The following is a 72,089-nucleotide window of genomic DNA, read 5'->3' as shown; positions in this document are numbered from 1 at the left end:
TCTTCCTTAATCTTCAAAATTCATGTAAAATTTCATCTTTTTGGGAAAATGTTTTACCAGTATGCTATCTAATATAATTGTCTAAATTATTGTTTATTTTTGATCATATGTCCCATGTTTATTTACAGATGAAATGTACTTAATATTGTTATGAAAAATATAGTGCATAACACCAAACAGCAGCAAGATCTTTGAGAAATTAACTTTTGTCTACAGTATAGAGTACAAGTACATGCACAAAAAAATTATTGCTTTCATGTAAGTACATAATATTTTAGTGATTATTGTGCAATATTATTACAGGAAAAAATACTGGAGATGAAATATGAAATATTATATCTACCAAACTGTTAACTGAATGATACACCAAGTTCTTGTTCTCTAGAATCAGAGAATGAATCCTAGGAACAATGGAGGTTAAGAGCAGAAAGATAGTTGTTGATAGGAAAGCTCCTGAGAGGCAGAAGGGGTCCTGAGTGGGCAGCAGGGGACTCCACTTTACAGAGGAATTTTATAGGGTGATACTTATGTGAGTACTATAGATTTCCCTTCGATTTAGGGTGGCTAGATGTATATAGTACCTTCCTTCTTCCCAACAAGACCCTATTCCCCCCAAAAGAATAACCTAAAACTTGCTCTCCTCCTAGTAACTAGTGATGTCACAGGCTCCTGTAGTCCCTAGCTGCTACCTCACTTAACCTCACCCCAGCTCCTATAAAAGGCACTCCCTGTCCAGGCCATATTGCTTTTGTCTCTCCTTTGTTCAGAAACAGCCCAGTAGATCATCCCTAAGATAAAAAAGGCTTGTGGCCTGGGCTGGTCTTGGTTTTTGGCTTTTTTACCTGACAAGTACAATAAGGCCCACAGCCATGAACATCCAGTAAGGTCACTTAGGTAGTAGTGGTCCAATTGGGAAACAAGGCACATATCAAACGTGGATGGAAAGAACCAAAATTCTCCTAGGAAATGGTGGGCCCAGAGGTCTCTGGCCACTCACCCAGGTGGTTGATGTCTATCTAGACTTCATTAAGCCCAATGGTTGTTCTCTGAGCAAGTATGTAGGTCTGATCATCTTGTCTTTTTCTTGAGGCCTGGTTTTTAGCTAATGTGTCTCCAGTGCAGCTCTGGTGTGTTTCACCTTTGTCCTCACCATCTCAAGCACCTAGCCCTATCTGACTGCATATAATATTTCTACCTAGCTCATTTATATATAATAATATAATATTCCAAGAAAGCACACACAATCATTAATAAAAATGATTATATTTTCAGAGTACTACAAAGAAACAAATCAGTACATTTGTGATACTTTACTACTGCAAAACTATGGACATTCATTATACTTATTGGCACAGCTAAACTAAACCCAGATGTGTCCATGCTTAATTGAAGAGCCAACTTGCAATATGCCAACTGTTGCATCAGCAAATAGGTGGTTGAAGTTGCACATCCTAACTCAAGTTAGAATGTTTGATTCACATAGAACAAGAAAGAACAAGTTTTGAATAGCAAAATATTTGAATTGGTTTTATCCCATTCAAAAATCAGTAATACTTTAAAAGTCATTGTAGTATTAAATAGATTACGTGACAAAAATGACTATATGTTTGTTGCTATAGTGATATATTTTTAGATTTTTACAAGAAGTACTGCCCTTTCTTGACTTCATTTCTTCATACTCTCTTAAAGCAGTGGTGAAATTTTGTTCCTAAACAATGCCCCATTTATTCTTGTGTAGTACTATTCTTTCCAGTGCCTCAGGATAGCATTAGGGAAATCTATGTTCTTTACCGGATACTTGGCCCAAGATTTTGGCAATCACAGTGAGGCCATCTTTCATGGCTGCTTTCAATCTTTCTTTTGCATGCCTGAAAACTACTGTGCCTGTGACAGACCCTTGGATGCAGCTACATCTCAAATGTGAATTCATGGACAGCAGGCACTGGAAGACAATGTTAAGGAAATGGAAGTTGTTGGAATTTTTGGGACCCACTGTCACCTGTAATTGATATAGTGAATCTTAAAGTATTAAAAACACTAATCTATAATTACGTACCCCATTAATATTTGTAACACAAAAAATGGGTTTTTTGAATACAGGAACTGTCCCTATTACTAGAAATTCTTTAAAGAGAGCACAATAAAGGAAAATTTCTAACATCCTAAAATCCTAAACTTTTCCCTTATTCTGTTTCTATGATACAACTATAACAGAGAACATAAAATTAGATATATATGTTAAATTAAATATATATGATAATGGAAACAGTTTTAAACAAATACTGTATTAATAAAATACTCATAATGAATATACACAATGAGATGAAAAGAATATGTTGCTAGAATATATTATGAAGAGAATATATTATTAGAAGAGAATATATTGCAGTAATATAGACGTACTATTAAGTGTATAATACTACAAATTTTTGTAGTATGTGTTTTTACTCCAATATGGTCAAAATTTTTCTTGTTTCTTAGCTGCATTCATTCTTCTGGGTTTAATGAAGGCTTTATCATGTGTTTGCATGTAAGAATTTAAGAAACTTCAGTTCCCAATTTTTGTGCACCCTTCATCCTTTCTATTTGACAGTATACAATCTGATGATCCATCTCACGTTTGACGATTTTCCTCTGCTGTTAAATTCCCCAGACTCATTCTACTTGGGCACTGGAGCAGGTTGTTTCACCTTTTCCACAAAGAAGAGGGGCCTGGGCAGAAAGACAAGAAGCGTGTAAGAGATGGCACATTGTAGTAGTGGTAGAAAGAACCATTCAATTTGTAATGAACAACATAGCCATACAACTGCAGAAGGTTGTTTTGGTGAAGAAGTTAGAAATGTACATTTGTGAACCTTAAAACATTTTTCTTTGGTCTTTTCATCTGCTCATTAATTGCTTCTCTGAGTGATATGAACATTAGTACTATTGTTTCAATTTTTCTTCTTGGCCTGAAATATTGATACCTTCTTTTGTTTCTGTTTCTTTATTTGTCACTTTTGGTAGTCACTATAAGTACTTTTACATGAAAGTCTATTTTTCAGAGGTTTTAGGTTCTCAGAAAAATTTAGAAGTAGATACAGAGATTTCTCATATACAAATTTTCCCACACATGCATCCATTATCAACATCCTCCACCAGAATATGGTGCTTGTTATGATAAACTCACTTTCACTAACACAGCACAACCACTGAAGGACCACAGTTTATAATTAGACTTGCCACTTTTTTTTTTTTTGGTACTGGGGATCAAACTCAGGTCCTTGCACTTGCAAGGCAGGCAGAAGAACCACTGAGCTAAATCCCCAGCTTGATTTGCCACTTTTGATGCTACACATTCTATGATATTGGACAAAAATATAGTTAAATATTCTCACTAGAGTACCATAAGGAGAATTCATTGCCCTAAAAGTTGTCTGTGATCCAACTACTTATATTCTTTCCTCTTTTCAGTTCCTAGTAACTACTGATCTTTTTGTCTCCAAAATTTTGTCAGTTCCAGGATATCACATAGTTGGAATCATAAATCATTAAGTAGTTTTCAAATAGACTTTTTGATGTACTAATACATATTTAAGTTTCCTCAATTTCTTATCATAGCTTGAAAAATTATACTTTTTAGTGCTCAATAATATTTCATTGTCTAGCTCTATTAGACTTTAGTTATCCATGTACCTGCTGAGGGACACCTTGGTTCTTCCCAAATTTTTGAAATTGTGAATAAAACTGCTATAAACATTTGAAACAAAGAATTAAGAGCAAGATATAAGATCAACAGTAGGAAAAAATCAGATCTGTAGCATATGAGAAGGGAAATGAGAGATGGGGGATGTGAGATTTTTTAAAAAATGGAAATGTGATGTGTTATGTACATGTACCAAGTTCCTACAAGGAATGTGATAATTATGTCCTACAAAATGTACAAAAGTGTGTGTGTGTGTGTGTGTATATATATATATATACACACACATATTTATATATATATATATATATATGAAATGCAGAAGAGAGGGGTAGGAGGGTATTTCAAAAAATGATGTGTCATGAACATGTGCCAACTCCCCACAATACATGTGATCATGCACTACAAACATGTACCAATAAAAAATGTGGATAGTAAAAACAACTCAAGTACAGGTTTTTGTGTGCATATAAATTTTGACTTTTTTGAGACAAGATTTCACTATGTACTTCAGGTTGTCCTGAAACTCACTGTATAGCACAGGCAGGCCTTGAACTCACAGTGAGTCTCTTGTCTCAGCCTCCCAAGTGCTGGAATAACAGGCATGGGCCACCATTTCTGGCTTAAATTTTGACCATTTTGATTCAACATCAAGGAACATGGTTGCCAGCTCATGTGTTTAGTTTCCTATGAAGCCACCAAACTGTCTTCAGAACTAATTGCATTATTTGCATTCCCACCTGCAATGAAAATTCTTGCAGCTCCACATCTTTGCCTATATTTGGTGTGGTTGGTGTATCATAGTGCGGCTATTCTCACAGACATAACACTGGTGTTTCACTAAGGTTTTTTCTTTTTTTAAAATAACTTTATTATCAAACACACACATAAAAAATTAAAACCATTCAAAGAAGAACAATGCAAGGGGGAAAAATACAATATTCAAATACAGTAGAACTCAACCAAAACAAAGCTGAAAAGTGCTTAAACATTTTTCCATATAACTTAAAAAAGCATCTCAAGCACCAACAAGACATCAGAGGATTTGTTTAAGAAAGATCCCCAAAACCAACAATGAACAAATATTGGTCTGGAAAAAAAGCTTCAGTTAGCTAGCAGACTCCACAAAAGCCAAGCTTCTCAATAATTTAAATTTCGATACAGTCATATGACATGCGATGGGAACACAATCCAAGAATTATGTTATTAGGCGATTTCATCCATGTGTATCCTTAATTACAATTTCAGTTTCTCACACTAGAGAAACTATTTGGTATTCACACACATGTGTCCTATTTATTTCACTAAGAGGATGGCCTCAATATGCATCCATTTAGCTATAAATGTCTCTAGTTTGTCATTCTTTTTTTTTTTTTTTTTTGGTACCGGGGATCGAACTCAGGTCCTTGTGCTTGGGCAGCAGGTGGTGAAACCACTGAGCTAAATCCTCGGCCCTAGTTTGTCATTCTTTATGGCTGAGTAGTACTACATTTTATTTAAAAAAACCAACATCATCTTTATCCAGCTTCCAGTTGATGGGCACTTGGGCTGTTTCCAAGCTTTTGCTATTATGAACTGTGCCACTATAAACATGGGTGCACATATATCACTGTGGTATGATTGTTTTAATTCTTTTTGGAAGATACTCAGCATGGGTCAAATGGGATTTCTAATCCTAGTTGTGTGAGGTATCTGCTGGCCGATTTCCACATTGGTTGCACCAGTCTAAACTCCCACCAACAGTGGAGAAGTGTCCCTTTCTCCCCACAACACTGCCAGCATTTGCTATTGGTTGACTTATTGATAGCAGCCATTCTTTCTGGAGTGAGGTGGAATCTCAGTTGTTTTCATCTGCATCTCTCAAATGACCAGTTATGTTGAACATTTTTTCTTATGTTTATTTGCTGCTTTCACTTCTTGCTCTGAGAAATGTCTGTTCTTTTCAGATGCCCATTTTTGAATTAGGTCTTTGAATTTGGGATGTCTCATCTTGTAAGTTCTTTATAATATTTTAGATAGTAGACCTTTGTCTGAAGAATAGCTGATAAAATTTTTTTCCCACATTGTGGGTTGTCTCTTCACTCTCTTGGTGGTTTCTCTTACTATACAGAAGCTTTTTAATAAAATGAGGTCCCAGTTGATATTTGTGTGACTGAGGTTTTGTTCATGAAGTTTTTCCCTATACCAAAGTCTTCAAGAATTCTATCTAACCTTTCTTCCAGCTGATTTTGTGTTTCTGTTTTAACATCTAGATCTTTGATCCATTTTAATTTTAGTTTAGTGCATAGTGAGAGATATAGGTCTAGTTTTAATCTTTGACAAGTTGATACCCAATGAGGTATCACTAGAACCTAGAAAATTAATTAAATTCAAATCCAAAATTAGTAGAAGGAAAGAAATGATAAAGATCAGATCAAAGATAAACACAATAGAGGCTAAAAATACTTAATCATAAAAAGAAGTGTTTAAAAAAGTGAACAAAATTGACACACTTTTAGCTAGCTTATCAAGGACACAAAAGGAGTACGCAAATACAATAAGAGATGGAAAAAGTGACATCGCACATGATATCACATATGATAAAATAATCAATTATAATTAAGAAATATTATGAGAAACTATATGCTAACAAATTGGGAAACCTAGAAGTGGACAAATTTCTGTACATATAAACCTAACAAAATTGAATTTTGAGATACAAAAATGTGAATAGATTTTTAAAAAATGAGATTTTATCTGGGATAAATGTATTTGCATCAGACCAGGACCAAATTTCTTCATTTCTGAAGATTAACAAACCTTTAAAGAACTAAAGCCAATTCTTCTCAAACTATTCCATAAAAGTGAAAGCAGATACCTTTCAAAACTCCATATTTTAGTCCAGTATTACCTTGTTGCTACATACTGACAAGGCACAACAACAACAACAAAATTAATAAGTATAAACAAATATATATATATATCCATTTGTTTGAAGTTTTTGTTCAGTTCTGATCTTTCTTTGTTGATTTTTTTGTCTATTTGATCAAATCCTTTGTGACAAAGGGATACTGAGATTCCCCATCACAACTGTATTGTTCTTTTTGTTCAAGACTCCTTCTTTCTCCAAGATACATCATATGATCTCACATAGAGTGTGCTTACATAAATGGAAAAGAACTAAAATTATCCTATGCATGGTATCTGACCCTAAAACTAAAGATTAATGTCAAAAGACATCAAAGAAATTATGTAAACACAAGGAAATTAAATGCTATTCTCTTGAGTAATAAATAGATCATGGGTGGAGTTAAAGAAGAAATAAATTTCTACAATTAAATGACAATGCCAGTAGGACATACTGAAACCTATGGGACTCAATGAAAGCAGTTCTAAGGGGCCAGTTTATATCAGTGAATTCCTACATTAGAAAAACAAAATGCACTCAAATAAGTGACATAATGATCCCTCTGAAGGTCCTAGAAAAGCAACAATCAAAAATATACCTCTTTTGCATTGATTTCTGCTCTAATCTTTATAATTTCCCCCCTTATAAGAGTTTTGGATTTGTCATGCTCTTCTTTATTTAGGAGCTTAAGATTCACCATTGGGTTGTTTATTTGAGCTTGCTCTGTTCTCCTAGTGTGGGCATTCATTGCTATGACTATCCCTAGTAGAACTGCTTTCATTGTGTACCATAAATTCCTGTATGTTGTACTTGAATAATCATTCAATTGTAAAAACTGTGTGATTTCTTCTTTAATTTCCTCTGTGACCCATTGGTTGTTCAGAAAAGTGTTATTCAATTTCCATGTGTTTGTGAAGTTCTTGCAGTTTCTTATGGTATTGATCAGTGTAATTTCACTATGGTCTGATAATATACCTGTGATAACTTCAATTCCTTTGTCTTTACTTAAACATGTTCTATGAACTAGTATATGGTCTATTTTGGAGACTGATACATGTGCAGCCAAAAACAATGTATATTCTGACTTTGTGTGGTGGAATACTTTGTAGATATCTATTAAATGGATTAAAGATCTAAATATTAAAATAGAAACACTAAACTTGCTGGAAGATAAGTTAGGTAGAACTCTTGAAGATATTGGCATAGCAAAAGACTTTATGAACAAATCCTCAGTTGCACAGGAACTAGCACAAAGAAACAACTACTGTGATCTCATCTTATTAAAAAGCTTCTGCACTGCAAGAGAAACCACCAAGAGAGCTGAGACAACGTACAATGTCGGAAAAAAATTTTAGCACTTATACTGCAGACAAAGGAATACTATCTAGAATATATAAAGAACTTAAAAAAATCAGACCTCCCCAAATTTAAAGACCCAGTTCAAAAATGGGGATCTGAAATGAACAGACATCTCTCAGACAAAGGAGTAAAAGAAGCAAATAAGCATATAAATAATGTTCAACATCATTGCTCATTCAAGGGATGCATATGAAAACAACACTGAGATTCCACCTAACACCAGAAAGAATAGCTGCTATTAAGAAATAACCAATAACAAATGCTGGCAGAACTGTAGGGAGAAAGGAACCCTTCTCCATTATTGGTGGGAGTGCAGACTGGTACAACCACTGTGGAAATCAATATGGAGATACTTCAAACAAGCAGGATTGGAAGTCCCATTTGACCCAGCTACTCCCCTGCTGGGTATCTTCCCCAAAGAATTAAAAGTATCATACCACAGTGATATATGTACACCCATGTTTATAGTGGCACAGTTTGTAATAGCTAAAATTTGGAAACAGCAAAATTGCCCATCTACTGGAGACTGGAAAAAGAAGATGTGTTTTTTGTTTGTTTTTTTTTAATAAAATGGAGTACTGCTCAGCCATAAAGAATGAGAAACTAGAGCCATTTATAGCTAAATGGATTCACATTGAGGTCATACTCTTAAGTGAAATAAACAGGACAAAGGTGTAAATACCGAATAGTTTCTCTAGTGTGAAAAACTAGAAGTGTAAATAAGAATAAAATGTATAATTGATATTGTGTAATAAGAAGAAAAGATCTAAAGGAGTAGGGGAAGTGGGAGGGGTAGGGGAAAGGAAAAGAAAAAATATAAGAAAAGAAAAAAAAAGAAATAAAGTCTTTGTAAATAGGGTAAGGTGGAGGTGGTGAAGGGAGGGCAGGGGAATGTGGAAAAATAAGAACCAATATATGTCATGTAAAGGTTCAAGGTCCCAATGATGAATGGAACTGTATTGTATACCTGAAATGTACCAATAAACTTAATGGAAAAATAAAACTGGAATTCAAATTCATCTGCTGGAAGACAAAGTAGGTAAAACTCTTCAAACCTTATGTATAGGTAAAGATGTTCTGAATAAACCTCTAGTTGCACAAAAATTAATACCAAGAATCAAAAAATGAGATCTAATTAAAATAAATAACATTTACATATCAAAAAAAAACCCACTAACAAAATGAGGAAACAACCTATACAATAGGAGAAAATTTTTCCAACTACTCCTCAGACAAAGGAATAGCATCTGGAATATATAAAGTACTCAGAAAATCAGACACCCAAATTTAAATACCCAGTCCAGAAATGGGTATCTGAAATGAATAGACACTTCTCAGGTGAAGAAATACAAACTGCTAATAAATATATAAGAAAATATTCAACATAGCAAGTCATTCAAGAAATACAAATTAAAGCAATATTAAGATTCAATCTCACCCAAGAAAGAATGGGTACCCTTAAATAATTGACAATGTTGATGAGGCTGTGAGGAGAAGGGAATCCTTCATTGTTGGTGGGAGTGGAAAACTGATACAATCATTATGGAAATCAATACGGTGATTCCTCAAAAAACCTGAAAATAGAAATTCCATTTAATCCAGCTATTCATCTTTTTAGTATTTCCCCAAAAGAATTAAAAACATCAAATCACAGTGATGTATGTGTACCTATGTTTATAGCAGCACAATTCATAGTCAAATCTTGGAAAGAGCCTATATGCTCATCAACAGATGAATAAATACAGAAAATGTAGTACATATTTATACACAGTGGAGTACTACTCTTCAGGAAAGAAAGATAAACTTGAGGCATTTGTAGGAAAATGGATGCACATTGTGACCATAATGTTAATAAGCAAATCAGATGCAGAGTCCTGAAAATTGATTGGCTTCCCTTTTTTAAAAAGTTAATATATAAATAATGTATGAAATAAAAGACAGATAATAGGAAAAAAGAGATAGAAAAAAAGGTTATTATATTCTAATTACTTTTCTTTTGCTGGTTTCTATTTTCACTCCTCCATGGTATGAGAATTCTCTTTTCAAGATTTCCATGTCTTTGAAATTTTTGAAGTCTTTGTTATTGGTATTTCCAAAATAGAAAAATCAATGAAGATAGAGAATAACTGAGTGGTTGCCCAGATTTAGAGGAGAGGCATTGGAAGATGATAGGTAGTGAGTAGAGTGATTTGTTTTGGGATAACAAAAATGGTTTAAATTTGATTGTAGTCATGGTTGTACAAATCTGTCAATATGCTATAGATATTCCATTACAAACACACACACACACACACACACACATATGCACACATTTTCTCTAGCCATTCAATCATTACAGATAACTGGTTGATTTAATTCTGTATATGGGGAATTTAGTAGCAATGCACATGAAAGAACAAATATGTTTTTGATTCATTTTGATTCCCTTGGATATGTACCCATGATTAAAACTGCTAGATCATATGGTAGCTCTATTTTAAATTTTTGAGGTACCTTCCCACTATTATGTATAGCAGTTGTTCTAATTTACATTTCTATCCAGACTAATTTAAATCACCATCAATAGGGAATATCAATTTTTACTATTCCCTACATCCAAGCCAACATTTAGCTTTTATCTTTCTCATAATTGTCATTCTTGCATGTGGAGGTGATATTTTCTTGTGAGATTAATTTTCACTTACTTAATTTTTAATAATGCCAAGCATTTGTTTAGATGCTATCTATCGGTCATTTGTATGCTTCCTTTTGAGATGTTCCTCTTAGGTCCTTCTCCAGTATCTTCAATTTGATTATTTGTTTATTTGAAATTGAATTGTTTGAATTGCTTATATATTTTAGATATTAACTTTGTTTCAGATTTATAATTTTTAAATATTTTATCCAATCCCAGAGATTGTTTATTCATTGCTGATTGCTGCCCTTGTTGTGTAGAAGTTCTTTAATTTTACTCAAACATTTTGTTTTTGTTTTCTAATAACTATTTGTTATATTTATTCACTTTTTTTCCTTAAATTCTTTTATTGGTACATTTTAGGTATGCAGTATATTTACATTTATTGTTGGGTACTTGTACCTGTACATGATGTATCTTGGTTTTTATTTTTTGCCCATTCTCTGTCCTCCATTCACTCACTCCACCCTACGATATTTACAAAGACTTTGCTTCCATTTTTGCTTTTCTCACAAATTTTCCTTTCTCTTCTTTCCTTTCCCCTTCCCCTCCCACTTCTGCTACCTCTTTGGACCTTTTCATCCTATTTCAAATTATCAATGTTTCATTACAATCACTTTAATCCTTATTTATATTTTCAGTTTCTCACACCAGAGAAACTATTCAGTATTTGCATATGTGTGTCTCATTTATTTCACTTAATAGTATGGCCTCAAAATGCATCCATTTAGCTATAAATGTCTCTGGTTTGTCATTCTTTATTGCTGAATAGTACTCCATTTTATTAAAAAAAAAACACACACATCTTTTTCCAGTTTCCAGTTAATGGACACTTGGGCTATTTCCAAGCTTTAGCTATTACAAACTGTGCCTCTATAAACATGGGTACACATATATTGCTGTGGTATAATTCTTTTGGGAAGATACCCAGCAGAGGAATAGCTGGGTCAAATGGGACCTCTAGTCCTAGTTCTTTGAGGTATCTCCATGCTAACTTCCACAGTGGTTGCACCAGTCTTCACTCCCACCAACAATGGAGAAAGGTTCCTTTCTCTCCACACCCCCACCAACATTTGTTATTGGTTGATTTCTTGATAGCAGCCACTCTTTCTGGGTGAGGTGGAATCTCAGTGTTGTTTTCATCTGCATCTCTCGAATGACCAGTAATGTTGAACATTTTTTCCTATGCTTATTTGCTTCTTTTACTTCTTTGTCTGGGAGATGTCTGTTCATTTCAGACACCCATTTTTGAATTGGGTCTTTAAATTTGGGGGTTCTGATTTTTTCAGTTCTTTATATATCCTAGATAGTAGTCCTTTGAGGTAGAACTGCTAAATTTTTTTCCAATATTGTAGGGTTTCTGTCCCGGCCCGCGGGTAAGTCAACGGAGACCCTAGAGGGGGAGCGAGGATGAGAGGGGACAGGGGACACGAGAGATGGAGACAAGACAGGTTTCTGATCAAGTCTCGTTTATTGCAGAAGCTGTTACAACATATATACCGTAGGGCTAGAGGGGAGGAGCAAGAGGAGGGTACTGGGGCTACTTCCTTGTTGCCGGGTAGATTTGTAGCAGGCCCGGATATGTCCGTAAAAGGCACTCAAGATTTCCAGCGGGGGGGGGCAGGGCCCCCTACAGGTCCTCCCTTTTAAAATTATTTTTTAGAAAAGCGTCAGGAGAATCAAGCCTGCGGGGGCTGAGCCTGTCTTGGGTCAGAGCAACATACGTGTCTGCACCGTGCACCTTACCCGTCATCGGTTAACCAGAGAATCAAGGCTCTGGCACCTGTCTTAGGCGGCACACGAGGGCTCTCTCATTGCATGGCACGCTTGCTCAGTTGCCCGTCATTGGCTTGCCAGCCCGCTCACCAGGTGGGGCGAGAATTTTACGCCGTGGCAGAGATGGAATCGGCCCATGTAGCATATGTCCAGCCAACATCCTGACAGTAATTTACCGCTGATTTTGACGTACATCTTTGTCTCCACTATAGCTCCAGGGGAAATCACAACCTTACAAAATCAGAACTATCCGAGGACATTTTAGTTACTAAGATTAACATAGGTTAAAATACAAAGGGGAATACAAGGCTTTTAAATCATATCAGCCTGAACCTTTTATCTAAAAATCAAAGCGATTTCTACGTATAAGCATTGGTATCCATTGTATGCAGCAGCATGACAATAACAGACAAACACATACAATTGCAATGGCAAGAAACAATTGTTTTACCCATTGTAGGTTGGGTAGCCATGAGGTCAACCATTTAAATAGGTCTCCGCCATCCTCATTGTGCACCTTATTAGCCAGGTCTTTCAATTGTTTTATTGTATCATCGATTTTTTCTCCATTGTCAGTCAAATTAAAACAACACATATTTTTTATTTTTTCACAGCCCTGGTGATGAAAAAGCAACAAATAATCTATTGCTGCTCGATTATCCAAAATAGCTTGTCTTTGTTCCTGTAATTCTTGATTAATCAACGCCAGGGCGGTGGAGGTGGCATTCAATCCTTTTACCACTTTACAGGCTAATCTTCGTACTGCCGCTTCCGCGTGCACCCCGATGGACGGCAGAGCAACAAAAGACCCTATCATGACTAACACTTCTGCATCAGTCAATAGACCCACATCATCATTACATCCCGGGGCGGTATACGGCGACCACCGTCTAATTCGATTAGGTACAATCAAATCAGTTCTGTCTGGTAATATCACAGCCAACCGACTCAAGCAACAACGAGTGTCACTCAAGTTGGCCGGAATGTAATTAAAAGTTTCCCTTTCACAAGTGTAAAACCAACCCATTGGCAAAGAGACATGGCAATTACTATACATAATTTCTTGTTCAACACGGCAGGACATGTTTTCCAAACGTTTAACTTGCAGACATTTAGTTGTACAATTTCTGTATACAGCACATTCGGTCTTATTAGACATAATTACCTTAGGTGAATATAATTTGACAGCATTCTTGGGCCTGCGACAAGTAGCAGATCCCCAATTGTAACTATCTGCATATGTGAGATTTTTTCCTGGGATATCTTTAAACAGAGTATAAGGCCGCAATGATTCCAATGGGGTACATACAGGAACGAGGCAACTTCCCAACATATAATGAAAGTTTACATCAGCACTTAGACAAAACTCAGACAAGTTGAGCGAGCCTGCCAACTGAATCCATATATTTTTCATGTGGTCTAACCCTTCTGAAGGCGACACCACCCATACCCTGGTCAGCAACATCAGGGGAACTAGGCATTTCCAGCTCATCCTATTCTTGTTTTCGGATCGTTCATTCAGCCAGATGTCCTTCATGAGTTCCCTCTTCATTGTGCGCCGGAGGTCCAAACTTTAAATGATGACGATGTTCCCTAAGATCACATGATATAAATTTCACTAAGGAGTCCCTTTGAGGAATTAAGACCAGAACAATATTTTCTGGGTGGCCACTTCTATATTCATCAAAGGGAGTTCCCATCTAAAAATCACTTTAATCTAATAAATTCCAGTGATACCTTGATCCAAGAGAAAAGCATATCTTTAACAAAATAACATCATCAATGTAACAATGGGTGAATATCCCTTAAAGAGAAAAGAACATTTTGAGCTCAATTACATGACCACAAACAACAAACACTAGACAAACATGTAAGACGGTGTAGAACATCAGGGTGCACCCAAACATTACTAGATAAGCTGAATTATATCCTTGCTCATTTTAAATTGAAATTGCGGGCGCCATTGTTAACTGATCAGGATTGGACAACGTCAGGTCATCGGCATCATTAGCACGCCCATCAATTTGTTTTACTAGGCGTTCTGGGAGCCATCTGGCTGACTTCATTTCCTTGGAATAAATACACACCGATCCTCGGCCCCAGATAAGTACAGGATCGGGCCCGTGCCATGAGTGGTCCAGGGGGTCTTTCCACATCACTGAGGCAAATTGTCGTTGCGTCTCTGGTTGCCAGAAACGATTGGCTGCAGATGAACCTTTGGCATCCAAATTTAAGAAGTTAAGAATAAATAGTGCATGTGATATCAGGTTTCTAGGAGACCCCTTGGTAGGGTACCATTCCCCCTTTTTTATTTTGTCTAAAGTAATTTTGAGTGTGAGATTAGCCCTTTCTATAATGCCTTGTCCTTGAGGATTATATGGGATTCCCGTTATATGTGTTATTTCAAATTGTTTGCAAAAGTTGGAGAAGCCAGAGCTGGTATAGCCGGGACCATTGTCTGTTTTAATTTGTTGTGGACATCCAAGTACTGAGAAGGCAATGAGGAGATGAGCGATGACATGTTTAGTAGCTTCCCCGGACTGCAGGGTGGCAAATATGAATCCACTATAGGTATCAATGTTGACATGTATATATTTAAGATTTCCAAATTCAGGGTAATGCGTGATGTCCATTTGCCAGAGGGCATTTGGAATCAAGCCACGAGGATTAACTCCCAGATGAGGTGTAGGAAGGTGTAGAGTGCACGTAGGGCAGGCCTTAACAATTTGTCTAGCTTGTTCTCTAGTAAGCTTATACATAAGGCGAAGCGTGTGAGCATTAAGATGATGCAGTTGGTGTGCCTTTTGTGCCTGGTCAATTGGAATGGGGGCATCAGTATTTATTGAACAGGCCAAAACTTGAGGTCTTGTAGCTAGGTCTGCTAAGCGGTTGCCCTGTGTGAGTGGGCCAGGTAAGTTAGAGTGGGCACGAAGGTGTCCAATGAAAAAGGATTCGGATCTCTTTCTGATTAAATCTTGTAATTGGAGGAAGAGACCACCAGTCTGAGAAGCAAGTTTGATCAATCCACATGTTTCCAATAAGGGGACAGATTGAGCAATATAAGCACTGTCAGTAAAAAGATTAAAAGCTCGGGCAGGGAATGTAGAAAAGACCGCTATAACTGCCTGCAGCTCGGTTAATTGGGCCGAAGAGTGGGCGGTTTGGAACTGGGCAATGTTATCGTCCCACACATAGGCAGCCATCCCAGTGGAAGAACCATCTGTAAAAACGGATAGGGCTTCTGGCAGAGGAGAACAAGAAGTGACCTTTGGGAAAATGAAGTCATGTCTGTTAGCAAAGTCAATGAGTTTGTTGGGAGGATAGTGATTGTCCAATAATCCTGAATAAGAAGCGAGAGCAATTGGCCAGGAATCGGTAGTCTGCATAAGCCAATCGATTTGATCTTTAAGGTAGGGTTGGATAATGACATCAGGTTCCTTTCCAAAGTACATCTTTCCATGGTCTCTACCTAGAACAATCAGGTCTGCAACTGCAACATAATAAGGGTAAAAGGCCCGCTTAGGGGAAACTGGGAGATGAACCCATAAAAGGGGAGCGGTTTGCCAAAAGACAGCGGTGGGGGAGAGAGAGGTTCTGCAAACGATATATTGTAAAGGAGAGTTATAATCTACAAAGGTAATTGTCTGATTTTGAATGGCTTGTTCTACCGTGCTAATGGCTTTGCGCCCCTCAGCAGTGAGCTCCCGAGGCGAAGTGGGGTGGCTATCACCTTGCAGGGTATCATAGAGAGGCTTCAGGTCATGTTTAGTGAGCTTTAAATAGGGCATAAGCCAATTAATATCTCCGAGCAGTTTTTGGAAGTCATTCAGAGTTTTAAGACCGTCCAGCCGCAAGGTGAGCTTCTGGGAGGAAATATGACGTCCCTTCATCTGAAATCCGAGGTAACTGTAAGGGTCTTTTAGTTGAACCTTATCAGGGGCAATCTGGAGGCCACAAGATTCAAGGGCCCGCCGAAGGTCAGCATAACAAGCCAAAACCTCACTTCCCAATTGTCCCGCCACGAGAATATCATCCATGTAATGGATAATATACATTTGAGGCCAATTGTCTCGGGTGGATTGAAGTGCTGTGGCTACAAATGACTGGCACAGGGTGGGACTATTGGCCATGCCTTGGGGTAGCACTAGCCATTGAAAGCGCTGCATTGGGGCGCAGAAATTGGTCGCCGGGAGGCTAAAAGCGAAGCGTTTTTGATCTGCAGGATGTAAGGGAATGGTGAAAAAGCAATCCTTTAAATCAATAATAACCTTATAATATCCAAGGGGGATGGCTACCGGTGAGGGAAGACCGGGTTGTAAAGCTCCCATGAGTACCATAGTTTTATTAACTGCTCTGAGATCTTGCAAGAGCCTCCATTTTCCCGACCGTTTTTTAATGACAAAAATGGGAGTATTCCAAGGGGAATGGCTAGGAATGATATGGCCAGCATGAAGCTGCTCCTGCACCAGCTGTTGAGCTGCTAACAACTTCTCCTTGGAGAGGGGCCACTGATCGACCCACACTGGATCATCCGAGAGCCAGGTGATCTTTTCAGCATGGACCGCAGGAGTATCAGCGACCCCTATGGAAAATGGCCCAACCCTGCTCGAGGGGGCCGAGGGACAGGCTCAATGGGGTGAGTAAGGCTAGTAGGGTGTTTTCCCAGCCCTGTTCCTGGAATGTACCCATTTTTAAACATCTGCATAGTGACAATTTCATTGGGGCTGGAAATAATTATCCCCATTTGTGATAATAGGTCTCTCCCCCATAAATTAATGGGTAACCCTGAGATGATATAAGGTTGAATGGTGCCCTGATTACCATCTTGGTCCCTCCAGGTCAGATCTTTGGCACTTTGTTTAGGATTTTGACTCTGCCCTATACCCTTGAGATGGGTGAGGGTGTCCTTCTATGGCCACGCCTGAGGCCAATCCTCTCCCTTTATGATAGTTACATCGGCACCAGTGTCGACCAACCCAGAAAACTGTCTCCCATCTAACCACAAGGTCATGAGAGGCTTTTGTGCTGAAAGTACCTCCGACCAGTAGACATCAGATGAGCCGAAACCCTGGCTGCCTCGGGCGTTTTTAAGAGCCTTATTAGAGGTGGAGAGAAGGGGAAGGAGTAACAATTGGGCAAACCTTTGGTCTGATTGAATGGTATTAATAACTTTGGGGGAAGAAACCATAACTTTAATTTCCCCAGAGTAGTCACTATCAATCACTCCTGGGTAAACCAGCAGTCCATTCATGGTACTGCTGCTTCGGCCTATTACGAGGCCAAAGGTCTCCTTAGGTAAGGGTCCAAAGACTCCCGTAGCAAGGGCCTGAACTCCCATTTCTGGGGTCAATACTGTGTGGGTGGTGGCACTGAGGTCCAATCCGGCACTTCCTTTTGTGGCTCTGACGAGGTCTGAAATGGATTGCTGTTTATTGGAGCAAAATTGAGCGCCCCGTAAATTTGTTTGGAATTGGGGGCCCGGGGCTGGCCCCCTTTCCCGTTTCCCGAATTCAAACCCTGGAGAGGGGGGAGGGGTCGACCCTGGGCATCAGTCTTGGATCGGCACTCACTCGCCCAATGCCTCCCCCGATTGCATCGGGGGCAGGGCCCTGGGGGCAGAGCGTCGGGGCCCTGCATTTTAGCGGTCGGGCATTCTCTAGCAAAATGGCCGATGGCCCCACACCGAAAGCATTTATTGCCGACGTGGCGTTGTAAGAATTGTTTGACTGTGAAGCCTTGCATGGCGGCCGCCATGGCAAGGCCCTGTTGGTAGGCGGCCCCAATCTCAGAACAAAGGCGAATGTAGCCGGAAAGGTCAGTTTTCTTTTTATAGGGGCGGATAGCGGCCTGACAGGCGGCATTGGCGTTCTCAAAAGCAAGCTGTTTAACAAAATCTGTCCCTGTCTCCGCGCTCCCAAAAATCCGGCCTGCCGCCGTGAGAAGGCGGTGGACAAAGTCCGCAAACGGCTCGTCCGGCCCCTGCCGGATATTAGTGAGGGAGGCACTCACGTCTCCTTTGGAAGGGAGTTTCCTCCAGGCCCTAGTGGCTGCGGTCTGAATCTGGGCATACAACCCCGCGTCAAATTGCATTTGCTGGTCGTTAGCGGCGTAGGCCCCCTCCCCAAGAAGCATGTCAAGCACCCAACCATTCCCCGCCTGAGCATTGCGTCTAGCGGTCTCTCGACAATTCTCAACATACTCAGATTTCCATAATAAGTAGTCACCTCCTGCAAGGGTGGCACGGGCCAGAGTCTGCCAATCAATTGGGGTGAGCCAATTTTCTGCCACCGATTCTAGAATAGCCATGGTGTAAGGTGCAGTGGCCCCGTACTGAGCCGCAGCCGTTTTAAGCTCTTTAATAACCTTAAAATCAAAGCCGCCATGGTGTCTCCATGCCTGACCCTGTGCGTCAACAGTCTCAGTGACAGGGAAGGCTTCCACGGGCTCAAGTTCTAGGGGTACCCTTGACCCGGACGGCACCCTGGGGGTCGCCCCTCTAATGGGGGGTCGTGGCTTATGGGTGTCCTCTCTAGGGACATTTCCATGAGCCTTGCCTGTTCTTAAGCCCTCAAGCTGGGTAATAAGTTCTTGATGTTCCTTTTCTAACCTTATCTGTTCTTTTAGGAAGTCTATTTTGTCCCGGAGTTCCTTTTGGGGATCAACAACAGGATAGGCCAAAGCGGGAGTGCTGGGGCCTGGACGGATATAAGGAGGGGGGCACCCAGAGCCGCCCCGCAATGCTTCCCCCGCAGACTCGTCAGTTCCGGAGTCCTTTTGGGGTGGATCTGGGGGCAGAGGCAAGCAGCGATAGGCTTGAAGGGAGGGATATAGGGGCGGAACCTCCCATGAGGGTGGGGTTGCCTTAGAGGCAGTGATGGAGGAAGAGGAAGCGGAGGTCCGGCAAGGCTTTGCCTTATAGGGCTTGGCAGGGATCGCGGCCGTTTGGGATTGGTCCGAGGGAACGTTATGTCCGTCGGGGGCGGGATCATCATCACTGTCAAAGGACATCAAGTCCTCTTCCTCGTCTGGCGAGGAAGGCGTGGCCTTAACTGGCCTGGGTCCCGGCGCCATATTGGCGTCCCGGGGAACTGCGTCAGTGTCACCAGCGGGTGTCAGCTCCTCACCACTATGGAGGGCTACCTCCCCAACCTGTATAGCCTGAGCTACCAGTGGATCCCTTGCTTTTTGGGAAATAATATCATTAATCAAATTCCAATATGAGAACGCCGCAATCGGGACCTTCCCGGGTCCGCAAGTGGCATAATAATCCTGGAGAGCCTCCCCCACCTTTTTCCATCTCTCTTCGTCAATGGTTCCCTCAGCAGGGAACCAGGGACAGAGATGTTTAATAAAATCAAAAAATTTCAGCAATTGTTTGACTGTAACCTTTACCCCTCGTGCCTGTAATGTCTTCTTGAGACCTTGCACAAACAGTTCGTGCTGACTAATGCCCTGTCCCATAATCGCTGCTCAACTTACCGAGGTGCAAAAAGACGGCAGGTCCACGTCAATCGCAAGCCTCTTCTATGTCGAGTATGCTCTTTGTTCCTCAATCTTAATCTTAGGGCCCCTGAGCAGCGTCCTTCACTGGATCCCCCGTTCTCTGGCCCCACGTTGGGCGCCACTTGTCCCAGCCCGCGGGTAAGTCAACGGAGACCCTAGAGGGGGAGCGAGGATGAGAGGGGACAGGGGACACGAGAGATGGAGACAAGACAGGTTTCTGATCAAGTCTCGTTTATTGCAGAAGCTGTTACAACATATATACCGTAGGGCTAGAGGGGAGGAGCAAGAGGAGGGTACTGGGGCTACTTCCTTGTTGCCGGGTAGATTTGTAGCAGGCCCGGATATGTCCGTAAAAGGCACTCAAGATTTCCAGCGGGGGGGGGCAGGGCCCCCTACAGGTTTCTTATTTTTTGCAGTTTTTCAACTTTATTATCCTGGATTTCTTCCATGCTAGCCTCAGGAGCTGATTCCTGGGTACAGTGAGCAGGACTGAGGTCAGACAGGATTGGCCCCTGGCCTCTGGCAGCTTGGAACAGCTGACCAAAAGAGAACAACTGGTGCAAAAGTCCAAATGCTGACACTTCAGGTGTGTCTGGCACCCAGCCAGGCTGCATGTTGGACAGAGAAACATCGTCCTCTTTTGGCAAACAGTCCTCCATAGCAGCATTCATTCTCAGGGAGCCACTATGAACAGTTGGTGATTCTAGCCAGGAACTGCTATGCCCACCACTCACCCATGTCAGTGAGCACTAAGTTCTGCAGCGAGGAATCAGGGGTCCTCTCCACATACTGCACAGATTTTGGCCCACTGTTGGCACCTGGGCTTCCATCCAGCTGTTGCTCCACCAGCTGCCAGGCTTTGGAAACAAAGTGGATGTTCTCCTCATAGGCCAGCATGTAGGTCTCCTGGGTCCCCTTGAAGGATGGGGATGTGGCAAGGGGATGCTGGCCATTCATTTGACTGAAGAGAAGCCTTGGCCCTTGACTCGCCAGGGGCCAGGGGCCAGACCATGGCATTCAGGGCTGTGCCCGCAGGGGTGGTGAAGACAGCAGTGGGGTTTGCCAGCATTTCAGGAGCTCGCAGAGCCTGCTCTCCACTTGCTGCTGCATGGGACCTGTGTGGCCCTGCCCGACCAGCTTGCTGGGCCCCTTGGTAATGGTGTGCATTGTGCACTGGCCCGCACTCAGGGGCGGCCTGTACCCACTCACCCATTCTCTTAGCTCTCTGTTGGTGGTTTCTCTTGCAGTACAGAAACTTTTAAAGATGAGATCCCAGTTGTTGTTTCTTTGTGCTAGTTCCCAAGCTAGTGAAGTTTTCTTCATAAAGTCTTTTGCTATGCCAATGTCTTCAAGAGTTCTACCTAACTTATCTTCCCGCAAGTTTAGTGTTTCTGTTTTAATATTTAGATATTTAATCCACTTCGATTTTAATTTAGTGCATGGTGATAGATATGGGTCTAGTTTTAGTCTTTGGCAGGTTGAAATACAGTTTTTCCAACATTTATTAAATATGCTATCTTTCCTCCAGGGAGAATGGTTGGCTCCTTTCTCAAAGATGTGGCTGAGTGTGTCTGGAGTTGTTTCTCCATCTTCTAATCGATTCCACTGATCCTCAGGTCTGTTTCTTTGCCAGTACCATGCTGTTTTTATCACAGTTGCTTTGTAGTATACTTTCAAGTTGGGATTGTGATACCCCCTGCCATGTATCTGTTGCCTAGAATTGCTTTCGCTACTCTAGGTCTCTTCTGGTTACAAATGAATTTTTGGATTGTTTTCCCTAGTTCTGTGAAATATATTCTTGGAATTTCAATTGACGTTGCATTAAATCTATATAGCAGTTTTGGAATTATGGCCATTTTCAATATATTGGTTCTTCCTACCAGAAGCAAGGGATGTCCTTCAATTTTCTTATAGCCTCTTAGATCTCTTTTTTCAGAGTCTTGTAGTTTTCAGTGTAGAATTCTTTTACTTTCTTTGTTAGATTGATTCCTAGACATTTCTTTATTTTGGATGCTATTGTAAAAAGAATTGTTTCCTTTATTTTTCTCTCAGTGAGTCTGTTACTTGTGTGCAAGAAGGCTATTATTTTTTGAGTGTTGACCTTGTATCCAAATACACTACTGAATCTGTCAATTAAGTCTAGAAGTCTTTTGGAGGAATTTTTTGGGTCTTCTATGTAAAGAATCATATCATTAGCAAATAATGACAATTTATCGTCTTCCTTTCCTATCTCTTGTCTACTTGCTGTGGCTAATCTTTGCAGAACTATATTGAACAGGAGTGGCTATAGTGGGCATCCTTGTCTTGTTCCTGATTTTAGTGTGAAAGTTTTCAGTTTTTGACCATTTAGTATAATGTTGGCTGCTTGTTTTTCATAGACAGCCTTAATCAGGTTGAGATAAAAAGCTTCTATTCCAATTTTCTGTAGCATTTTTATCATGAATGGGTGTTGAATTTTGTCAAATGCCTTTCTGCATCTGTTGAGATGATCATATGTTTTTGTCCTTGACTCTCTTAATATAGTGTATTACATTTATTGATTTATGTTTGTTGAACCATCCTTGCATCGCTGGGATAAATTTAACATGGCCAGGGTGTATGATCTTCTTGTTGACTCTCTCTATTCTGTTTGCCAGTATCTTGTTGAGGATTTTTGCATCTATGTTCATTACGGAGATTGGCCTGTAGTTCTCTTTTTGGGTTGGGTCTTTCCCCAGCTTTGGAATCAAAGTAACATTTGCTTCCAGGAATGATTTTGAAAGTATTGCTTCCCTTTCAATTTCATTCATGAGTTTAAAGAGTAATGGCTATAGTTCTTCTCTCAATGTCTTGTAGAATTCAGCAGTGAAGCCATCAGAACCTGGGCTTTTCTTTGTTGGTAAATTTTTAATTATGTTCTCAATTTCACTCATTGTAATTGGGGTGTTTAGAATTTTTATATCTTCTTCATTTAACTTTGGCAATTCATATGTATCTAGGAATCTGTCAATTTCTTCTGTGTTTTCCATTTTATTAGAGTACAGGTTCTTGAAGTAGGTATTGAAGATCCTATGGATTCCTGCTGGATCTGTTGTGACTTCACTTTTTCTTTTCTTAATTTCATGGATTTGAGTTTTTTTCTTTTTTTTAATAAGATTGGTTAAAGTTTTATCAATTTTATTTATTCTTCCAAAAAACCAACTCTGTTATACATTGATATTTTTTATTGTTCTCTTAGTCTCAATGCATTGATTTTTGCTCTGATTATTATAATTTCCTCTCTTGTATGACCTTTGGGTTTGTCATTCTCTTCTTCTAGGAGCTTGAGGTTCATCATTAGGTTGTTTATTTGAGCTCTCTCTGTTTTCTAATATGAGCATTCACTCATATGAATATCCCACATAGAACTGCTTTCATTATGTCCCATAGATCCCTGTATGATGTACTGGCATTGTCATTTACTTGTAGAAACTGTTTAATTTCTTCTTTAATTTCCTCTGTGACCCATTGGTTGTTCAGCAGGGTGTTATGCAATTTCCATGTGTTTGTGTGGATTTTGTGGTTTCTTATGCTATTGATCTCCAATTTTGTTGCTCTATGGTCTAATAATATACAGGGGCTAACTTCAGTTCTGTTATATTTACTTAAACATGTCCTATAAGCTAGAATATGGTCTATTTTGGAGAGTGACCCATATGCAGCTGAAAAGAACGTATATTCTGATTTTGTGTGGTGGAGCACAGTGTAACCATCTATTAAGTCCATTTGTTCAATAGCTTGGATCAGTTCTAGAATTTCATTGTTGACTTTTTGTCTAGATGATCTATTTGTGACAGTGGGGTACTGAGGTCCCCCACTACAATTTTATTAGGGTTTATTTGGTTTTACATGTCCATTAATATTTGTTTTGTATAGTTGGGGACATTTGTATTTGGTGCATATGTATTTATGATTTTCATCTCTTCCTCTTTGGGTCATTCCCTTCATATTGATGTAGTAACCATCTTTGCCTCTCTTAATTAGTTTTGTTTGAAATCTTATTTTTCTGCAAATAAGATTGCTAGCCCTGCTTTTTCTGGGTTATTCTTGCATGGAGAACTGTTTTCCATCATTTTACTTTCATCCTATGAATTTCTCTTTGAGTTAGGTGTGTTTCTTGTATATAGCATATTGCTGGATTTTGCTTCTTACTCCATTCTGTGAGTCTATTTCTTTTGATTGGTGAATTGAGGCCATTAACATTGATGGTTATAATTGATAGATATTGAGTCATCCTTGTCATGATGTTTTACTGTTGTTGTCTGTTTTATTTTTATTTTTCCCCCATTCTCTTTAGTTTCTTGCCTTGCCTGGTGGTGTCCCTCTGTTGGGCCTCATACAGTTGTGACCTTCATTATCTTTTTCTTGGATATTGTTTGAAAATGTTTGGAGTGCTGTTAGTTTTCATGAAATTTCTCAGGTGTTCTTTGTCATGGAAGTATCTAATTTTCCCATCTATGTTGAAAGATAATTTTGCAGGATACAACAGTCTAGGTTGGAAGTTATTTTCTTTTAGGGCTTGAAATACTTCACTCCAGGCTCTCCTTCATTTGAGGGTTTGTGTTGAGAAATCTGCTGTGATTCTGATGGGCTTTCCTTTGTATGTAACTTGTTTCTTTTCTCTAACTGCTTGTAGAATTTTGGTCTTTTGTTGGGTTTCTGGAATCTTGACTATTATATTCTAGATGTACTTTTTTTTAATCATGGCTAGATTGATTTCTATATGCCTCACTTATCTGTATGTCCTATTCTCTGCCTGTATCTGTATCTGTATCTGTATGTCCTATTACCTCTGTCTAGGATGTTTTTACTACTATTTTTGTTCAGAGTTTTTTTAATGTCTGTTGTACTTTCTCTTTCTTTTTTGTGGATTCCTAACAGTCTTATGTTATTCTTCTTTGCATCATCTAGCAGCTGCTGGATTGACTTCTCATTGTCCCTTACCATTTTTAAGAAGTCTCTCTTTTCCTGGTCACTAACCACAATCCTGTCTTCTATAACTGATATTCTATCTTCACATTCCCTTAATCTGCTGTGAATATTTTCAGTGGAGTATTTAATCTCCTGGATATGTGTTTGAATCTGTTTCATGGATTCCATTTCTTTCCTATTTTGGGCAATCATGGTTTCCATTTCTTTCTTATTCTGGGCATTCATGGCTTCCAGGATGGATTTGAGCTCACCTATTTTTTTGTTTGCTTCTGTTCTAGAGCCTGTAATCATGTCTTTCACTCTGCTCGCCATCTCTGTAGTTATCTGGGAAATTATTTCTGTTTTGAATTTTTCTACAGCCTCATTTATCTGTTTTGTTACTTCCTATGCTGTCAGTTTAGGGTGTCCAGGTGGTTGAGTATCAGACTTTTCCACCATGTTTCCCCCAGAATTTGCCTTTGGTAGGGTGGAAGTCTGGGTTTGTGACTTGCTATATATATAATATATATATATATATATATATATATAGAGAGAGAGAGAGAGAGAGAGAGAGAGAGAGTAATATATATATATATATATATATATATATATATATAAATATAGACAGGTGAGAGACAGAGGGATAGAGACAGAGAATGGCCTCTACTAATCCTTTTGTAATTTTCTGTCATCAGTTGTAATTTTTCTTACTACATTTTTGATTCTAAGTTGTGAATTCATTTTTATTAGCCTTGCCTTTGGCATGTTTGTCAATTTGTTGAAATAGTCAAGAAATGCTAGTTCATAGTTTTGTTGATTTCTCATATTGTGTTAGTCTCTTTATTTCTACTCTGAACTTCATTATTTCTTCTGTCTGGCTTTAAGTATGTTTGACCTGGTATTTGTAATTTTTTCAGTAAAAACTTTATCTGAGCTATTTATTCTTTTAATGTAGGCATTCATCACTATAAAGGTCCCTGTTAAAACTACTTTTGCCACAGTTCATATGTTTTAGTATGCTTTTCCACTTTCATTGACCTTTTCTCATTATATATTCTTTCTTTTTTCTTGTAACAATTTTGATTTTTACTCCAATTTCTTTCACATGAATACAGCCACACTTTTTCTCTTTTTTGAGATAGTTTTGCATTACCTTTATTTTTCCATCTCTCAATTTTCAGCCTATGTGTATTATCACAAAGAGAGGCATGGAATAGCACCTATATATTAACAAAGTGATAAACAGTAGGTAAGATTCAATGCAAGAGACCTATTTTCTTTACTTTGATACTTAGATCCTCCTTATATCTAGATCTGGAAGGACAATAACTTTTGTTTCTTAGGGTTCCTCCTCATTTACTTTGAGTAGTGACTACTGCTGAAGATGTAAAATGGGATGATACATAAACATAGGTGCACACACAGTAAAATAGCAAGGGAAGCTTTACAAAGAACATAGCAGGGCATGGATTTCATAGGCTGACAGGAAGCTTTAAAAGTTCTGTCATGTGGAGTGTGATGACAGAGAGGAATATAGTGTTTTGAGTCAATGTAATATCTTAGGTAATATGAAGAGGAACTTAAAATATATATGATTACATAGAACTTGAAATAAATATGTGATTCATCTATGTTCTCTCTTGTATGTGCATGAAATGAAATAGTTTGCTTCTTAATTTAAGTGTTACAAACTTGTCTACAAGTATAAACATCTTTTCTTCTGCATTTGTCTTTTATGTTGAATGAGTTTCTACCGAAATTCCATTTTTTAAGGCCTGCTTTCCACTAATCCTTTCTCTATATATTTTACTTTTATGGGTATTTCCACTGTCTTCTAGAACATCTCCTTCCCATTTAAAATCCTACATATTTATAAATCAGAGATATCTAATATAATATTGAGCATTATTGACTCTGGTCTATTTCTCTTTATGGTAATCCAAACACTAAGTAGCACTATGACTTTGGAAAAAATGTCTCCATTTCGTTATCCGTAAAATGTGTCTAGAAAGATATTTTCTTTCTATAATGTTGTAAGAAATTACTGGAGCTAAAATTTTCCATTAAACAATCTTATGGAGTTTTATATATCTTAAACTTCACTTTATGTTTCTCTGTAGCTCAGGCCAGGATCAGCAGGACAAACCTCCATATCAGATATAAAACCTTGTCAGGCACTGTTTTCAGGATGTAGAGTTCAATAGTAATTTACTTCATATACTTAACTGGTTATTCTAATGTATCATATTCCAAAGGTTTTCATTTATCTTCTATTTGCTTTCTGTGTCTCTTTCTTAGATATGGAAGTCTGTTCATCTAAAAAATATGAGTGTTCATTTATTTTGTGATTCAGATTTTTTTCTTTGTGCCCAGGTAAAAGGAGTCAGTGAGAAGAAAGGTATATGAGAGCCTTTCTTTTCAACATTGACCTTTGATTATGTAATGCTTACCTAAAGAAATAAAGAAGATAAACAGAATATTTAATTTTGGGAGGGAATTGTACAGGGTGAGAAAAGAGAGCTTTGGTATGATGAAATTTAATCTGAAAGCTGAAGGATTAGAAAATAAGTGGGAAAAGTATCCCAAAGCATGCCACTTGATATAAAAAGATCCTGAGAGTGAGTGATTTCTGGCTTGTGGGGCAGGAGTGGTCCATACACTAGAAGGAAGAGTGATGGGTCAGCTGGACCAGGTTAGCTAGAATTTCATCATGTTAAAGTCTGCTTGAGGAGATGATCCTGATATGAACTTTGTAACTGGAGGTTTTAGAACCAGTGATAAATATAATTTAAGGTTTAAAATATTACTCTATTTGGTAACTGTGCAAATAATTATAGAGAAATAAAGCTAATATACAGGTACGAAGTAGAGTTTGGAAAAACTGCAGAGGTCCACTTCAAAGCTGATAATGAACTCAAAGGGTACTTTTGAAAGAAATCCTAAAGTATTTCTGGACTTTGAAAACACATCTGCAAATTTGATGTTATGAGGAGAGAGCAGACTCATTAAACAGTATTTGTATTAATCACTGAGTAGAACACACTGAAATTTGGTGCAAAAATTGCAAGGAAATATTAATGACATGAATCTTACACAGGTGAAAATCTAGAAATCATATTCACACACCAAAGGGAATGCAATAAAATCTAATGTCCATGAAGTTTGCTGATTTCACCAGGTTCTAATTAGCTAATGCCACCGATTTAAGATTTTAGTTAGGAGGACATACCTTTGGCATTTGAGGTGGTATCTTAAAGGATTTAGTGTATTTTTAAACTGTACCCTGATATATGATGCTGGTTTTAAAAAAATTTGCTAGAGTATGAGTCTAGCACTCAGGTGTTAAAACTTAGAATGGGGCCCCTAACAATTGGGCTGTACTCTTTCCTTTAGAAACATGTATTTGTCCTTATTGCAATTTGGAGGCATGCAGTATGGAGACGTAGTTCTTAAGTCAGAAATGATTCCATCCATGCATATGATAATGAGTTAGTTGGACTGGAAGTTATGAGTGTGCTGTTTTGTATTTTTCAGTTCCCTTGTTTCTGAATTCAGTTAAGGAAAACACTACTCTCTATTTAATGACTGATCCAACTGGGTTGTTGAAATATGTCATATGTAGGCAAAATTACATCTAATAACTAGCAGATTATTTGAATTAATTTTAATTCTCTTATGTTCAATAGCAAAGGTCAGTGAAAAGTTCTGAGAAGCCTTCAAGGCATTGATGGGATCATATTGTTTTAGAGTTGATGAATTTGGTATCAACCAATATGTTGCAGTACTCTGTGGATGGGCAAAGCTTCCAGAGGATAAGGAAGGAGCAAAGTTTTTAAACCAATGGATGGCCAGTCCTCCTTTGCTGGATTTTAGCTCTTTGGTCCCATTCAATAAGGGAAAACAAACTGGCCAGAAAGTAAATATAAACAGCTGCACTCAAAATATGGGAAAATTGTAAAACTCAAAGCACACTGACATGAATCACCTTTTTAAAATTTGGAAATAGTAAATAAATGCATTTTCACAAAAATTTTCTAAAGATTTATTTGTATATATTCAAGAATGTAGCACTGGGGATTTAGCTCAGTGGCACTATGGCTGCCTCAGAAGCACAAGGTCCTGAGTTCAATCCCAGGTACCAAAAAAAAAAATGTATATATTCAAGAAGAAATATATAGGGGCCAGAGATTTAGCTCAGTGGTGCCACATCTGACTGGAAAGTACAAGGTCCTGAGTTTGATTCCTGGTACAAGAAGAAGAAAAAGGAGGAGGAGGAGGAGGAAAAAGTTGAAGAAGAGGAAGAGGAAGAAGGTGAAGAGGAAGAGGAAGAAGAAATATATATCATTGTCATATAGTTAGTTTTAAATGGAGTAATTTGCAACATCATACAAAAATGTATAAGAATTTCAAAAATTTTCTTTACACTAATGGATGTCTTTTATCTTCTCAATTACATATCAAATTCTGAAATAAAAATTTTAGAAATATAACTTTATAAGGATAAAACAAGTTTAATAATATATTTGTTTTGTTGTTTCTGTTGTTTCATACTGAGTCGAGTTTATTGCTTTACACCAAGAGATCTAGCTGCTTTCTCTGACAAGGAACTCCACTTTACAAGCTACCCTTCCATTGACTTGCATGGGAGAGCTGGCACCAGGAGAATGTGTATTTATTAAAGTAATAAAAACTGATTAAAATATGAGTACTTGCCTTAATTATTGTTTTAAAGTGATAAATATTCACATTCAACATTTCTTACCATATTCTTGGTCAAAATATTAGGCTAATGTATTCTTAGCACAGCAATTAACTGATCAAATTCATGCAAAGCAGATTGGGAAAGTCATGCCACAATATCAAATTATAAGTTTTTATTCTGGGCAGAAAATTAAATTTTTATTATAAATATTGATTATGAATTATACTTTACTGATTTTTAAATTAATTTTATTGGTACATTTTAGGTATACAATATAATGACATTCATCACTGGAAATTTGCACTTTTACATAATCACTCTTGGTTCTTATTTTTTCCCCATTCCCCTGCCCTCCCTTCCACCCCTCCATTCCTTCCTATTTACAAAGACTTTGTTTCCATTTTCTTGTATTAATTTCATTACCTTCTTTCCTTTCCCCTATCTACTGATTTTTAAATATAATGAATTAACACTAAGGTGGTCGATATTTTTATGAGTTAGTAATTTCACAAAATTGCATATTCCTTGATATTTCTCTTTGTTGTTTCCTTTACAGATGATTTGTTCAACTTTAACATATTGTATTTGAAAACAAAACTCTATTGATTTATTTTTTGAAATTTAATGACCCAAAATCTGCAACTCACTAGAGAGTACACAATAATAATTGTTGAAAAAGAGTAGGAAAATAGATTGTGATTATCTAAATGTGCTCAATAAAAATTACGGAGACAGGCCAGGGCTTTAGCTCAGTAGTTCTGGAGCTTGCCTCGCAAGCACAAGGTCCTGAGTTCGATCCCCGTACCAAAAAAAAAAAATTATGGAGACAGACCTTTCATTCTGTGATGCACTATTACTGTGTAAATTAATATTCTAATTCCTATAACATTTAGCAAGCTAAACAGTTTATTTTTATTGAAAAAGAAGTCATTTCTCCTCCTTTCATAAACCAATCTCCTGTGATGGTGGCTCTTTGATTGTATGGTCTGTGGAGAAGTGGGCATCTGACTCTTGTGAATTCCCTCCATTCATCAAATTCCATATACCCTGTGGGCCTTTACCAGGATTCCAAATATTCTTAGCATATCATTCAAAGTTAAAACTTAATGATATTTGGCCAGGGATTTATTAGCTCAGTGGTTCTGGCACCTGCCTCACAAGCACAAGGTCCTGAATTCAATCCCTGGTAACAAAAATAAAAAACAAAAAAAACCTTAATGATATTATGAATAGAATGTATTTAGAATTAATAGCTCCCTGGTAAAGAAACCAGGGCAAAAGACAAAGGAAGAATGGGACATACTAGTTAATGATCATGTTGGAACCTAGACTTTCTTTCTAGGTTGGCTGGAATTAATGGGATTGCCTAATTTAAGACTCCTAAAGTTAGAAAGATCTATTCCTTCTTTATCCTCTTTCCTTTCCTAATAAATTTTTGATAGGAAAACAAACAACACTTTGTGACCAAGAATACAACACTTGCTACACAGCCCAACAGGAACCCAATCACATCCAAAGAGTGATATTGGAACCAGGACAGGTCGTGGGCTGCAACCCGAAGGTGCTTGGCCCCTTTGTGGCGCATGACAAACTCAATCCAGAAGACTGCTCGGTCCAGGGGCTTCACTGGCTGGTCATGGTGAATTCTTGATAACCTCATGGCATTCTCTTTATAACTAGGAGGGAAAAACAGAAAAAAATGGTTTTTGTTTGAATGGAATTATGTGACATATGTTATTTATTACACAGGTCAAAGGTCAAGCACATATTCTGAAAAAGTTCAATTACTGCATTAGCTTTGCTAACTGCTTAGGATTTTAAGGGTTGAAAAAAGGAATACGTAGAAGAAATGTGTTCTTAACACAATGTGGTCAAATGCACACATAGGAAAATATATATCCAGTTGTGAAAGTATGGCCTAATTTTTCTGTTAAAAATTGATATATGAACTATAGTATCCAGAACTGTTCCAACTTCACAATGGTGAATGATTCAAAATTATGGAATAATGTAATTTAAAACGTTCATATTGTGGCCATTAACATCTGACTAGTTCACTTTACAGACACACAGCACATATAGTAAATATTAAGGAGTAATTGTACAGTTCTGAGATCTTTGTACTGTGATAATTGCTCCTTTATATACATTTGTAACAAAAAACATATCTCTATCAGCAAGATCACCACTGAATGAAAATAGTAGGATAATTAACAAAAATGGAGTATTCAAGTATATGAACTTTTAGTTGATAAAGTAAATAAAAATATCTTTACAGAATTATAGTTCCTAATCAATTAGAAATTATATTAGCAATAGTGATAGAGTTAAGATCCATAATTATTTCTCAAATAGCATGGAGTAGAAATTTATGTAATTAAAAGCAAGATATGTTTTCACTTCAAGTTTCCTGATAACTGCTAGAAGTAGCAGGTTTCACTTTTATTTGTGACTTTAGCAAGGGATACCTACTGGATTCATCTAGATGAGATAAGATAAGGGGTTCAGAAAGAGATGTCCTGGTGCTGGCACAATGCAGTTAGGATCTTTTTTTCTTTTTTTTCATGAAGTTTTTTGGTACATTTTAGGTGTAAAATACAGTTACATTCATCACTGGGATCTTGTACCTTACATGATGTATCTTGGTTCTTACTTTCTCCCCTTCCCCTGAGCTCCCTTTACCCCCTCCACCCTTCCCTATTTGCAAAGACTTTTTTCCATTTTTTTTCCTTTTCTCATATTTTTTCTTTTCCCTTCTTTCCTTTCCCCTACCCTTCCCACTTCCCCTACTCCTTTAGACTTCTTTTTCCTATTACACAATATCAATTACACATTGTTTTAATTATAATATCAAAATTTAGAGGACATTACAACAGACTTCACAGAATTCAAAAGGATATAGAAACCATATTACAAAAATCTTTTTTGAAATAAATTGACAACTTCTAAGGAATAGCTTGGAAGACAAATTAATGAAACTGACTCTGGAGGAAATATAAAATTAGAATAGCACCTATTAAAGAAAGTATATTCTTAGCTTAAAAATCTACCTATATGACAACAACAGGCTCATGTACATTTTAACTGATGAATTATATCAAACGTTTAAAGCAGAAAAAAGAAAGAACACTTCCCCCATTTTAGGAAATCAATATTATGCTAATACTAAAACTGGATGGAGATAATAGAAGAAAAAAGTATGAACATAGATAAAAATTTGTTTAACAAAACAAACTATTAGAAATCAGATCTGGCAGTATGTAGAAAGAGGTTTTATTACAGGGATGGCAGTGTTGGTTCAGCATTGGGCGATCCACCCCCATAAGTCATCATTTTAACAGAAGAGAGGAAAAAGCCATATGATCCTGTCAGTAGTTGGAGAAAAAGTATTGGACTAAATTTTTTAGGTGTTCATTGTAAAAGCTATCAGGAGACTAGAAGTAGAACAGAACCTTCTCAATAGATACTTCCAGCAAAAATGCCTTATATGAATGGAAAAGATACAATGCTTTCTCCCTAAGGTGGGGAACAAGGGCAGATATGCCTACTCTGCCTCTGTCCATTAAATTTTGAAATATAGTCCCAAAGCAAAATAGTCTGGCAATAAAAAGAAACAAATAGATACGATTGGCAAGGTAGAAGCAAAATCTTTATATGTAGATGAAAAGATCATCTACAGAGAAAATACTAGGAAATTTCTAGAAGCCCCTAGAACTTGTATCTGAATTTAGCAGGATTAGAAAACACAAGGTATATGTAAAAATTCAGGTCTATGTATACTTTCTATAAATGGAGAATTGAATATTGAAATTTGAAAGTTATGTAGGAGTACAAAGGACCTACAAAAGTAAAAAGAGAAAAAAAGAACAGTGTTGGAAGACATTTATTACCTAATTTTAAAACTTCCTCTAAAGCTACAGTAATCAAGGCAGTGTTGGTGTAAGAAAAGACATTTAGATAACTGGAATAAAACAGAGAATTTAGAAATAGTACCACACATATATGGCCCACTGAATATTGAAAGACTATTTAACATTAATATTTTATAGAATGTAAACTCAACTTAAAAGCAGAGAAAAAGACTGTGTTTTCAGCAAATGGCAATAGAATACTTGTTATCCTTATGTAAAAAATGAACGTCAACCCTTTATTTCCATTCATAAAAATAAATGGAATGGATCTATGAACCTAAATATGAAACGCTAAAGCTATAAAACTATAAAGAATAAATTATAAGGGAAAATGTTCATGAATTTAGAGTAGGCAAGAATTTCCTAGGATACAAAACACATGATGTATAAAAGAAATAAATTGATAAATGAGATTCCATCAAAATTTAGAACTTTAAATGACATCATTAAGAAAATGAAAAGCAGTCCTTAAACAGACCACATTTATAATACATATAAACTAAGACCAGAATATATAAAGAACACTTACAGATCATTAATACAACTCAATTAAAAAGTAGACACAAGAAGATGATAAATAGCCAGAACAGCACAAGGAAATGTATACAACACTAGAACCAGAAAAATACTAATCAATACAATAACAAGATTGTATTATATATACACTCATTAGGGAGAGGAAGTTAAAAATTTTAAAAGAACAAATGTCAGCTTAGGTTTGAACCAGTTAGAACTGTCTAATACTGCTAATGTGAATGTAAAATGTTAAGACCATTTTGGAAAACAATATAGAAATTTCTTGTATTACTGTTAAGAACCAACAGTTCTGTTCTTATGTTTTTACTTAAGAGGAATGAAAACACATGTTCGCAATACATTTATACATACAAGTTGAGTATCCCTTATCTGAAATTCTTGCGACCAGAAGTGTTTCAGATTTTGCTTTGAAATTCACTTGATCTGCAAAGAGGACAGCTACTCTTCCTTTTTTTCATCATGACATTTTCTTTTTGTTGGATTCTCCCCCTTTGCATTTAATTTCTTATCACACCCAATGGATTCATTCTGCTGGGCTTTCTGGGGTTGTGATCCTCACTGTCTTTTCCTAGCATATTGTCTAAAATTTTTTGGAGTGCTACTTTGGTATTCAAAGAGTTCCTAAGGTCCTCTTTGTCATGAAAGTATCTTCTTTCTCCATCAATTTTGAAAGATAGTTTTGAAGGGTACATCAATCTGGGTTGGAGGCTGTTTTCCTTCAGGACTTGAAATATGTCACTCCAAGCTCTTCTTGCCTTGAGTGTTTGCATTGAGAAGTCTGCTGTGATTCTGATGGGCTTTCCTTGGTATATGATTTGTTTCTTTTCTCTAACTGCTTGCAGAATTTTCTTCTTCTGTTGGGTTTCTGGAGTCTTAACAATTATATGCTTATGTGTATATTTTTTTGACAAAGGCTAGTTGGAGTCCTATATTCCTCACTTATCTGTATGTCAAATTCTTTTCCCCTGCTTGGGAAGTTTTCTGCCATCACTTCTGTGAACAGTTTTTTTTTTATGTCATTGGCACTCTCTCCTATTTCTTCATTAACTCCCATTGGTCTTATGTTATTCTTATTTGCATCATGTAGCAGCTGCTGGAATGATTTCCCATGGTCCCTTACACTTTTAAAGCAATTTTTCTTTTCCTGGTCACTAATTGAAATCTTATCTTCTATATTAGAAATTCTGTCCTCATATTGGCTCATTCTGGTGCACATGCTTTCAATGGAGTTTTTAATCTCCTGGAAATCTCTTCATATCTGTTTAATGGATTGCTTTTGTTTCCTATGTTGGGATTCCATCACGTTCCTCAGTTCTTCTATTTTTTATCTGTGTCCTCTCTAGATTTATTAATCATGTCTTGTGCTATGGGCACAATCTCTTCTGTTATCTGAGAAATTATTTCTGTTTTCATTTTTTTCAGGATCCTCTTTTGTTGCCAGTTCAGGGAGTCCAGGTGGTTGAGTATCAGAGTGTTCCATTTCATTTCCCTTTGGGGTTGCTTTAGGTGATCTGGAAGTCTGTTTTTGAGACTTGGTAATGGGCCTTCGCATTTTGACATGGTTGGGGGGGGTTGCAGGTGGTAAGGTGACCCTGAACCCTCTTCCTGGGCCCTGGGAGTGGCTCACCTCCTCTGTCCTGAGGGGAGTGGTATGGCAGCCTGGAAGCCAACTCCTGAGTGCTGGGAGAGGCTCACTTCCTTTGTGCTGAGGAGGGTGAAATGGCAACCTGGAAGCCTCCTCCTTGGTGCTGGGATTGGCTCACCACCTCTGACAACGCAGTTAGGATTGAGAGAAAGAAATATGGCCTATGTTTGCAAGTGTGTATGAGACAATATACCTCACGCCAGAGATTATGTTATTGCATGGGTATACTTCTTTTGGTATAATGAAAGAGTAGATGTCCTATTTCTCAGCTGTAGTGAAACAGAAGTGAGGTACAACAGTGACATCTCTTCATAATCCTTATGCATGTTAGGCAAATGAATCTAGCACTAAAATCCTGTTTCTCCAAATTGGATTTTTGTTCAAGTTTTTCTCTATTTACAGAGATTCTAAAGTTGGAGAATACATATATTTGACAAATTAATTTGTACATGTGAATTCAAACAGAAATAAAGTATGCTTTGTAATAACATATGGATATATCATGCACTATAACTTTGTGTTGCCAAATAATTTCAGAGATAGTATTATGTCTAAGGTTAATAGAAAGCTATTTTAAATAATTTTTAGTATACTTAGAAATTTTAATTGTTTATGATTATGTTTTCTTGTATCAATAATTTTAAAATCAATAATAAAATTCAATGAATATTTTATGCACAGGAGTTAAAGAAATAATGGAACTTACCTACTTTCATATCTAACAAAAGAAACATGATAACTAGATACAATCAATTCATTACCAAGATCAATATTTTTGAAAAATAAAATATCATACTAAGAATTAGAGAAACTCTTGATTCTCTAGTCCTCTACTGAACAGTGATTTCTATAGTATCTTGAAATATATGACAATCATTCTGAAATAACTATTATTTTAAAACAGTATTCAGTACCATTATCTAATGCTGAGAATTATAGTTATTTTAGAATGATCAACATCAGGCACATTATCACTTTCATATTGTATTTACTAATTTTTTTTAACATGTAAATATTTATTTCTTAAATTAAACATTGCTCAGAAAAATATATATAAAATATCATATAATCAATATAGCATTTAAAGTTTTTTCATTAAGTTTATTGGTACATTTTAGGTATATAATACAATTACATTCATCCTTGGGAACTTGTACCTTTACATGATGTATCTTGGTTCTTATTTTTTCCTCATTCCCCTGCCCTCCCTTCAACTCCTCCACCCCTGCCTATTTATAGAGACATTGTTTCCATTTTTCATATTTTTCCTTTCCCTTTAGTTATTTTTTTTGTCTTTCAATATCAGAAAATCACTTCAGCAGTTGAGGTTAAATAAGTGACTCTATAGCAGTCATATTACACTATTATTACATTATTTGAAAGTAATCCAATTACAAAGGTATGAAACATTTCAAATTTTCCAGTATGCTGCAAAATACAGTTAATGGAAGGTCAGCCTTTATAGGCAGCAGTACTTACGAAGGGTCATTGATGACTATTCTCAAGGCATTGAGCAGGTCTGCACTCGTCATTGTGTTCATGTTGACCTCCACAGCTGCTCCTTTGGCCTTCATGTGAGCAATGTTGTCAGGTTGATCTGCAAACATGGGAACCCCCACCATAGGGATCCCATGATAAATAGCTTCATAGATCCCATTAGTTCCACCATGAGTGATGAAAGCTTTAGTTTTGGGATGACCTAGGAATAGAGTGAAAAGGGGGTATGGGTAAAGATACAGCACATTAGAAGAATTTCAGGGACAAAAAAGACAAAAAACACTCCATCAGTCAATGAAAAAGGAGATATTTTCTACAGAAGTATTGTTACCCTGGAAAAGTGTTATCCCAGAAAGAGCAGGACTTAACTCTTTCTGCTCTGTAAGGGGGGCCTTATGTGTGATTGAATCTTGCAGGGTGATGAGCATCTTAACTGAAGATGCTCTTGTGTGAACCAAAGAAAGTATACATCAATACAATTAATGGCCAATTATTTAACTGTGCCTTTTAAAGCTGGATGTCAAATGTGAAATGTTCAAGTTATTAGATGTTTTTAATGCTTTTAAAGAGTTTTAATTTGCTTTGAAACAGTTACTGAACTTATCTGCTGTCCGACTGCATAGCTCTTCTCCTCCCATGGTCTTACCGAGAAGGTCATTCTGGGGAATCCAATCAAACAGCTGAGTATTCGGTCCTAACATGGCTGGCTTCTTTCCCTTGTATCTCCACAAAACCTGTGGAAGACAATGCTGTAATTGTGCAAGCAAAAACAGAAATGTTGTGTGTGCTAATGTTGAGAATTATTTAGAAATCACATGACCATCACACTTCTGGTGATATTTGGGAGAAGGATATATTAGTAGTGATTTGCAAACACTAAGATACATAGTTGGACTATTCACATCTACTTATTTGAAAAGGATGTACTAATACTCTACTGAGAACAGTACTATTATTTTTATAGATATCATTTATTAAGCATACTGTTATTATTTTGATGTTTCTCATGGAAAAGATATTAGGAATGAGGCCTTAAGTGAAAAATAGCAAATAAAAAAGAAAAACAAAACAGCATATAGGGACTTAAGACATGAGGAAAAATATGTGTGCTATACAATTTATTTATTAAAGGTAATTTAGTCATATTTGCTATCAAATGGTTGATTTTCCAAAAAATTTTACAATTAAGTTTTGTGATTTTTTTTCTGGTTGTATTTTCTTCCCTCCTTCTATCTTTTTCCTCTTTCCTTCTTCTTCCACTTCTCTGTCTTCCTGCCACCCATTCTCTTTCGTTTCTTCTCTCCATTATCTCTCCCTGTCTTTTTCTCTCCCTTTTTTCCTTCTTTCTGTCTTTCTTTCTTGCTTGCTTGGTTTCTTGCTTTCTTTCCTTCTCCTGTATCTCTCCTTCCTTTTAGTTAATTGGACAGAATTAGGTAGTTTGCTTGTATTCCATTTTAATAAGGTATTTTGCTAAGATTCTAATGAATTTTACATAATTTTTTCTCTTGAGGAAGTAAGACAACCTTTAGATTCCATACTAAAAGGCAGAAAGCTTTAAAATAACAAGCATGTGAATAAATCTCCTAAATTTTAATGTACACAATTATAATATTTACCTGTATACAATGTATGGAATTTAACAAATATATGGGTAGAATGAGTCATAGAATACAAATTTAGGTTCATTAAATAGCATAAATTAGAAAAAGCACATTATTTGACAATTATATTAGAATTTTAACTCCTTTTAACTTTAGAATATTCAATTGAGAAAGAATAAGTAAATCTAGACTTCTACTTTAAAATCAATTTTTACTTTGACAATATAAAACTCTGAAATTTTGACTATAGTTTTGAGTATTTCTCCTCTATTCAATGTATAATTTCTTTCTTTTCCTTTTTTATCTTTCAGAACTTCTAGGAGTAGTTAGTTAGTGCCAGTCAAAATATTTAGAATGACCTAATATTTTCATCACTATTCCATTAAAAACAAGTTATCACAAAAGTAAGTTTCTATAATAATGCCAGTGTGATAAGATCATTGTGGCAAATGATCACATGTTACTGAACTAGCCATTTTAATATTAGATACATTTTTATTTATGACATTCCTGGTTTATGACAGTTATGATCCATGTGTAGGGAGTTTTAAAGTCATCCAGGAAAAGGTACTATTTGCTACAGTCTCTAGAGTTAATGAAAAGCTGCTCACCAGGGCCAGAGGTTGCACTGACCTTCTGTGGAATCTGAGAGAGGGCCGAGGCGATGAGATTGGCCTTTTCTTCTGTGAGGTTTTTCACCATTGACCCCAGAGAAAACACCACAATACCATCTTCACCAGAACTCTGGACAAATTCTTCCATTTCCTGCAGACATAATTCTTTCTATTAAAGAGCTGCAGCATCTTAGGGGGATAAAGTGAAAAGAAGTGTGGGAGAAATCATTATACAGTGTTGTGGCTTATGTTTAGATGTCCACTGAAAGTTTCATGCACTCATAGGTGGGGCTCTTCAGAGATGGCTGGATCTAGGATTTGATGCTGGGATTAAGGGTGCCTCATTCTGGGTGTGAGTGGCACCACTCAAAAGACAGATAGCATAGATGGAATATAAAGGGATGGAAATATGCATGCTTCTGCTGTTCCTGTTGCTGCTGCTATTTTGCTGTTTCTGCTGCTGCCTTTGCTTGATACTTGCTATCTTCTGCCTGCCTTGCCCTGACATGGACTGTTTCTCTTCTGTGATGCCCCTCTGTTATGTCACCCTACCTTAGAGCCAGCTGACTATGGACTGAAACTTCTGCAAACTGTGAACTAAATGAACCTTTCCTCCCTTACTTAACTTGTGGGTGCCAGACATTTTGTCTCAGCAATAAGAAAAGAACTAAGACAGACAGGTTCTGCTCTCTGACATGTGAAACCACCTAGTTTAAGAGAAAACATGTTTATTAAACGTATGTAAAATAAGCAATTAGTGATTACAAGTATAACCATGGAATCAAATCACTACAGAAATGAACAGGAAATAAGGGGCAGTTTTTCTAAGGGGGGATGGAATTGTTACACTTAGGATTTAATTTTCCTTACTATAAGAGTTGTTTGCAAATTTATAGAAGTATTTGTTGGGAGAAAGTACAAGAAAGATCCTTGATCCAAGCTTAAGGCGCTATTAGAAGAGATCATTAGAAGGGAGGGCTCCAGGTAATCTGTACTCAGAAGTCATTGCGAAGAGTAAAGCTCCAGTTTTAAAACACACATAATTTTAAAAATTGGCCACTAATTTTGAAGACTTGCTTTCTTTGGTTCACACAGAAGCATCTTGAATTTAGGTGCTCATCACCCTTCAAGTTTCAGTCATCTGTCATCAATGTCAGTAATCTCTTTCCTTACAGAAAGGAAGGAGTCAATTTCTGTTCTGTAAGGAGATAGAACACTGTGGGATTGCAACTTGAGAAGGTTGGGAACTTTGAGGTCTTGGTGTTTATAAATATAAGTAAATGACCTGAAGCAAGATATTCCAGCACTGAAAGAACTGGGGCTCAATGGGGGAGAATCGTTTTCACTTTGGTTCAGTGGTAAAAGGAAAATCTCAACATATTTTTATGAAGCTGACTCTCCAGGTGGAAAGAGATACAACCTAGGTAGATAGCAGATCAGAGTGTAGTGTAGTGAACACTGAGAGGAGTGATGATTTCCATGTTTCCTCTACAAATTTAGACAAACCACCTTTGGATCTCCCCCTTACTGCCTCAGCCTCTATACAGCAAACAGGACATGAACTCCAGAACTGGTGTGGAAACACAGCTAGCATAACTCCTACTTAGGCTCAGAAAATCCCTACATTTTCTATAATTTCAAGCTGTTATCTTGCTACATCATGCAGCATATGTCCTAATAGATAAGGTCCAGGAAAAGCATGACTGTAACATGGTAAAAACTACAGTCACAAGATTGAGAGAAAGACCTCAGTCCCTAGATCATGAGAGACCAAACTGGGCTGGGGAGAATTTGGTAGTGAGACGAGACAGTAAAAAAATAGTTGAAGTTTGAATACAGTGACAGACAAGAGTTCAGTCAGATGGGGTTTTGTGGTGTCAGATGGTATGAGACTGGATGTGGCCCAGAAGCCTGGGTACCTGGGCCTCTAGTAGAAACACAGTCCCTGCATACCCACCCCACTCTGATCTGCTCAAAGGCCTCAGAGTAAACACAGAAGCAAGTAGACACCAGACAGCCATGTCTCCAAAAGTATGGTCTGGATATGTACAGAGCTTTGGTGGACACTCTGGACTTCCCTACAGTCTACACAAGCAACAGTTTAAGTGAACAGCCTGTGCTCTCTGGCTCCCTCTTTCAAGGAATGGTAAAGATCAAGTTGAGTGATGGGAGCAAGTTCCACTTCTGGTGGACCTAGCCCAATACTCACAACATGGACAAGGGCAGAGTTCAACTTCCTATCTGCTCTAACTGACTTATCCTACTTCACAGCTACATAGATACGGTGGGGAACAAGTGGACTAAAACATGAAATGATTTTGAAAACAACATCCAAGAGTTGACTACAATATAAATAGCACCACAAGCAAGTATATCAATGCTTTTTTTTTAATTAGTACATGTGTGCAATACATGTTTATATTCCTCGTGGGGTGTTGGTACATGTACATAACACTTCTTAATTCTTGTTTTCATCTAATTTTTTTCTCCTCCCTTCCCCTTCTCATTTGAGAAAGATTTATCTTCCTACTTCTATTTTGTATCTTTTATTTTGCTCTTTACATATACTTTGAGTTTCTCATATAAACAAAACCATGTGATAATTGTGTGTGTGATTTATTTCACTTAATATTATGTTCTCAAAGTGCATCCATTTATCTACAAATAACTCATTCATCTGCAGAGTAGTACCACATTTGTGTAAATACCACATTTTCTTTATCCATTCAACTGTTGATGGACACATAGGGTGTGTCCAAGATTTAGCTATTACGAGTTGTGCTGTTACAAACAAGTGTGTGGATGTATCACTATAATATGATGTCTTTAACTCTTTTAAAAAGATATCTAGAGGGGGAGTAGCTGGGTTTTCACTTATAATACTTTTGCTTTTAGTATTTCTCTTTGTATTTTCCTGGGGGCATAGGTATGTACAAAAGTGTTTACAACTTCTTTATATCTTCTTTTATTTTCAATTTACATTTCCTCTCCATCTCTTCATTTTGTTCTTCACCTTTCAAATCTGTCTTTCTTTTCTTTTCTTGTACATGAATATTATCATTAAAATCTATTTTTCTTTATTTTATTGCTTTGTGTGGTGAGTATATATGGTTTTTTTTTTTTGTTTTTTGTTTTTTGAAAGTAAAACAGACCTTGGTCTGGCCAGACGGCACTCCCAAAGCAAAGTAGCTTAGAGAGACAACTAGCTCAGAGCCCGAGGCTCTTTTTACAGGGGGCTGTAGGGGAAGTTAACAGGTGAAATTTACAGAAGAGGAACAAAGGTTAGTGGTCAGCTGACAAGTACTGATGGCCAGCAGATGTTTGTAGATTGTTCTATAGATAGCGGTGTCCGGAACATCAGTTTGGAACAAAGAGTTGAGTAATTTACTTTGGGACCTTATAGCTGATACAGATCTTATCTAGTGTCCCGGAACTAACAAGCATCTTTATCTATTAACTCACATTCAATCACAGTTGGGGCTAGGGGAGTTTTATGATTACAGAGTTATGCAGTCCCACATTCCCCACTGATTTTACAACTTAAGTAATCTTATGTATAAACGTAGGCATCCATTGTATACAACAGCATGACAATAGTAAGCATATATACACAACTATAAGGATGAGAAAAAGTTGTTTTAACCATTGTAGATTGGGCAACCATTTAGTTAGCCATTGGAACAAGTCCCAGCCATCTTCATTATGTACCCTTTGAGCCAAGTCTTCCAATTGTTTTACCTTTTCTTTGACTTTTTGGACTGTTGTCAGTAAGATTGAAACAACACATATTTCTTATTTTTTCACAACCTTGGTGGTGGAAGAGCAACAAATAGTCTATCACTGCCCTATTATCTAAGATTGCCTGTCTCTGTCCTTGTAACTCTTGGTTAATTAATGCCAAGGCTGATGAGGTAGCATTTAACTCTTTGACCACCTTGCATGCTAATTTCTGTACTGCCTTTTCAGCATGGACTCCTATAGAAGGCAAGGCAACAAAAGATGCTATCATAGTTATTACTTCAGCATCTGTCAACAGACCTACATCATCATCATATCCTGGTGCAGTATAGGGTGACCAACATTTAGTTGTATTGGCATAAATCAAATCAGTTCTATCTGGTAGAATCACAGCTAGATGACTCAAGCAGCAATGGGTCTTGGTTAAATTGACTGGGATGTAATTGAATGTTATTCTTTCACAGGTATAAAACCATCCTATTGGCAGGGAGATATGGCAACTGTCAACTCCCTTGGCAGTGAAGGTGGCTGGACATTCTGCCTGGATACATCACAACCATCTGAAAGCAGAACCCCCCACAGATGTCAAAAAGGACAAATGGAAGGTTATCAGCCAACCAGGTGACCAAAAGCTAAGATTGGAGCAGGTTGGAGATGTTTCACCTTCATGATAATATTCTCTGGGACACTGGCAGTATTGCCCCCAAGAGGACTAGATCACACAAAAAATGTGTGGATTCAATAGGCAAACTCATTTAATTTGTCTGAATTCTGTCTAGATGTTGATGTAAATTTCCATCATGTATTGGGAAGTTGCCTCATTCTGGTGTGCACCTCTTTAGAATTAATACGACTCTATACCCTGTTCAAGTACATCCCAAGAAAAATATCTCACTTATATAGATAGTTATAATTGGGGACATGCTTCATGTTGTAAACCTAAAAATGCTGTCAAATTATATACACCCAGGCTAATTATGTCAAATAATACCCAATGTGCTATGTATGAAAATTGTACAACCAAATGTCTGAGGAGAAAATGGTCGGAAGGGATGCCCTGATATATAAAACAAAAAAATTGTGCATAACAATTGCCATATCTCCCTGCCAATAGGTATATATGTTTATTTAACTGTATATGAGTGTTTCTTATTACTTATAATTACTACAGTGCCTTACCTACATTTGTCAAGTTCTCGCACAGAATGGGCTGTTTCTTGGGTCTCATAACTTGGTATTTTTGCTAGCTTATTAGTCTGATTCAATTTTGCTCAATCTTAACTCACTTTTCATTTATATTCCATTCTTTATACTTTTTCCCTTCATATAACCTCTCAAACTTCCCCTCTCTCCTCTGTCTTTTATAATATATAAATGTTAACACTAAAACCTATACTTTTTCCTTTCCCCTTTTTACCATTCTTGTTATTAATTTTTTATCCTTTCTCTTAGCCTATTCTACATTACTAATGAGTTCTTCATTTGGGGGGATTAGTAAAATAGAGAATTTTAAAACAAGTTTTAAATTATATGTTGACATATGGTTGGTCCTTTTGTATGTTGATATTAGTGGTCCTTTTTTGCTCCTTAGAATGCAATACTAGGGACATAGCCTAATACTTTGAACAGGTTTTATAAACATTTTCATACTGAGCAAAGAGCCAATAGTGTATCACAGGGAAAAAGGCACTTACAAAAGAAATGCCCAAGTAGTAGTACCAGAGATCTACAGACTTCAACATAAACACTCAAAAATCAAAAATAAAAAAGCTGGCCCCGTAGATACTGAAGCAGATAAAGCTCTAAATAATTTTTTAAAACCTAGTTAAGTTTTAGCCATTACAAACTGTGCCATTATACACATAGGTGCAAATATATTGTTGTGGAAACAGCCCAATTGCCCATCAACTGGAGACTGGATAAAGATTTTTTTTTAAATAAAATAGAGTACTACTCAGCCATAAAGATTTAGAAACTAGAGACATTTATAGCTAAATGGATGCATAATGAGGCCATCCTCTTAAGTGAAATAAATAGGACACACATGTGTAAATACCAAATAGTTTCTCTGGTGTGAGAAACTGAAAGTGTAAATTAGGATCAAAATGTATAATAAATAGTATGAAATAGGAAGAAAAGGTCCAAAGGGGAAGGGGAAGTGGAAGGGGTAAGGGAAAGGAAAGAAGAGAAAGGAATAAATATGAGAAAAGGAAAAAAAGAAAACAAAGTGTTTGTAAATAGGGAGGGGTGGAGGGGTTGAAGGGAGGGCAGGAGAATGGGGAAAAAATAAGAACGAAGATATATCATATAAAGGCACAAATTCCCAATGATGAATGTCATCATATTGTCTACCTAAAATGTACCAATAAACTTAGTGAATTAAAAAAACAAGTTAAAATCAGTTAAAATGATCAATGAGGTCAAAGGAGAGACAAATAAGAAGCTGAATTAATCAATTCTCAAAAATCATCAGTGAGCTCAAAGAAGTTACAAATAAGCTGCTGAATGAAATGAGGATGACAATTCAGGATACAAAAGACATTCCAATAAAGAGACAGAGTTTGGAGGTTAGAAAAAAGAATCAAGCAGACATCCTGGAAATGAAAAGTGAGATAAGTCAAATATATATTCAATTGCAAATATTAGCAGTAGGCCAGGTGATTCAGAAGAAATGGTATCAGGATGTGAAGACAAAGTGGATATACTAAAAGATTCCATTAGTAATAATAAGAGAAAATAGAACAAGAAATAATGTAAAGATTATCTCAGAGATCCTAGACAGCTTTAAAAGAACAAATTTAGGGATAATAGGGCTAGATGATGGTATTCAAATACAGGCTAATGGCATAAAAAAACTATTCACTGAAATTATTGCAGAAAAATTTCCCAAGCTAGGACTGAGATAGATGCCCAGGTAAAGACAGCATATAGAACCCCTCTCCATGACATATCATAGTCAAGATGCTAGAAACTCAGAGAAAAGAGAAATACTGGGAGCTGATAAAATTCCCAAATCAATTATAAGGACAAACCCATCAGAATAACAGCAGATTTCTTAACAGGAAACTTAAAGATTAGGAGAATTTGGAATGAAGTTTTTCAAAAGCTGAAAGGAAATAATTTTAAATCCATATCATTATATCCTTCAAAGTCAAAGGAGAAATATGACCTATCACCATAAAGATAAACTGAATAAATTCCAAAACACCAATCAAGCATCATGTAGTATCCTAAAAGAGATAAAGAAAACAATAAGTGTAAGTACCAGTGAAAGAATACACCTCACTCAGAGAATACTTAAATGAACAAGAAACAGAAACAACTCAAGCACTAAAAAGACAAAACAACAAGAAGTAGCTTATACGTTCAATAACTACACTTAATGCATATGGTCTTAGCTCTCCAATTAAAAGACATATAGTGGCAGATTGAATAAAAAACAAGATCTATTTATATGTGGCTTTCAAGAGAAAAGCTTCACCTGGAGTGACAAACAAATTAGTGAAAGAATAAAAAATGATACTAATCAGGAGTAGCTATAATTATATCTAAAAAGTTGAGTTCAAAACAAAACTGGTCAGAAAAGATAAAGAAGCTCAGTATATATAGGTAAGGAAAAAATTCACCAAAAAGAGATAACAATTGTAAATATAAATCACAACCAATTTCCTGAAACAAACATTACTCCATATAAAAAGAAATGCCTGGGCTGGTGATTTAGCTTAGTCGTGCTGCTGCCTGCCTCACAAGTGCAAGGTCCTGAGTTTGATCCCTGGTACCAAAAAAAAAAAAAAAAGAACAAAAGAAACACCAATACCATCATAGTGAGAGAATGTGAATGTCTCATCTCAGAAACAGGTGAACCAGATGACAAATTACCAAATAAATATTAGAGTTATACTATAAATCAAACAACTTGAACAGATACCTATGTTGCCTTTCATCCAACAGTGGAACACACATAATTTTCAGAAGTCCATGAAACTTTTTTCCAAAATAAACCGTACTGTAGCCCATAAAGCAAGTCTCCTTACATTTAAAAAACTGAAATACTTTATACATGTTATCAGATAATAATACAGTAAAATTAGAAAACAGTGGCAAAAGAAACTGTAGAAACTACATAGAAGGAATAGAAGACTATACTTGAGCTTTCAATGGTTCATTAAACAAAACAAGGAAGAATTGTTTTTTGGTAGCAGGGATCAGGACTTTGCATTTGTGAGGCAGGCAGCAGAACCACTGAGCTAAATCCCTGGCCCCCTCAACAAAGAATTTTTAGAAATTCCTTGAATAAAACTATAATTGACAGAAAGTATATCAGAATCTGTTGGGCATAATGAAGGCAGTTCTAAGGCAGAAGGTTATAGCTATGAATGCCTACTTTAGAAAAATAGAGTGATTCTCAATGAATAATGCAATGAAGTATCTGAATAGCCTAGTAAAAGAAGAAAAAAACAAACAGAAAAATCAGAACAAAAAATGAAATAAGAATCAGACATGAAATTAACAAAAATGAGATTAAAAATAAGAGGTCAGTGTTCATATCATTTTTAGAGTTGATTTTTGAAGAGTTAAATAATATTGAAATACTTTAACCAAACTTACCAAAAGAGAGAAGACCCACAATGATAAAATTAGAAATGAAAAAAAAAGTGTAACTACAAGAGACACAACTGAAATCTGGAGAATTACTTCAAGGTATTTGAGAACTTATACTCTAGTTAAACAAAAAAAGCTAGAAAAAATGGTTACATTTGCAGACACATATGACCTACACAATTTGCATCAAGAAGATTAAAAATGATCTAAAAACACCAATTACAAGAAATGAAATTGATGAAATAAACATTCTACCAACTTAGAAAAACTGATTAAATTAAAGCTTGATTTTTTTACCAGAACTTTAAAAAAGAAATAACATCATATTTTTCAAAATTAACCAGGTAATAAAAAGAGAAGAAAATCTTCTAAATTAATTTTATGGAGCCAACATTATTCCAATACCAAACCAAGTAAGAACTCAAGCAAGCAACCAAGCAAGCAAAGAAGCAAGCAAGCAAGCAAGCAAGAAAAAGCCACATAGGTTTCAACCTATGAATGTACAGATAATTAAACATATATAAGTCAATAATTATAAATGATACATAAATAGAATGAAGGATAAAAATCACACCACCTTCTTTATAGATGCAGACATTCTTTGACAAAATCCAACATCTCTTCATGATAAAATGCTGATTAAAAATAGATATCAAGAATCCATAAATGTAATACACTATATTAACAGAGTCAAAAACAAAAATACAGATGATCATCTCAATAGATACAGAAAAAGCATTCAATAAAATTCAACATCCATTCATGACAAAAACCCTGAGGAAAATTGGAATACATGGTCTTTATATCAACTTAATAAAGGCTATCTATGAAAAACCAACAGCCAACATCATACTAAGTGATCAAACACTGAAAACCTTCACACTAAAATCAGGAACAAGACAAGGATATCCACTATCACCTGCCCTGTTCAATACAGTTTTGGAAACTTTGGCCACAGCAATTAGACAAGAGAAGGAAATAAAATGAATAAAGATAGGAAAGGAAGAAGTTAAACTGTCATTATTTGCTGTTGATATGATAGTCTAAATAGAAAACACAAAAAGCTCTGCCAAAAGACTTTTAGTCTAATTGACAGATTCAGTAGAGTAGCTGGATACAAGGTCAACACTCAAAAATCAGTAGCCTTCTTGTACACAAGTAACAGACTCACTGAGAGAGAAATTAGGGAAAAAATCCCTTTCACAATAGCATCCATAAAATGAAATATTTAGGAATCATTCTAATAAATGAAGTAAAAGAGTTCTATACTGAAAACTACAGCACTCTGAAAAAAGAGATTGAAGAGGATATAAGAAAATGCAAAGACATTCCCTGTTCCTGGGTAGGAAGAACCAATATAGTGAAAATGGCCATACTTCCAAAACTGCTATACAGATTCAATGCAATACCGATTGAAATCTCAACAGCATATTTCACAGAACTAGAGAAAACAATCCAAAAGTCCATTTGGAACCAGAAGAGACCTAGAGTAGCAAAAGCAATTCTAGGCAACAGAGTCATGGCAGGGGGCATCACAATTCCTGACTGGAAACTGTACTACAAAGCACCTGTGATTAAAAAAAAAAAAAACAGCATGGTAGTGGCAAAGAAATAGACCTGAGGATCAGTGGAATAGATTAGAAGATGCAGAAGCAACTGCAGACACACTCAGCCACCTCATCTTTGACAAAGGAGCCAACCACCATCATTGGAGGAAAGATAGCCTATTTAATAAATGGTATTGGAAAAACTGAATTTCAACCTGCCAAAGATTAAAACTAGACCCATATCTATCATCATGCACTAAACTAAGATCAAAATGGATTAAAGATCTAAATACTAAAACACAAACACTAAACTTGATGGAAGACAGGTTAGGTAGAACTCTTGAAGACATTGCCATAGGAAAAGACTTTCTGAACAAATCCTCAGTAGCATGGGAACTAGCACAAAAAAATCAATAACTGGGATCTCGTCTTCTTAAAAAGCTTCTTCACTGCAAGAGAAACCACCAACAGAGCTACGAGACAACCTACAATGTGGGAAAAAATTTTTACCAGCTGTTCCCCAGACAAAGGTCTACTATGTGGAATACATAAAGAACTCAAAAAAATCAGATGCCCCAAATATAAAGACCTAATTCAAAAATGGTCATCTGAAATGAACAGATATTTCTCAGTTGATGAAGTAAAAGCAGAAAATAAAAATATGAAAAAATATTCAACATCCCTGGTCACTCGAGACATGCAGATGAAAACAAGGGTGAGATTACATCTTGCCCCAGGAAGAATGGCTGCTATCATGAAAGCTAATAACAAGTACTGGTGTGGTTGTGGCGAAAAAGGAACCCTTCTTCACTGTTGGTGGGAGTGTAGACTGGTGCAAACACTATAGAAATCAATATGGAGATACCTCAAACAACTAGGATTGGAAGTCCCATTTAACCCAGCTATTCCTACACTGGGTATCTTCCCAAAAGAATTAAAAGAATCATACCACAGTGATATATGTGCACCCATGTTTATAGCAGCACAGTTTGTAATAGCTAAAACTTGGAAAGAGCCCAATTGGCCATCAACTGGAGACTGGATAAAGAAGATGTGGGTTTTTTTAATGAAGTACTACTCAGCCATAAAGAATGAGAAACTATAGGCATTTATAGCTAATTGGATATACATTGAGGCAATACTGTTAAGTGAAATAAATAAGGCACAGATGTATAAATACTTAATAGTTTCTCTGGTGTGAAAAACTAAAAGTGTAAATATGAATCAAAATGTATAATTGATATTGTGAAATGGGAAGAAAATGTTTAAAGAAATATGGGAAGTGGGAGGAGAAGGGGAAAGGAAAGAAAAGAAAAGAAAAAAATATGAGGAAAAAAACCATGGAAACAAAGTATTTATAAATAGGGAAGGGTGGAGGGGGTGAAGGGAGGGCAGAGGAATAAGGAAAAAATAAGAATCAAGATGCAATATGTAAAGGTACAAGATCCCAATGAAGAATGTAACTGTATTATATACCTAAAATGTACCAATACACTAAATGAAAAAAAAAGAGTTATGAAGGGCTGGGGATTTAGCTCAGTGGTTCTACCGCCTGCCTCACAACTGCAAGGTCCCTAGTTCAATCCATGGTACCAAAAAAAAAAAAATAGATATCAGAAGAGCTTACTTTAAACTGATAAAATCAATATATGACAAACTCAAACACTATTGTCATATTGAATAGGAAAAACTAAAAAACACGTTTTTTTTATTAGAGAGAAGTCAAGAAAGTCCACTTTTACCACCACTGTTCAGTGTAATACATTACTTGAAAATTTAGCCAGAACAATCTGATAGATATAAAAAAAGAATTCAATTATCCCTATTTGCAGATAATATGCCTCATTGCATAGAAGACCTAAGAAACTCTCCCAAAAGACCTTAACATTTTATCAAAAATTCAGCAAAATTTCAGGAAATAAATTCAACACAAAAATAATTACATTCCTGCATAGCAATAATGAACCCAATGAATAAAAAAATCAGAAAAAAATCAGAAAAATCAGAAAAAACATATTAGAAAATGGAAGCATCTCTTTTTCCTGAATTAGAACTAATATTTTGAAAATGGCCATATTATCAATATTAAACTACAGACTCAACAAAATTCCTATTGAAATACCAACAACATTCTTCACAGAATGATCAAAAAATCCTTAAATTCATATGGAATCGAGACACAGAAGAGCCAAAGCAATCCTGAGTAGGAAAAGTAATGGCAGGGACATCACAAATCCCATTTTCTTGTCATACTGTACTACAAAGCCACAATAAGAGGAACAACAGAGTGTTCGCACAAATATAGGCAAGCAGCACAAGGGACAGAGGAGAAGACTCAGAAACGAACACACCTACAAATATCTGATTTTTGGCAAATGGAGAAGGAAAAAAGCAACATGCACTGGAGAACAGGCAGCCACTCTGACAGACACTGCTTGGAAAACTGATATTTCCCATGAAGAAAATTGAAACTCAGCCCCTATTTTTCATCATATACTAAAGTCAAATGAAAACTGGTCAAGGATCTATATATGAAACCAGAAACTTTGAAATTCCTGGAAGATAAAACAGGGAAACATGAAATAATAGACAGAAAAAGTCTTTCTCAATAGGATTTCAGTAGGACAGGAAATAATATCAAGGATCAGTAAATAGTGCTACACCAAAGTTAAAAAAATCTGCACAGCAAAAGAAATAACAGAGTGAAAAGACAACATATAAAATGGGAGAAAAGCTTTGCTAGCTACTCTTCTGAAAGAGGATTACTTGTGAGAATATATGAAGATCTCAAAACAATTAATGCTAGAAAAAATCCACCCTCTTGTGAAATGAACTGAGTAGACACTTCTCAAAAGAAGATGTACAAATAGAAAAATGCTCAACATCTTTATTTGTCAGAGTAATGCAAATCAAACCTATTTTCAGTTTCCATATGACCTCAAAATAGCTATCATTAGGAATAAAAACATGAAGGCTGGCTTGAATATGAGGAAGAAGGAACCCTCCTAGATTGTTGGTGACAATGTAAACAAGTACCACTACTATGGAAATCATTGTGGAGAGTCTTCAAAATTAATCAAGCCAAAATATTTGACTCAGTTAAACCTCTTCTGTATATATTTCAGAAAAATTACAGAATACTGCATTGATACTTGAATATCCTATTTATAGCAGTGTAATTCACAATATCTAAGCTGTGGAAACAATATTCCTATGAATACATGAATGGTTAAAAATGTGGTGCACATGCACAATGGAGTAGTCAGTCACAGAGAAGAATGAAATCATGTCATCTGCAGGAAAATGCATGGAACTAGAGATCAGCATATTAGGTGAAATAAGCCATACTCAGAAAGTTAAATATTGAATGATTACTCTTAAATGAGATAGGTAGATGATAGATAGATAGGTACATAGATAGATAGACAGAGCTGAAAGATGATGGAAAGCAGGAGATAGGTTCTTGGAGAGCAGGAAGGGAATGAGGTAGAGAGGGGAGGTGCTGAGACTGAAAATGAGAAAGATGTTATAAATGTATGTATCAGTTTCTGAAAGTGAGCCTCTCCATTGTGTATTACTAATATACTCTAATAATGGACAACTATGAAAATTATTAACATGTACATTTTATCAAGAGATTATTAATAAATTAATCTTTCTTTTTAGACACCATTCAAAATTAATTTTCTCAATGTTCAACCTTCCTGATTAATTATATAGTAGCATTTTATAAGATAGCATACTTCATCTGCTGCTATAATGACATTTTCATGAGGCAATGCTTCTTGCCATCTTGATGTATAAATTCCCACAATAGAGTGATTCTAATTGTATTCTATTAATTTGAGATTTATTACAGGAATAAAATATAGTTTTTTAAAAAGTAAATTTCCTGAGCCGTCATTTATAGTTTTGTAAATTTGGCATTACAAAGCCTGGGGTTGAGATTATTCACATAGTGATCTATGTAAATACCTTTCAGAGATGCTGCAACACTATCCTGCATCTGCAGTTATTTGTGGTCACATTTATTTGTGTGAAAGCAGACTGCTATTTTCAGCTTACTGATGTCAGGAGAATATTTATGAGTCCAAGTAAATGGTATTTCACCAACTAATTTACATCTGAATGGTTATTTACTGATGAAAATAACACACACATAAACACACACATATACCCCATACTATTTTAGGAATTTTTCTTGACTGTTTTTTCATTCTTTCTTTATTCTGTGTATCCAAGATTCCATCCCAGATATAAGTCATTGCTCTCATTGAGATTGCTCAATCTCAATATCAATAGATAAGCCAAGTTTGTAATGGAATCAATTATTCCTCTTATAGAGCATGTTTCAGTTGATTTGTGAAGTTGTGTGTGTGTGTGCGTCCATGCTTTTGTGGAGCAAGGGTAGGAAGATGGATATAATAATGTGTCATGTATTATTATCTAGTGTCCTATACATGGATCATGTCTCTTTCTATATATTTTTAACCTTTGGTTCACTAAGTCCTATACAACTATACTTAATAAAGTTACATCCATAACTTGACTGGTAAGTAAAATATAATCACCATCCTGAAATGAAATTTTAGGCCTATATATACTTTACCTAGTCTGAACAGAAATCAAAAATTCTCCTGAGAACAGCTTTTAACCTTCAACTTTCTAAAGAGGTTGTACTCATTGACTGGAAAACCAAATAAATGAGTGTTTGTCTCAATCCTTACTGATAATTAATGCAATGTTCTTCCCATGTTTTGCTCTATTGTTTTCTTTTGCTTCCCAATACTACTCTATTTAACATTTCTGACAACCTGTTATTAATTGAATACTTTTAAATATTGTATATACTTTTTGTTTCCCACTCCAAAGAATTCTGATATCATAATCAAAATAATCCATATAACAATCGATTCTCTCAATTTGGTGACTCTGTTTTATTTCTAATGCTGTCTGTGGAGACTGAGGATGTTTACTACCCAAAATCTTTCTAGAAATCCCCTAACAATCCCTTGGGCTCCTAGAAGTAAACAGACCAAAATTTACACTTATCACCCTCAACTCCAGGTATTTTTCCACTAACTGTTTCCTAAAAGAGTAAAGGTCAACACTATGCAAATAATGTACCAAAATTAAAATCTAGGAACACTTTCAGATTTGGTGTTTTCCATCAAAATTTATTTTCTCTTCTCAAAATCTATGCAATTCACCAAGAATTCTTATGAAAGTATCTTTACCTATTAAACACTTTGGTAATTAACTCTTTTCTTGACTCTATCTAAAGAAGACAATAGCAGTCTCCTTAATGATTTCCATGACTGTCTTCTCGTCTCTCCACTCCAATATCCGTACCATAGACACAGACATGTTTAGCACATCACTTGAACCATTTCATCTTTCACCCCAAATCAAGAAAAGACTCAATTTCACTTATAAAAGACTACAAAGATGAGGGAAATTAATTTGAAGTGATATGATTAAGATATTTTAGCCTCAAATTTTGAAGAAAAGATTAAGTACTATAAGGCATATAAGACATTCTTCATCACCATAGACTTACTTTAGGTAAAGGTTTGGCAGGTTTGCAGTGCAGTCCTCCAACAAACTCAAAATTAGGCAAGAATGGACGAGGAAATTCAAAATCCCAATATGTCCGAATTAGCCAAATTTCAGCTTTGCTCATAGTCTCACATAACGTAGTGGGTTTTCCTGAAGAAAATGAAATTTGGATGGAGGAAATTAGCACACGTAGTTACTGAGGGAAACAATTAGCAACAATTTCATTATAAGCCTTTACAGAGAAAAAATTAGGTCTTCTAGAATAATTATATGTTAAAATGGAGAAGGAGAGGGGGGAGAGTAGGAGAGGAAGAACAGGATGTGGAAAAATGGAGAAGGACAGGATTAAGGATAGTGAAAGAAGAGAAGTATATATCATTTAATAACACTAAAGGATCAAAAAATTAGCCTACAGCTGCAGTTACACCTACACCTACATCTACTGATAATTTTAACACTAAATTTTCCTAATTAAATGGCAGAGAATAGATTAGCTCCATCACATAAGCCACAAGTTACCTCTCAAGGGCTTTCCAGTCTCCATTCAGGAGCGTGCATTCACTTTACAGCTTTAGCTAGTCTTTGATCACTCATAACATTGAAAGATCTAACCAAACTCAATCCACCATTTTTTTCTTGAGTCAATCTCATCTCCTAAACTGATTTGCCATTACTTTTTCAGTAAGAATAAGAATTTTTTCTGTAATTCAGATCCAGTATGAGCCCCTTGCGGATATGAAATGTATACATGGACATTACCAATATTACATCCTTACTGTTACTGTTAAATAGTGTTTTTGAAAAGGACAGATCCTAGGAATTAGTTTCACAGTTTTGTGAAGAAGAAGGTGTGTTTGTAAATAATAAAAGGAACTATTTCTGTACTTAAAAGAGCATGTTCTCAAACTGAAAAAAGAAAAAATCAAACAAGAATCCTTTCTTATTTATGGTCAAGTTAGGAATTGTGATGATCATATACAGCAAGGGCAGATGGCCTTTTTATACACACATCACTTAATAATTCTTGAATATATGTGTAAATTTATATAGTCTAATACTTTAATTTGATAATTAAGAAGCATTGCCCAAGAATACTTAGCTTGAAATTACCAAAGATTGAATGAGAAATCCACCTTATACTTCCACAACAAATTGTTCATGCCATTCAGAAGACTTATTTCAAGTATGCTACTTCCTGCCTTGATTGTTAATGCCTTATGTGCATTTTATGTGCATAAACTTAAGGTGAAATTTTAAGAAAGTTCTTGAAAGTATTCATTAAAATTTCATATTTAAAGCACTGGCTCACAGTTGAAAATATGAAGTCAATAAGACCTAAAACAGTAAGTTTAACAAAAGATATACAAATAATTTCACAAGACATTTTTAAGATCATACTTAGGAATTAAGAAAAAAACCAAATTAAAATTTATCATTAATTATCTTCTTAATTATATTATTTCGATAATATAGTCATAAACAGTGCACAGCTATATATAATTATATTTTCGTGAATAATTATATAAATATATACTATAATTAATAAATTGATTATTTGAGCTTTCAATTATACTCAGTAATTGAATTTCTTATTTATATAGACTAGTTATAGAGTGGAAAATTATGTATAATTATATTTATATAGTGATATTTTATATAAAGAATATACAATTAGTATACTTGTAATTAAATTTGAGGTGACTATCAAATAGATATTATTTGAATCCAGTACTTTAGGCTACATGATTACTCTAAGGAGAAAGCTTTTAATTAAAAAATCACGGCAGTAACTTGAACTTATAGACATCTACCTTACTGTAATCAATACAGATAAGAGTAGAATTTACTACTTTACAGTTACTAATCTTGCAGAAGTAGGTCATGTTAGTGAGACTGATACAGATGACAGCTTCCTATTTCAACCTGTCTAGGTATTAAGTTCTTTCAAACATCATGTGAGAAAATTAAAATGTAAAATCTCAAATTTTAAAAAGTAAAATATGTATTCTTCATGTCACCTTTACCTTTACTTTGACCTTCCCTGAAGGTACGATACAAATAAACTTGTCCAAACATATGCGCAAAAGCAACCCATAAGAAACACGAGAGTGATAAGGCAACTATAAGTGTCTTGATACCTGGAGGACTAGTGAGCAGAATTTACTTCATAATGTTTTAGGGAATGTAATTTCTCATATTTATAATTATATTTATATTTATCATACAGTGTTTTGTTTCTTATTATTTATTGCAGTTTATACTGTAATGTCAATTTCCTGTTGAGGTAAGCTCACACCAGAATAATGACAATGGCTGATATTAATGATTTTGGCAAATTCTACAAATATTTGAGGGTAAAACTGTATTTCCTATCAAATTATTTTTGTGCTGTGAGAAAAACAGTTGGATAAACAATGACCCAAGTATTTCTCACCTTAGTTACTGGAAAAACTGAGTTCCATTAAATAAAATAGGAAATAGTCAAGGATATGTTTGGAGTCTGATAAGAAAATTGTAAATACAATTAAATATCCAAATGGCAATATAAAGTCCACAGATGAACTTATAAGTGGGTTGAATACGGGAGGCAGATCACACAGAAATACATTTGTAGTTATCTGGATGCAAATAGTAATTAAAGCCATTTCATTTTTTGAGATAATCAAAGAAATAGGTACACATGAACAATTTAAAGAATCCCCCACCAAAAAAGTGGTTCACTTATAATATAATAGGTACTTATGCTTGGGTTAAGTACTCAGTGCATTCTGAAGTGATAAATAAAATTAAATGTTTAACAGTCTTGTCAGAAGGAAAAAAAAAGATCAAATGAATTATATCATAAACATAACATGATTCTCAAAATAGTCCATGTCAGTTTATCACTGGAATAGACCAAGAAATATTTTTTATTCTTACATGTTATATAATTTTTTAACCAGTAAAAAACTGCATGTCCTAGGGAAGGAATTTCATTGTACTAGAAATATTTGCTGTCCTATTTCTGACAAAAATCTTATCTTCTACTAGATTAACCTGTATTTATGTATGGTTTTTGTTTGTTTGGTTTTAAAAACAATCTGTGAAGTTTCGAGGTATGTTACAAAAGTGTTTAGTGATTATATAAAAAGAGTACACATGACAAAATAATTCTTGTCTTCCTTTCCTAATTATGTTAATGAACAGTCATTATTATCACTTACAGTTTTACAAGAAAATAAGAGTTTGGAAAACATTTTTATTTCATTTCTTTAGGCTTTCTTTAGCTTCCTAAGCGACGTTGAAAACTAGCTCAATATAAAAAGTAGAGTCTCTTACCTAATGTTTCACTGTAAAATTGATCCCAAAATCGGAAGTCATACTACTGGAGCCAGAAGTCAGTAAAAACAAAAACATTATATTTTTCACCCTTTCCAGAAATGTCATTCTGGTTGTGAGGCCCCCCAAGGAGAACAGGCACATAGGAAGGTGGAACTGGAAGCTGCCACAGTATTTCTCTAGGCTGTAGCCCATGGAAAACCTTAGGGTGTTTATGAAAGGGACCTCAAGCACCTCAGTCACTAGCTCTCCACAAAGCACTACAGGGACTGTAACCAACACATCATACTTGGTTTCCCGGAGCTTCTTCATGAATGACTGCTTGTAGACTGTATTCGTACAAAGATTTCTCAAATCTTCAGTTACACTAAGAAAGAAATTTTGCAGTATTGCTGCTGATTGTCAGAGTGCCACTGTTGGCATGACATTCACAGCTATGTCTCTAAACTGATTTAGCATATTCTCAGACATGCTTTCTTTTTTTTCAACTGGTACAGAAATCACTTCAAAATTAAATGCAGAAGGTTTGCTGTAGTCAATGAAAACACTCTTTGAAGGAATCAAAACTGTCACCTCATGTCCCCTTTTAACGAGTTCCTCAAGAATAGTCTTTAAGTTGAGCCAGTGAACTCATTTCACAGGGCCACTCCAGTACCTTCCCACAGAATCCACAGCCAGCACAGCAGAGCTGCAGCAGCAGGATTGCAGAAGCCACTTCCCAGGCACCATGCTGGCATCTGTTCAACACATTGTTCTGCAGGGGTCCAGTGTGTTCTGAGATGATTGGCAATTTAGATACAAAATAGATCAAATATTAACTTCTAGAGTTAGGAGAGGACACATGTGTGAAGTGAACTTTGTCAACATTATTGATTAGAGCAGTTCCTATATGACTCTTGTTTAGGAGATGAGAACCACTTAAATATGTATGAAAAATGGATCTAATATCCTTATAGTACTAATTTAAATGTTAAAATAGGCAAAAATTGATATTTACCTTAATATTTTCTAAATATAATAGTAGAACTCTTTTAAGTAAATAAACTAAAGACCATGGTGGGCCCATTTAGAGAAATATCAGTTTTGTCTTATAATTGCTTATATTCTACTCTAGGTGATAGAAACATATTACAGTAAAAGGAAGAATACACTGAATTTTTTAAAAGGTAATGCAAGTACAGGTTTTCATAGACAGGAAAAAGGATAAAATAAACTCTTATTAAGATTTATTAAAGAAATTACTAGGAAATCTTACTAATGGCAGCTTTTCCCACTCCATTTAGACTCCAGGTATTAGAAAGACAAAAGTAGAGAGAAAGAAAGCAGACACAGGAAGGTGCCAGATATCAAAACAATTAATATAAGAATTTAACTGGAAGAGATGTCAGGCAAAACATGGATGTAGCCAAGAACATGAAAGGCCAAGGTAAACAGCCCCTCACACACATTTAATGAAACGCAGAGGCGATAAGGAGCAAGTCCCTAAAGCTTCTTATTTCATGTATAAAACACACATGTCCCCTTTGTTTAATCATTAACTCTAAGTTACAATTCTATAAGGTGCTGCATGTACTTATCCATCACAGATGGACAGAAGAAACACAAAGGCCAGAAAGTACGTAGATGGAGGTACCCAGGTGAGGATGAAAGACAGCCAGAGAGCCAATCAGACGTTAACAACTTCCAGGTGCCCCCATGGAGGAAGGGAGAAATCACTAGTTGTAAATTAAAGGAGCTAAGGACAAAAATCTAGGATTTTTCACTTCTGATGTCCCTTATTCTCCCACGGTAGCTGTCTATCCTCTTTATTTTCCATTTTTTCCAAATGAACCATATTTGTTTATATTAAACTTTATCTCTTTAATTCATCACTAAAGCTGAGAGTTGATAATTCTGACAGTTACTTGTTCCAGACGAGAAGCAGTACATACATCCTACCTAGCCCAACATTTGGTTCCCTGACCAGCATACTATAAAAAAAGATGTCTCGATACAGTAAGTATCCAACCTTGGAGTCTTTGGCCACAGATTAGCTGGGACCAACCTTGTAGACTGGCCCCAACTTTCAAAAGTAAATATTTCAGAGACAATATTTTTAAAAAGCAGCAATGCCTTGCTGTTTCCACTGAGCCCAAGTTCACTGCTCTGGTTTGGGACTGGAACCAAAAAGTAATGTTAGAGTGCCCCCTTGTAGACTTTAAAACTTTAGCTAAAATGAGAATATTTAAAATGCTATAAAAAGGATTTTAGAAAAAAATCTAAGAGCCTTTCTCTTCACTCCACCAACTACAACATCATTCATCTATGTGTGAGGGAGAAAGCTGACAAATTTTCCTTTGCTAATGTATATTTAATGCTTACCAGACAATGAGTACAGGCTTTAATCTGTCAGTTTCTTAGACATATTACAAATACCAGGGTAAAAATTTATAGAGTGATTTTAATTAGAACCTATCCTATCCTGCTGCTGAAAAAAAATTACCTGGGTGATTAGATAGATATCACAAAGAGTCTCAGAGATCTCTTTGCCCTAGAGCCTGAAGGTGGTGTTTCTTCTGTGATATTACTTATCTCTATTTATCACTGGAGGTGGTAGATCTTCTCTACAGGGTGGGATTTTTTCCAGTATAGCTTGTCCCTTTTACCACTGTTCACTCAAAAATAATTTGGCTATTACAAGAGCCTGGGCTGAAGTTTGCCTTAGAGATATCCCCAAACAAAAACCAAAAAAACCAGAAAACAAGAGCCTAGCTAGATCCTTCCTAAGAACTCCACCTTGACTACACAGAGCCTCATGGGGAACCCACCAGGCAGCACTCATTGACCATCCTTCCCTGTAACTCCATGGCAGCTCATCTGGGGTGTGGCCATGCTGTGCCATGTGGCCCATTCACCCCACCCCTACTTCCCCCCAAAAGCTTATACTCACTATAAAAATCCACCTTTAAAAGCTTAACACCTTTACAAAAGAATGGCCCTTCTAGGAACCTCTTTACATTTGAGACATACAGCAACCATCATTACTAGGGACACTGAGAGGGCCAACAGGTCCCTGGTCCAATTCCAGGAGAGAGAGTTAAACATGCAGAGAGAGCTGACCTCAAGTCCATACACTGGTATAAAGTGCAGATAAATACCAAAGATGGAAAGAGGTCAGGGAAGAAGGTCAAGGATGCACTCCAACTTCTTGGTGAAAAGGGAGACATGCTATCTATGTTTTACAAGGCAGAAGAAGGATGTCTAGGTAGAAACCTGTGCCAGGGCAGGTTGGGACCCAGGTAGGCTTTGTTCTCCACTATTAGTGTTAAAACCAAGGGAGACTATAGTAGGAGACACTCAAATGTAGAGAGACCCTCACACTCAGTCTTTCTCTCCCTTTAGTTCAGCACATTCACTCCCTTATATGTCTTCTAAAGCACTGGAGAAAGGTAGATTCCCAAGGTTTAAGAGAAAAGGTCCATATCTTGGCCAGGGTACCCTCTGGTGAACCAAAAATGTGGCCAAGTGGCTATAAATTACAATACCATACATCAATTGGACCCATTTTTGCAAAAAAGAAAAAAGCAAGGTAAAGTGGCTTATATTCAGTTATTCTTTAGTCTCAAAAGTCATTCTAAGTGGATGTCTCACTGTTTCATTGACTCTCCTTAGTTAGAAGCCTTAGACCCAATACCTTCCCTTGTCACAATGAGAAGGGACCCAACCGTAGGACCCTAGCGGGAAGAAAAAATGATCAAGAAAGGTCAAGAGAGGCCCCCTTCAAGTTTCTCTTCTTTAAAAAGAACAGGCATAATGAGAAAAAGAAGAGTAACAACAGCTCCAGATACATCTGAGTGCACTCTGCTTGTTAAACAATTGTCTTACATATGTTTGTTCATGTGTATAATCAATGTGTGTTAATAGCCATTTAAAGAAATTACAGATACTTCATATAAGAAAAAAATTTTTGAGTTCACCAATTTCTTTTCCTATTCTCTTGATTCTTTTTCAGATTTCCATGAAAAAATAATTTAAAGTTTTCAGAGTAGCTGAAATTATTTAAAGCACCTGCAGATGAGGACTGATAGTCTCCAGGCTTAAATAGGACTTAAAAATAAAACCCTTAAAGTTTGACAGCATATGAGTTATACATGATTGCCTTCCTGTACATGTTTTTGTGTGTTAATTTTCAGGTGTATGTTCTATTTTAGTTGGTAAATAGACACTCATCATTTAGCCCAAATATTTTTGTTCACGGGATTAACAGTGAGATAACAAGATAAAAATAAAAATATCTTTAAGTTCATAACATATTTCCATGCAGCTTATTAGCTAATTAAAATATCAAAAGATTGATTTTATATATACAATGTGTATTGTTTGTCTACAATAATTTAAGAGTTTTTGCTGGTTTAAAAATGATATATATAGCTTGAAATATTTGAAATGAGGATTTGCTTCACATGAGACATTGAAAACAATTGCTAAGATATATTTAAGTAGGCTACAATTCAAAGGTTAAACTTTCTATGTGTAAAACTGTAAGCTTTTCTTAACATGTTAAAATCCAGGTATTTGTGAAAAGAGTTGCATGGTAAGCCAATATGAGACCACCACCCAGATGATACTTTTTAAAAGCTTATGTGATGTATATGTTATATATGTGTTACGATACTTGGAGATGCTCAAAATCTGTGCAGTCCAGATAATCACACACAAGAAATTAAAGGCTAAACATTAATAACTTGTAAGAGACATCTATAAACTGGTACATTCTTCTTCAATGGTACCCTATTAAATATTACATAAAATATTTTATGTCATTTAATGTCTTGTAATTAGATAAAAATAACTAACAAGCTACTCTATTCTAAGATGGACATTTAAATGTGTTTCAGAGATAATAATGTCATCATGATTGTCATGCTAAAATGCCATGTGGCCCTTGATTTCAAGTTTTCTCTGTTAACATTTTCCAGGGATTCAACTTCTAAGACAACCATGATTGATTAAAAAAAAAAGAAAAGAAAACCAAAAACGTATCTTTCGCTATATTTTATAGTGCTTAGTGCTTGATATCCAGAACAGATTGTAATAGTTAAACTCACTGCTCCCATCTCAAAACTGGTGTAACGGACCTTCTAGGTGATCAACAACTAAGGTTAGGAAGTTAACTGAGCTTAAAAAATAGCTAATATTTTGGCCCTGGGCCTCCTAGGTCAACAAGGACCCAATACACAAGGAAACCTCTATCAAAGATCCTATGACTTTGATGAGTCACATAACCTCCAGACTCCAAGGGACAGGAGTCAATTTAAATAAAATGTGCCAAAATACCAGTCACCAGAAATAACATGTTCCATGTTATCACAGAAAGCCACATGGCCAAACAAGGCTGTGAACCTTCCTGGTGGCTGACACTGAAAGAGAGGCTCAGAAGCTCTATACATGGTTCCAAAAGTAATGCCTAAAGAGATAAACTGCAAGGGATTAATTTTAATTAACACAGGTTTCGCTTTTCCTTGGTCTTATATGCCCAATGGAAAAGTATACCCAAGAGATAGATAAAAATACTACCAAAACAATACAGTTTAAACATAGAAAGGGGCTCCAATCACTGCTGGAATATTCCAGCTACACCTGTAGATGGGCCTAAGAGTCAGCTGGTTGAAATTGCTATTCCAATCCCTTAAGAATAGTATCTGAAATGGCTCCTCCTTCTATCCACATTTCCATTCTATTTCTCATGGTTTGGCCATATATATGTGCTTTAACTTCTTGGTAAAGTTTGTTTATTCTCACCTAGAGGATGCCAAACCCCAAGTGATCATACAGATAAAACCGATGGTAAAGGTGCCAGAATCCTTTTTCTGCAGAGGCCCATCTGACAACCCTGCCTGCTAAAAACATCCATCTACTGCTCCTTAGCACTGACCTTACTCAGCTTGAAGAACCCAGATTGGTCATCACCCATTATGCAATAGCAGTGGGATGGATGTCTCAGAGGGGGGAATGTAGAGACAGGAACCATAGTTTGGCATGAATAATACTCAAAATAAGATAACTTCACAGTTGACATGACATATGACTCTCTAAGGTCCACAGTGAAATTATTAACTCCATTTTAAAGAGGAACCACTGTAACTTGCCTGAGATCAGACAGTAAGAAAGTGAACCTATACCCAGAACCTCACCTACTTTCAAAGACCCTTCATATTTTTAATCTTCCTATTTAAAGTACATGCCCTGTAATCTCATTCACCACCTACCGCATAACATACCACATACTAATGTGTCTTATACACATATAGGGAATGATAATTGTTATAGAATGCACTCACACATCTTGAGAAACAATCATGAGAACGTACATTTAAATTAAATGTGTTTTGAAGCATATAAATTTTGAAATCACCCCAAAACCAAAAGTTGCACCATACAGAATATGAAAACACACAATTTGATTTATGAACATGCTTTCAAAAGATTATATGCAAATTTCAACCATCATATATATAATATATACAATATTTTCTCTACAAAATTCTTTTAAGAATTTCAAATGTAAGTGATGGAAAAATGATTGAATAATATTTCAATATAAAAAGAAAGAACTCATTGTACAACTTTTGCTTGTGACTGCTAGGATGAACATTAGATTACAAGCAGGATGTTCCTGCACCAGCAGCATGCTACACATTAGTGCATATGTTACTTTCTAAGCCTGAAATTATTTTCTTCCAAGAATATTCTTGGATTTTATTGTCAGTCCCCTCAGGTCTTTGTTCAAATATTACCATATGACTTAAGACCTTATTATTCACTCTATTTACATGTACAACTCTAATACCACAACTGTTTGTCTTATTTCACAGCATACCTGACAGTCTAGCATTCTATATTTATTTTATGTAAAGCATTTCTCCTATTTTAATGTAAATTTCATGACAGAAGTAGAGATGTTTTTTAAAATTGTTGTGCTCATTGTTGTTTTTCTGTTTCATAGAAAAGTACCAGCCACTGGAATGGTGTCCAAAACATGTTTCCACACCAAGAAAACAAGAATGAATGAGAGAAAGCAGAACTGGAAGGCCGTAGAAGGAAGCCAAAAGGTAGCCAAAGGAGACTATTTGGCACATTAGTTATCTAACAAATTAACATAGCGAGTATCAACATATAATCCCTGCTGCTAATTCATACCCTTAGGTACTACTGTCAGATCTGTATGAAAAGTCATTTGAAAGAGAGTAAGTTAAAAAAAAAAATTAAGGAAGGAAGGCTCATGCCCATCAGAAAGAGAAGCAGCATAAGCAATCAACCAGAGCTGGCCTTGATAGTATGCATCATTTTATTTTTATTCTCATAAGGCATGTTTGAGATCAGGACACTTGAGGATTTCCAAATGATTCAGGAGAAGTATGTCCCAGGAATGCTTGCCCCACAGCCCACAAAGAGCCTAAGTGTAGATGGTCAAAGGCAAGGCAGCCTGTAAACTCCGGGGTCCTAGTGTTCAAAGTCATGATTTATGAGTTGTTTACAGACAAGGATGAAGAACAAAGGAAAGAAATGTAAATTATGTATCACTTCAAAATATTTTCCAAAGTATTTTTGGCAGAGTTATAAATTGTCCCAGGGTAGGTATTTATATTTTTATCTTTATTTACAAATTGAAAAGGTATTATACAAATAGGCATATGATTATTTGAGTTAAGAGAAAAATAGCATACCAAATTAATACTGTTTTAATACTTCTAGGAATTTATCCAAGGGCAATAATCAAGTAATTGAACAGAGTTATTTAAGTACATTTACTTTGGCATTGCATTTGCAGTGTGAAGGAACACTTCACTTGTATGAATAATACTAATGAAGATATTTTAGGGGCTTACCAAGAGCTTTACTGTAGTGGGAGTCCCATTCTTTCCAGTACGATTGAAATATATCATCTTGCAGAAAATAAGATACAGTATTTTTCACACTTTCCTCAAAAGTCATCAGGTTGGTGAGCTCTGACATGGTTGCAGGTACATAGGAAACTGGTGCTGGGATTTTCTCACAGTGTTTCTCCACTGTGGAAGCTCGAGAGTACCTCAATGTGTATGTAAATAGAATTCTAATTTCAGAGTGATCAGTTCACTACAAGGTGCTATTGGGTCTGCTACCACCACATCAAAACCACCTTTCTGAAGTCTTGGCATCAATGTGGAGTTGTTTATTACACCATCACAGAGTTGTACATTGAATTGAAAAACAACATCTAGGAGTATCCCTAGTTTTTTGTAGAAAGTCCATAGTGTGAGAGGAGTTGGTTTATGGTCCATTCACACCATTATTACTTTTTGGATTAATGAATCTATTTAGCTCTTGTTGGTGGAAATATGTATCTCTTCAAAATCCACCAAAAGATTAGGACTGGAACTGATAAATAGAGATGCTGAGGATGCCAGTACAGTCACATTGTGATTTCTTTGAATGACCTCTTCTAGAATGATCTTAATATTTAACCAGTGGCTACCATCTGTAGGCCAAATTAACACTGGTGCACTTAACACAATTTTAGTCAGAGTCAAATTAAAAACCAGGAGCTGGACAAACTTCTTGAGCATGGTGATATCCAATCCACTATTGAAGACATCCTACTGTGGATCTTTCGGGATGAAAAGAAATCTTTGATGTAGATTTAAGTGGATTTTTTTTCAAATAAAATGATATGTAAAGTGATGGCTATACTTATTCATAGTCAGTTGATCTATAGTTTAAAAGGAAAATTATGCAATTCAAATTCTTATATGCGTAACACGATTACTCCAAAATAAAAGTGAGGGCCAGAGATTTAGCTCAGTGGTTTCGCCACCTACTGCACAAGCGCAAGGACCTGAGAGTTCGATCCCTGGTACCAAAATAAAAGTGAAATCTACTCCCATTTTAAAGAAGAAAAGGAGAGTTGATAAGCCTAGTATCTCTACACTCTGATAATAACTATGATATATAAAATGTTCTTTCAATATAATATATCCCAAAATTTGGTTGAAAAGTAGTAATTCTTTACTACAAAAGGCACTTTATCAAAAACTTAGTAGTACTCATTTTAAGTCATTTTTGTATGCATTATCATACACAATCCTTTTCCCAATCCTGTGGGACCAAAATTATGCCCTGCATTTCCTGGAAATCAAAACCAAAGTTGAGCTGCATTCCCAAATTTTACGACAAAATATCACAGTTGAGAATATAGTCACAACACTTGAATCATTACTAGACCAACATTATTATTACTTCCTCATAGCTCTTATTTTGGAGTAAAAATGAAAATAACAATCTTCACTTAGAGAAAGTTTGTCCAAACATCTCATAATGCTTTAAATTGACTGACACATTCCCATACATTTTATAGGAGACAGCTTTCTGCTCTAAAAGGAGCTATTATTGTCTCTCATCCTCTTACTAGGGATTTTTCACTTTGTTCCATTTGACAACTTCATATACAAATAAAAACTTAGGGTCTGGCACGATAAGGGAACACAAGCCTTTTTACTTCATCATTGTCATAAATTAAAGTAGGTAGATCCTGAAGTTCAGTATCTGCAAACTGAAAACTACCCTTTAAATGATATGTGACCCTAGAGAATTACTTCAACTTTCTCAGTCTTACTTTTTACAAATGTTAAGGAGATAATGGCAGGAATTTGTTATATTACCTTCTAAACTGGCAACAATATTTGTAGAACTACTTTGCAAACTTGCTTGGTTCAGAACAGGGGTGTAGTAATATTAGCAGTTTAATAAGTTTGCTTAAAAATAAGCAGTTTAGCAAACATTATTGTTAAATCAGTGGCCTAGTTATTGGTTATATATCCATTACAGCTCATACTGAATAATAGTATGAACAAAAGCAAGTATATAATCATGCTATTTAAAAATCTTTAGTTCTTGCCATTAAGAGAAATAAGAAAATTACTTTATTTGTGATTAAAATGATATAAAACAGAAATTAATAGTGGAAATTAAGTGGTAAACTTCCTTTGTACACTCTTTTACTCTTTATATTTCAAGTTGTTTCAGTAACAAAAATACAAAGAAGTCAGAGAAAAGGTAAAGGAAGAGAGAAAAGTAATGCTTTCAGAATTATTATGTTTTTGTTTTCTGCAGAGTCAGTGTAAATTTGGAAATACTTGCTGTACCTTTAGATTTAGTTAGATTTAGAAATAAATAGCTAGAGAACAGTGTGGATATGTTAATACTAATGGCCATTTAAACGGGCCTAGCTAAGTTGATTTTAAATAATTCCAAAAAGGTATATATTGCTGTCATGACCTTCCAATGAAGTGTAGAGAAAGTATAATATCACATAAGGGAGAAAGAAAAGTGATTTTCTGTGATGATTAAATTTTCCAATCATTGAGATTTAAGCAAATAAAATATAAATTAAATATTACTCATTATTCATTAATTACTCATTACTCATTAATTGCTCATTAATTTTAAGGCCATGATAGCCTTAAAAGATTAAAATGCATATCCCAGAACAACAAATGCAATGTAGAAATTTTTAAATTACATGAGATTGAAACAAAATGAAGATTATAAAGAGTCAGTTTGTTAATCTTTGGTGGTCCTTGGAGGCCAATAAAATTAATTTTACTGAAATGAAAAATACTAGGTAGTGTAATCAGTTAATAGTGGACATATATGTTTTCTTTCCTTTGAAATTATATTTGAATATTATGGTACTTAATCTTATTTTTGTTACTGTGTGTATCTGTTATCTTATTGTCTCATTTCCTGTTTTCTCAAAATACTTAAAAATTGCAAATTCAAAAGTTAAAAAATTTTAAAGATAAATTATGTTTAGGTGCTAACTTACAGGGTTAAATTTCCATTCATGGAAAAAGTAATAACTTGTATGAAATATGTCAGGTGGGGTGATTTTGCTGTAGTCAGCAAGTTAAAAACAGGCAAGAAACAGGATAATCATTTCAAAGCTAAAAGGAAAAATAAATATCCAAAAAAGTTTAACAAAAAATACTGGATAGTTGATAAATTTTCATCTGAAATTTAAATTGGGGAGAATAAAATATCTAGACTAAAAGATTACAGACGATTTGGTGTGAGGAAGATTTTAGTTTGAATAATATTTCTTCAAAATCCTGGCTATAAGATTTTATTATAACACATTTGATATTTTGAAGCCTCAATATTCTTTCCTGTTATGATAAGATTTTCTTCTAATACAACAAATTCATTGCAAAGAGGAGAGAAAATACATGTAAAGCACTTATCACAGTATCTAGTGAATTGTAACAATTCAATATATTAACATTAGTATATCTATGAGTTTGGGCAAGTACTCATAACTTAAAACAAAATAAGGAATTTGATACTATAATATTCAATTCCTAACAATTAGCAGAGATTAAGGAACTTCCTATTTTGTTACTATGTAATCTCATGATATATTATTTTTCTCCACAGTTAGCTCATTTCCAGGTACATGCTCTTACATCATCCCACTTGGGTAATGCAGTAACCTAGTCTCAAGGCCATGTACTGCCTGTGGATCCATCCTGGTATAGTATATAAAATGTAAATCTAGTCATCATACATCCCTTTAAACATTTCTCAGTTATTTATTAGACAAAAACCAAAGACCTTAAAATTATAGAGACTGAAAACATTCATTGAAGTAGTTCATTCATTCTTGCAATCTTGACATCCTTTGCTTTTTTTTCTCATTTCTCTCCACTTCATATTTTTCAGCTTCAGAAATAATACGTCATCAGTAATATCCCTCACACCTTATTGTCTTTCAAGGCTCCAATTCTGGGCATGGTTTCCTTCTCATACTTGCTTAGCAGGAAAATTAATATGCACTATGCAACAATTTCCTTATGCATTGCTTCACATCTGAAGGTTTTCAAATCATAACCCTCTCCTTGTCAGGCATACTGTTTGATTTTGTACACTTATTAATTGGATAATTTACACTGTAAATGGTCCTTTACATTTCTGATTTCTCTGCTTGACTATGAAAACTGTGAAACCTAGGATTTTAAATGAGTCTCTGTGGTAATCTCACTAACAGAATGTCCAGTAGAAAATCTATTATCAAAGAGTAAATAATAAAATTTAGAAATATCAGAAATACCAAAAGCCTATTTGATTTTTAGACAGATTTTTAGATTCACTTACATGATCAACATAGACCTTTTGATACTAATAGTCATTGATTATTATTTTCCATCATATAAACACTACACTTCATTGATGATCAGACAAAATTAATATAGACTATTTTGAGCAATGGTTGTGTTTTATCATAAATTCACACCTTAGAAAAAAGATGAGAAAGCCTTGATTTAATTTTTATTTTTTATCATTAAACTTTATTGATCAAAGATTATATGTATATGTATTCTTAGACATGAACATAAGTCATTAAAAGGTTTGTAGAAAGTTCAGTTTCTTCTAGATGTCTTCAATCAGCGCTGCAATTTCCAGGCAATTTCTATCGTCAACATAATATGTAAATGAGGTTCTATCTGATTTTCAAACTAATATATTTGTCACCATATTTTATCCAAAGAATTACTTAGTTGGTATTTTTCAGTCCATAACATTAGAATACAGCTCACTATATTATTTCAGTGTGCTTTTTATCACTTAGTTATCAAATTATAGTAATAGAGAACACAGCAGTATAATGAATTTTAAAACAGACACATGGTAGTGGAGGAAACATGATTTAAAGCTCTATTATTCATATTCATATAATAAAACAAAATTGCTACATACCCAATGCTTTACTATAGTAGGAATCCCATGGTTTCCAAAGAGTTTCAAACATGTAGTCCTGTAGGTGGTAGGAGATGAAATTTCTTACTCTGTCCGCAAATGTCATCTGGTCAGTAAGTTCTGATAAAATAGCAGGAACATAGGAAGGAGGGTATGGTACTTTCCCACAGTGCTTTTCCACATTTGAGGCTGGAGAAAACCTCAAGGAATAGATGAATGGTATTCCCAGCTTTAAAGCTACTATATCACCACAAGGGAATACTGGATCTGATACCAGGACTTCAAACTTGCCTTTCTTCAGCTTTTCCATCAGCATTTCATTTTTAAGAACACCATCACAGATCTCTCTAGACACCATGTGGAAGTCCTTTATGACTTTAGCCATCTCCTGATAGAATCTCCAGATGGTTGAAGGAGATGGCCTATTTTCCAGCCATGTCAAAACAAAATCCTTGATCACTCTTTCTACTCTTTCTTTTCCAAAGGACACTTTATATATTTCAAATGTCAGAGACGGGTAAGAAGATGGTGTGATGAAAAGTGCACCAGAGGCAACCAGGACAGTCACATTATGCTCTTTTTTAATGAGCTCATCTATAATGATCTTAACATTGAGCCAGTGACTACCTTCCATTGGCCAAATCAGGATGTTCCCACCAAGAGTGGTTCCTAGGAGGCTTATCTGAAGAGACAACAGCAGAATGTTGCTTAACATGACGTGTCTTGGATGCAGAAGATTTGAGGAGATATGGAACAAATGAGTGACTCTGTCTTTCAAGCAAAAAGACAAAAGAAAATGATGAAAATTAATCTCATTGTTGATCCAAACATTTGATATCCTAATGAGCCTCCTCTCTATCAAATGAAGTTAGGCATGGTAGCTCCATAGTTGATGACAATTACAGATTTAAGATTAATGTCTTTCATGTTGTTGCAGTAGCTTGTGTTGTGATTCCCATTCTCTAAGTTTTCTTTTGACCTTGATCCTCCAGCCTATTGTTGTATCACAGGCTTGAAAATTTTTTCCCATTACATTTATTAAAGCCTTTTTATATTAATTTTATACTTAGTGCTGAATACTAGAACTTCAAATTGGAACAGAATTCATTCAGACATTTAGGGATCCTAAAGTTAATGCTGTGAGTTTTTTGATATTTAGTAATGCAATTACTAAATAATCATGTAATTACTAAATAATCATGTAATTTCAATAATTAAACATTATACTAACATAACA

General features: G+C 35.8%; 2 protein-coding genes and 2 pseudogenes across 2 annotated transcripts; all 4 read right to left on the bottom strand.

Annotated features, from left to right (window-relative positions):
• Positions 1-12,054: 12,054 nt before the first annotated feature.
• LOC147830285 (uncharacterized) lies at positions 12,055-20,264 on the bottom strand. Its single transcript, XM_087188513.1, has 2 exons — positions 19,858-20,264; positions 12,055-13,971 (listed from the first exon to the last, which is right to left on the bottom strand). The coding sequence occupies exon 2, from the start codon at positions 13,928-13,930 to the stop codon at positions 12,719-12,721; it is 1,212 nt and encodes a 403-aa protein (XP_087044639.1). The 5' UTR covers positions 13,931-13,971; positions 19,858-20,264; the 3' UTR covers positions 12,055-12,718.
• Positions 20,265-20,565: 301 nt separating this feature from the next.
• LOC101713596 (MAPK regulated corepressor interacting protein 2 pseudogene) lies at positions 20,566-21,048 on the bottom strand (annotated as a pseudogene).
• Positions 21,049-29,238: 8,190 nt separating this feature from the next.
• Positions 29,239-71,606, bottom strand: LOC101713955 (UDP-glucuronosyltransferase 2A1). The gene is made up of 6 exons (XM_004871721.3): positions 70,853-71,606; positions 54,765-54,913; positions 39,337-39,468; positions 37,749-37,836; positions 37,085-37,304; positions 29,239-31,188 (listed from the first exon to the last, which is right to left on the bottom strand). The coding sequence occupies exons 1-6, from the start codon at positions 71,565-71,567 to the stop codon at positions 30,909-30,911; spliced, it is 1,584 nt and encodes a 527-aa protein (XP_004871778.1). The 5' UTR covers positions 71,568-71,606; the 3' UTR covers positions 29,239-30,908.
• Positions 58,056-58,810, bottom strand: LOC147830284 (UDP-glucuronosyltransferase 2A3 pseudogene; annotated as a pseudogene).
• Positions 71,607-72,089: the final 483 nt, after the last annotated feature.

This window comes from Heterocephalus glaber, unplaced genomic scaffold (genome assembly GCF_053883595.1).
Source record: "Heterocephalus glaber isolate CG9 unplaced genomic scaffold, H.glaber_assembly_v1.0 deba00000281, whole genome shotgun sequence".
NCBI classification, from domain to species: Eukaryota; Metazoa; Chordata; class Mammalia; order Rodentia; family Bathyergidae; genus Heterocephalus; species Heterocephalus glaber.
The sequence above is the reverse complement of the archived record's forward strand: the minus strand, read 5'-3'. Positions and strand labels throughout refer to the sequence as shown.

Coding starts and splice junctions, on each gene's coding strand:
- LOC147830285 (XM_087188513.1), bottom strand. CDS start 13,930: ATGAAGAGGGAACTCATGAAGGACATCTGGCTGAATGAACGATCCGAA.
- LOC101713955 (XM_004871721.3), bottom strand. CDS start 71,567: ATGTTAAGCAACATTCTGCTGTTGTCTCTTCAGATAAGCCTCCTAGGA. Junction 54,914..70,852: donor CTACTATAGTAAAGCATTGG/GTATGTAGCAAT, acceptor CATTTTCTTCAG/GAAAACCCACTACGTTATGT. Junction 31,189..37,084: donor ATAGTCATCAATGACCCTTC/GTAAGTACTGCT, acceptor TTTCCCTCCTAG/TTATAAAGAGAATGCCATGA.